The sequence below is a fragment of the Cynara cardunculus genome (assembly GCF_001531365.2).
Source record: "Cynara cardunculus var. scolymus isolate 2C chromosome LG 2, CcrdV1, whole genome shotgun sequence".
Taxonomy (NCBI): domain Eukaryota; kingdom Viridiplantae; phylum Streptophyta; class Magnoliopsida; order Asterales; family Asteraceae; genus Cynara; species Cynara cardunculus.
The window spans coordinates 13,385,510-13,439,317 of NC_037529.1; the positions used below are offsets into that span (position 1 = coordinate 13,385,510).

General features: G+C 36.2%; 3 protein-coding genes and 1 long non-coding RNA gene across 6 annotated transcripts in view; 1 reads left to right on the top strand and 3 right to left on the bottom strand.

The window, feature by feature from the left end:
• Positions 1 to 4,119: 4,119 nt before the first annotated feature.
• LOC112505910 (pentatricopeptide repeat-containing protein At3g63370, chloroplastic) lies at positions 4,120 to 7,467 on the bottom strand. Its single transcript, XM_025109949.1, has one exon. The coding sequence runs from the start codon at positions 7,465 to 7,467 to the stop codon at positions 4,642 to 4,644; it is 2,826 nt and encodes a 941-aa protein (XP_024965717.1). The 3' UTR covers positions 4,120 to 4,641.
• Positions 7,468 to 7,969: 502 nt separating this feature from the next.
• On the bottom strand, positions 7,970 to 29,180 carry LOC112505829 (protein SPIRRIG-like). Of its 3 annotated transcripts, none has more exons than XM_025109853.1 (20): positions 28,563 to 29,180; positions 27,107 to 27,176; positions 26,950 to 27,035; positions 26,676 to 26,811; positions 26,531 to 26,587; positions 25,815 to 25,979; positions 24,567 to 24,758; positions 24,416 to 24,481; positions 24,217 to 24,331; positions 22,797 to 23,075; positions 21,958 to 22,697; positions 20,808 to 21,513; positions 20,187 to 20,289; positions 19,002 to 20,080; positions 15,465 to 17,109; positions 11,727 to 14,705; positions 10,703 to 10,996; positions 10,315 to 10,621; positions 9,920 to 10,066; positions 7,970 to 9,623 (listed from the first exon to the last, which is right to left on the bottom strand). In XM_025109853.1, exons 1-20 carry the CDS (start codon positions 28,730 to 28,732, stop codon positions 8,433 to 8,435), a joined length of 10,527 nt encoding a protein of 3,508 aa, XP_024965621.1. In that variant the 5' UTR covers positions 28,733 to 29,180; the 3' UTR covers positions 7,970 to 8,432. The 3 variants fall into 3 exon arrangements, with proteins under 3 accessions (XP_024965621.1, XP_024965620.1, XP_024965619.1); XM_025109852.1 differs by having other exon boundaries at positions 19,002 to 19,305; positions 19,390 to 20,080; positions 21,958 to 23,075; XM_025109851.1 differs by having other exon boundaries at positions 21,958 to 23,075.
• Positions 29,181 to 42,203: 13,023 nt separating this feature from the next.
• On the top strand, positions 42,204 to 50,534 carry LOC112507664. The gene is made up of 4 exons (XR_003068551.1): positions 42,204 to 42,409; positions 46,346 to 46,536; positions 49,469 to 49,548; positions 49,899 to 50,534. It is a non-coding gene; the product is annotated as an uncharacterized LOC112507664 (long non-coding RNA).
• A 1,146-nt stretch (positions 50,535 to 51,680) lies between these two features.
• The window catches only part of LOC112508152 (protein indeterminate-domain 12), a 4,097-nt gene continuing 1,969 nt past the window's right edge, over positions 51,681 to 53,808 (bottom strand). The window contains exon 3 of the mRNA XM_025112930.1: positions 51,681 to 52,682. Coding sequence (XP_024968698.1) covers positions 51,872 to 52,682 — 811 coding nt within the window. The 3' untranslated portion in view covers positions 51,681 to 51,871. The remainder of the gene's footprint in view (positions 52,683 to 53,808) is intronic.

Genomic DNA, 53,808 nt, shown 5'->3' on the forward strand with positions numbered 1-53,808 from the left:
CATTTAACAATTCAGATGATACCTCTTAATAAAACTATTTAAGAAGTAAATAAACAACCCTTTATGTGTGTACAATTATTGTAATATTTTAGTTTAATACTTACTAGATTATTAATTTAAAGTTGAAATGTTAAAAAATATTAGAAAATACAAAAGAAAAATGATATTTAAATTCTATAATAATAAACAACTGATTCTTTTTTACAGTTTTTTAAATGCGTAATTTTCTAGAAATATATACATATAATATTCTTGTATTACTCCTTGTTGGTCCSGAGGTACGGAGGAGACTAGGTTAGCTCCCATTTCGAGTCAAGAGATAGATAAATAGACACATCCCAATGCACTCTATTTCACCCAGACAGTGCCCAGGTCGTTACGCCTTCGTGCGGCGAAGAATCAAATTATCACTATATTTATTCTTTTTTCTACTTCTTGAACATGGTAAAATAAGAAATTGAAAGATTTTCTCATCAATGGACTCCTGATGTATACGAAGGAGTGCGGTTCATTGAACAGAACATTGAATAAAACAGTACCCGAAGGTTCACAGTTATTAATCAATTATGAGGATAAACCACTGCCTCTAAGGTGTCCAGACTGATTCTACCAACGATCATACATTGTTGCAGTGTTGTATCATCCTTGAATACAGAATTACAAATTAGTGAAAAATGATAAATCATGAATATTATTAATTAGAAGTGAAATAATATTATAGAGTTAATGTTTTTTTTTAAAGTATTTAAGTTTTATTATTTTAATAATTATTTAGAAAAGAAAAAATAAAAAAATTAGATGGTAGGTAAAAGCTACAAATATTCAAAGGACCAACATGCGACAGTCCCAAAGTGAATATAGATAGATAGATGGTAGTAGGCTTTGACCATCACTTGCGTTTCTAACTTTGACTCCCATGTTTCCTGTTGACCATTTTTATATATAATAAAATATTTATATACAAAAAATATTAATTTTATATATTTTTATACGATTCTTCATATATATATATAGAGAGAGAGAAAAAAAAAAACGGAAAAAATACTCTAATAACCATTCATTTGGAGGGTATATACATGTGTATTCAAGTACTTGAAACTGTTTTGTTTTTGTTTTTATGTATGTACGCATGTAATGCAGATATATATACTGGACAAATTGTTTACAAATTACTTGTATACGCATGTGCATACCGTATAGATGAATGGTTACCAGAGTGTTTCTCAGTTTTTCATTTTTTTGTGGTTTTTCTCTGAACCARACACTATATATTAAAGAAATTCTTCAAGTTCATTGGCCTCGACTCATTTTGTTTGGGATGTTTAAAAAATAGTTAGATAAATCTAGATCGTTTTTATAGTTTATATGATTTGACGGTATAGTCTGGTTTATTTTGAAAAATAGTCAAACCATATGGTTTAATTTTAATATACAGTTCGACCCTTTTCATTTACAAATATATTCTTTGATATTTAATCATATAGACCGGTTAGACTATACAACATTTTTCTGGTCTAATGGTGGTCTGTCTAACCAGTGTGGTACCTCCATGCCAAATGGCAAGGTTTTGAAAAGCTTCTTAACCGCACCATCAATATATCAGACTGCAAACATCCCTGTTTTGTTTATTATTTAACGAAAATACCATGTTAATATTTACATATCTTAGTCGATTTAATCTTGTTGGATCATGATTTTGATCGTTACAGTTTACAGATAAAGACGATATAAAAAGCCAATGTACTTTAATGACATAACTCATAGTCCAAATTGAACTATGAAGTGCTCCAACTTAAAAACAATATATTTGTCTTTTTGCATTATCAACATAAGGGCATTTGTGTCTTTTTAAAAGATAATAAACTAGTTCAGATAAAAGTCTTGAAACCAAACCAGCCTAGTCCCGATCAAAACTGTAACGACCTGAATGACTGTTGCTGAAAACTTATCATCTAACTATCCTTTCTTTCTACTAATATCACAGCTATCTCAAGGTTCCGCATTCAACATATTGATATCATCTTATATAACGTTTAGACTAGAAGTCTTAAAAAACATGGCTTCTTAAAACACATTTTCTTAAAATCTCTTAAGCACAAGTTATTTAAGAGCCATTTTTCTATCGATGTATTCCTGCTCCCAAGAAGATGTATTTGTTCTACCGAAAGGCCTTTGGTTTAGCGGTATGTGAATCTTTGGCCTCATCGGAGGTCAATAGTTCAAACCTCACCGAAAGTGAGGAGGGGGTGTGAGTTTATTTGTTCTATTTACCGTATATAAAATATTATATACTTAAAAAAATGTATTTGTTCCTAAGACGCATACAGTCTTTTTTTTTTTACAGATATCATAATTATCTCAAAGTTCCTACTTTCAGCAGATGTTATATTATTGAAATGATACGATAAATATATCAAGTACTCATAAAATCTAATGAAGTTATGCACGTATAAATGTGTGAAACTAAACAATATATAATTATAGTCTCGTTCTTTTACAAACTCAACAATGCGTGCAAACTTACAAACATGTATGAAAATAAAGTGTTTATACAATGTTCTTTCACATGTAAAATATTCAAAACTGTGTTGTACAACAAACATCAAATCTTAACAGCAAAAACACTAGGAGGGTTTAAAGTGCTTTGTTATGAAGGTTCCGTGTTATTTATGTGGTCTCACGAAAACAAATATATATATATATATATATATATGTGTATGAATATATGTGTTGGTTGGGTGGGGGTGAAGTCCGTGACAAAAAGCTGATAAAGAGTTATACAAGACAGTAAATGTTCAACTGTAAATGATGAGTGAAGGCAGCAGCAGAGTGTAGGTATGTAACATAGGCCTGTATATATAAATCTATATCTATATATATATACACACACATATATATATATATATATATATGTATACATGATGATGATGATGATGATGTAGTAAGTATAGAGTGGTCCTCTCTTATATTTGCTTTCCCAAGTGTCCTCTTAATTTTGTTTTTTACTATACAGAATTCAGACTTACCTCTTTATCCATACTTACACAACCTACAACCCTTTATTGCTGCAGGTACAGCTTGTTTAATAAATATTTTTACCAAATTATTGCTATTTTACCACAAAAAGAAAACAGAGAGGAACCCTCACCAGATTCAAAGTGGATCTTTCTTTCTTCTTTCTTTCATTCATCCACCACCCCCCACATGCACTTATACCACCACCACCATCATTCAGCACACTAAGGATCCAACTTATGGAAACTGAATAAGGAAAAAAAAAAAAAACTCAATCAATCGAGTCCAGTATATCCTATCAAGAGATGGGGTTTGGAGATGGTAAGATGTACACATATCTGACCTCTATCTGAATTACAGTCTACCAAGAGATGGGGTCTGAAGTTTGGCCCACTTCCAGGAAATTAAGACTTGAGATGACCCACCTCCGCAAGTTTGGAACTTTAGTGGCACTTGAGTTGAGTTTTTTTAGAAAATTACCCCTCCGCAAGTTGCAGCAAGCGCACTTCTGGAGGTATTGATTTTTTTGGTAAGTGTGGGAGAGAGATGGCTAGGAGTGAATTGAGCTAGGTAAAACAGTTATTTACGTTAATTTCTCTAATATGTGCACATATCTGACTTCTATCTAAAAGAGTAAAATGGTTGTTTTCTGAATGTCTAATGTGTGAAAGGGAGAAATACATATATGGTAAAATTTAAAAAGGAGTAACCAGGGGGATTGGGTGTAACTATATTGATAAAAGGAATATGGAACTAGATGGTTTTTGTGGGTCTGGCAAGTACTACAATATTTGACAATAATACTATACAATATTAAGCGTCGGTTTGTTAGCAGTTTAATGACTAATGAGTTTAATGGAACTCACAGTTTATTTGATCAACTATGCATGAATGTTTAGTAGTGATTTAATAATCTAAAAAGTGGCTTAATCAATAACTTTCTAGAGGAGCTTTATGCATAAATCCAAGTTTTTTTAAACCTTCCACTCTGAATTTGAAAACAAGCTCTTTCCATTATTGAAAAAATCATTCTAAGCAAAAATCTTCTCAATCTATACAGACAGATTAATTCACACAAACAATTTTATTCATATAGGAGTCAATGAAAAACCAACCAAACAACCTCTTAAGTAATGTACCTTTTTAAAGTAGTAGATGTCAGGACTGCACATATCTTACCCTCCAGATCCCGTTGTAATAGTAAGTAATGTACCTATCGGGATTGTCACAAATGGGCCTTTTGCAACTTCATATGACACACCCCATAACAAGATCATGTCATCACTTTGGATGTACCTAAAATAACACATAACCGCAACCAAACAGGAGGAACCCAATAAATTTGTAGGGCCTGAGAAGTGTAAAATGTATGGTTAGTGCTATTTGTTGCTAATTCACCAGTCTTGAAAGAACAAACCTGAACCATAGTGTAAAAAGATTCAAATCCATGGCTTAGGTTGTAACTTCTTGAAGAATCTTGCCACTTTGGGTTAGCTTCTTTAAGAGTTTCAAGGACCAAAAAGAAGCGAAATCGTCCATTGATCTTATGTAACGAGATCAGTTCCTTATATCGCAGTGATAACCACAAACGAGTGACTAAAAGACCCCTATGGTATTGCGATTTGTTTACCAAAAGTCTCCACAAGAGCATACTCCGAAGCCAAAATGATGGAATCTGTTAGCATCTCTAACGATAATTTCTTGTTCAAAATACTCTGAAACAAGCTTGCTGAAAGTATGACAATCGTCACACACACGAAGGTTCTTTGTGATACGAATTGGCGTTCCTTTGGTGGTTTTAAGTAATCCATAAGCAATAGCCAGTCTTTCACTGTGCCCATTAAGCATTTCTGCTTTGTCTTTCTGTTCTATATCGTGCAAAATGTACTTAGTTTCAGCTACATAGCCTCCTTTCCTCTTAATGGTATCGTTAATTTGAGCTAATTTGTTGTAAATCTCATCGGATTCTGGATGAGACTTGTCCCTAACAGTAAAAACATGAATCTTGTTCCCAATCTCAATCCAGCTACAACCGGGATCTTTCTTCAAACCCTGTTGCCTCATTTTAGTTCTTAAGTAATCAACATCATCCCATCGGCCACACAACGCATAGAAATTTGATACAAGAACAAAGTTCTTCATCTTCTCTGAATCTAATTCAAGAAGTTTTTTGGCTGCAAAGTTGCCTAATTCTAAGTTAGAGTGCATCTTGCATGCACCAAGAAGCGAACGCCAAATAGCAACATTTGGGTTCGTTTCCATGTTTCTAACGAACATGAATGCTTCTTCTAAGTTGTTTGCACGACCAAGAAGATCAACCATACAAGTAAAGTGCTCTTGCCATGGATCCAGAGCGTAATCATGTACCATCGATTTGAAAAAGGATTTTCCTTCATTAATCAATGATGAATGGCTACAAGCATAAAGAATTGCCAAGAAACTTACATGATCAGGAAGAACATTCTCGGCCACCATTTGGTTAAATAAGCGAACCGCTTCCTTTCCGAGCCCGTGCATTCCGTATGCATTGATCATGCTAGTCCACAAGACTAAATCTTTGACTTGAATGCAACTAAACACCTTAAATGAATCATTCAAAGCTCCACATGAGGCATACATATCAACAAGAGAACTTGAAATTGGACCCTGGAGAATGAACCCTTTTCGTATTATGTACCCATGAATCTCTTTTCCTTTTCGTAATGCAGATAAATCCACAGCCGCAGAGAGTAAGCTGAGGAGTGCAATTGAGTCAGGCTCGATTCCTGTTTCTTTCATGGACGTAAAAACGTCAAAAACTTCATTTGAAAATCCATTTTGAACTAGACAACACATCATGATTGTCCAAGAAACAACATTTTTTACACTAATAAGTTCAAAAACACGAGAGGCGTAATCTATGCATCCGCACTTCCCGTACGTATTGGTGAGTGTATTCTGAAGGACTATATCATATAACCCTTTTCGTATTATACGACTATGGATTTCTTTCACAACAGAATGACACATCAACTCACTACAAGCTTGCAGAATGCTAGAAATCAACACAGAATCACTTTCGATTCCTTTCATTTGAGCTTCACGGAATAACGATAATGCCCTTGAATGACATCCATTCTGGACATAGCCTGCAATGATGGTCGTCCAAGAAATGTCATCTTTACACCGTATCCTCTCGAAAACGGGATCTGCATAGTTCATTTTACAACACTTCGCATACATATCAATAAGCGTGTTACAGACCTGCAAATCAGAGTCCATCCCATTTTTGATAGCATATGCATGAAGTTCGAGACCATTCGACAAACTTCCCAAACGACCAACAGTTGATATCATGCTTATAATCGAATATTGATCAGGTTTTTGACCCACAACCTGCATTCTGTGGAATGCAGCCACAGCTTCATCATAAAGACCATTTTGAACAAATCCTGATAGCAAAGAGTTCCATGTAATACTATCCTTTTCATCCATGGCATAGAAAATTCTTGCAGCTTCTTTCATTTTGCCACCCTTTGTGTACATAACAAGCAATGCGTTTGCCACAAACATATCGAAATAAAGATCAGATTTCAAAAGAAATGCATGAAGTTCCTTGCCAAACACCATATATGACAGCTCTTCACAAGCTTGAAGCGTGGCAACAAAAGTGTAAGTGTTCGGCACAACCCTGGATATCTGCATTTCTCTGAACAACTTCAATGCCTCTGCAGATTTCCCAGCAGCAGAATAAGCTGAAATAATCGAATTCCATGATACCACATTGGCTTCATCACTCATGCTCTCAAACACCACCATTGCTGAATTTGAATCATTGCACTTTGCATACATTCCCATTAATGAATTGCTTACATACACATTACAAAGCAAACCCAATTTAATGGACAAGCCATGAACTTGAACCCCATAACAACGATTTTCGAGCTCCCCACAAGCCTTAAGAATCGACGTATAAGTACTAGCATCAGCAGGAATTCCCAACGCATTCATATCAGAAAACAATTGAATAGCCTCAATAGGTTCTCTATTTGTCATATGAGCTCCAATCAAAGCATTCCATGTGAAAACACTTCTTTCAAACATTTTATCAAACATTTTCTGAGCATCCAGTATGGACCCAGATTTCCCATAGGCAAACACAAGCTTAGTACTTAAAAACCTCCTATCATGTACAAATCTAGACTTCAAGACATGGGCATGAACTTGCTTAACTTGTAACAAAGATTCATTTGTGGAACAGCGCTCAAGAACTAACGAATAAGCATCATCCAAACAATTGTTATAACGTGTGTCTTGGTCAATGAGACTGCTTGTAAGCGAACCAAAAGCTTCCTTTAGGGTTCGTGGATGCGTGTTAATGGAACTACGAGAGAAATTGCGAACAGATTGGATACTATGATCACCATTTTCCCCTAAAATGGGAGCTTTTACAGTCGTCAATAGAGTAGCCATTGACGTTTTGACCCCAGATTGATTGGCTAGCGTAGATAATTCAGTTTTGGAATAAATTACAGTTTTGGTCCTTGCGGTTTTATAATTTTCATAGAATACGTCCCGAACCTTCATTTATTATTCAAAAGCCCTTGTGGCATTGATTTTATCATGGATTTGGTCTCCAACCTCCTAATACCATTACAATTAAAGGTGATCATTTGAACAACTCAACCTAATGCTCTTACAGTTTGAAAATAATACCATTACAATTAAAGATAGTCATTTGAACAACCCAACCTAATGCTCTTACAGTTTGAAAAATCTTAACGGTTGGTCCGAGGTCACCATGAAGATGAAGAGCCTTCTCAACTCAAAATTTTCAAATCCCCACCAAGTATATTCATATATGAATATGTAATCCCATGAAGATGAAGAGCAAATGCCCACCACGTATATTCACATGTGAATTCAATACCATCCATCAAACCATTGGCAAAATTCACCATAAAAAAACCCTCTATAACTCAAATTTCCACTATAGATTTGAAGACTAAAACAAATGATATATGTGTAGTGCATGCATATTCTTACAAAAAAAAATAACAATAAAACACAACACAACCCCAAGCCAAATTAGGGGCATTTCATTACAACACTCATCTCCCCCCTCCTCCCTTAACACAACTATACAAATTCAAATCATATAATCTAAGATTTCCCCCTTCTCTTTCCTTCCTTTCTTCCTTCCTTCCTTCCTTCTATGTACACCATTTCCGGCATCCCATCCGATCGACACAAGTTCACGATAAAACAAAAACAAGAAACGTTTCATGTACCTCCAATTCCGTGATTTCACCCGTCAACTGTTTCTTCCTCGTAATCCCCGGCCAGCCCTTTTCGTGTTTGGAGGATAGGATGGACGCAGAACCCTTTAAACGGTTCTTTCTTACCGACAATATGATTACCTCAAACCCCTACCTAAATCACCCCCTTCTGATAGAATTCCGCAAGCTTTCATCGGGTAACGTCCACGAGATCAAATGGCCGCCGGCATCACCGCTCAGAAGTTGCTTCATGTCGCTCGTGAGGTGAAGGGCGGTGACGGAGTGTTTGTGACCCCTGAGGACCTTTCGTAGAACCAGTGTGTACTCGGGCACCTTTGCACCGAGCCCTAATCCACACGACTGGCTCGAAGACACCTTCCCATGAGGGGTAGTTTGGACATTTTCGCTAGAGTTATGAACCATTTGCCAAACCTTAACCGCACCACTCTGATGACCCGATACGTACCAGTTGGTTTCCAGCCAATCAGAGAAGGTACAAGTGGTCACCGACACGATGAAATCAGACGGAAGCTGAGAAGTATTAACGACCGATAGACAGTCTCCGTTTATACTCCAAACTGCAAGCATGATTCCTGCAGCTGTCACAATTTCACCGGTTAGTTCGTTCATATAAATAGCTGACACCGGAGATGAGAACTCCGGCAGCTGCCGAATGAAAACCAACGAGCTAAGATCCCATAAAATCACACTGCGATCATCTGAACCGCTAATAATAATCATATAAGGCTGGCAAATATGAAGACAAGTGATCTTAGCCGTGTGAGCGGAAAGCGCTTTCTCCAATTGTAAGCTTCGTGGTCCACGGAACCCACTGTAGCCACTAGTCCGCCAAACGCAAACCAACCCGTCGTCTGAACCGGTGACCAGAACCTGACCATCATGGCTAGCACTGGCACACTGGATCTGGTTGCCACCATGGAGGTTCTCATGGGTCGAGAAGAGTTTATCTTGATCGTAGCTCAAATATCTCAAACTACGGTCGGGGAAACCCCACGCGACATAATTGAAGTAGGTTCTCGGTTTAAGTAGATTGTTTGGACCGACCATAAGGATTTTGTCGTTAGAAGTGACGATTTGGGCTATGGAAGATGCACTTTTACGAATCTCATGTGGAACGAGATAGGTGGAGTATTTGAGCAGATTGATAGGAGGTTTTCGATCCTTCTTTCTTTTGGCGTGCGCCCTATGAAATAGTTGCTTAGGTGTTTGGCCGAAGTGATTGATTTGAGCGAGAATGGATGCTTTCATTGCAGGATCGGTAACTGCATCTATGTCGACACTTCCCTCATATGTGTAGTGGTAGAACACGTTAACAGCTTCCTCAGCCGCCTGTCAAAAGGAGAATTTAAGGAAATGGAAACCAAACAAACTGGAAATATGCAGAAGCATTCGATCACTTAGAAAGTTCAAATGAGAACCATATATATTTTGAGAACTTATGAACCCACTATTTCATGTATTATTCACAATGAATACCTTGAATAATCATAGGCTCTCATTGATGAATAACATTCATCATGAATAGCTATCACAACATTCATTATGAATGAAGTATGAATTAGTGGGTTTCTGGGTTCTCAAAATATTAACGGGAAAGAGGAACCGTAAAAAACATTAATCCTCACCTTCCCGCGTTGTTTATAACCAAATATGAGGTCAATCCAGTGATGCAAATTCTCCGAAACATAATCAGATTCCAGAGCTTCCCTATGCTTCCTGATGAACTCTCTAGCACTACCTTTGGCCCAAGGAGGTAGCACAACATCACCAACCTGAAAAGTACCCAGTGATGCAATTCAAAACTCATTAGCAAATCCACTGTATTGCTTTAAACATAGAATGACTGAAATATTCATAATGAATTCTTTGAATATTCATTATGAATATCCACTCATAATGAATAATCATTATGAACATCTGATTCATGGGTTACCGAATATATATGGTTCGGCGCCTAGAAATACATGAAACATTCTCAACAGGAAATCAATAAACGAAAAAGAGAAATAAAGAAACAGACCTTCTCTCCTGATTGTTTCTCTCCGAGGTCAAGATCGAATCTGTTTTCCAGGAATTCCGGCATATAAAAGAATTCCGGAATCAGTTCCTTTACGTCCGATGTGTTGCCTCTTCCGGCGGCACTTGACCATGTATCCCGTACACTATTGAAAAGGCGATCAGCATGATCAAACTGACCACCCTGCAGCTTTTGATTCTCTGTACTGAACGGTGGCAAGCGTAAAAGATAAAAAAGAACAATCCCCGCACTAGAATAGTGAGAACCATAATGAAATTTGGGGATTTCCGGATCATCCCAGCTTTCATACCTGATAAAAAGTCAAAATGATAAGAAGGGAGTAACAAAAGATCCCAACTATCTGAAAGAAAAAGTATAAAATAAATCCAACCTTTTCTTGAACTCATCTTCTCCCTCTTCTGTTTGACATCCCATGGGTTTGTCGAGTTTACGGAATGATTTTTCATTGGTTAAGTCCAGATTTTCGCTCTCGTAATCCGACAAAACCCAAGGGAAGACTGGATATTGAGTAAGATCACTGTACCCACGACCTGCAAGCGTGTTTAGATGCATCAAGTACTGGAAATTGCTGATTTCTCCGTATTGCCATCTCTTGGAGAAGGATTTCGCCATAATCTTAAAAGCGCTTTCTTGTTTCGCTGATCCTGAAATCGTGGTGTCCAACCTGTTTTAAAGAACGAAACTTCGGTAAGCCAATAGCTTTAACAACACAATTATTGCTTAATGGTATAGAAAGTGGCTTATTCGGTAAGCTTCTAGGGGGAGCTTTATATAGAAAGCCAAGTTTTTTTCCAAATTTGCCCATCCCAATTAAAAAACACTCTTTTTCCATCTATGAAAAAACCTCATAACCAAAAATCTTCTTAATTTATACAGACAGATTAAACCACACAGACAGCTTTATCCGTACAGCATTTAGGACCTGTTTGTTAGCAGCTTATAAAGACTAATGGGATTCACAGCTTATTTGGTCAGCTATACGTGACTGTTTGGTTTTGGCTTAATGATATAGAAAGTGGTTTATTAAGTAAGCTTCTAGAGGGGAATTTTATAAGGAAAGTCAAGTTTTTTTCCAAACCTGCCTCTTCCATTAAAAAAACACGGTCCTTCCATCTATGAAAAAAACCCTCCCAAACAAAAATCTTCTTGATCTATACAGACAGATTAATCCATACAGGACTTAATGGAAAACCAACCAAACAGCCCCTAAATGACCTTTTGACAAATTATTTTTTAAAATCCATGATTCTTGTGTATGTATCAAAGAGGCATTCTTCTGTTAAGCAGTGGCATTCTTAAACTAGTCAAAAGGTCATGGATTTTATAAAGAAAACGTCAGAAGGTCATTTAATGGAAGGACCCGTAAATTAAATCGAATGGGGATATAAACATACATGCTGTTTCTTGGAAGATTCAAGGCCACCAAGTTCTTGAAAACTTCTTCCCTCTCCTTTTTATGGAAAACGAGAAGATCGTTGCATCCATCCATGCTGAATATCTCAATAGCAACAGGACGCAGCTGGTAATCTCGTTTCAAGATTTCGTGGACGCTATTCAGCTTCCACATTCGCCACGGATGAGGTACGTTTCCACTATTCGTAACTTTCTCCTTACCCCATGAGCCACTATTATAAGCCCAAGCACGTCCACCCGTATGTGATTTTACGGTCATACCCCATGATGAAGTTAACTTGGAACCGGAGTCCATACTGCAAGAGAAATCTTTCGTTACACCTAAAGCTTGATCGATAACCGAAAGTTCACCTTCACATTCCTTCTCACAAATGCAACCAGATTCATCGATATAGAAGTTCTCTATGACATATAAACAAAGTTCTCCGATAAGAAAGATCCCATCGTGTTTATCAAGACCCACAACTCGTTCACAATTGTATCTGAATTTTATCTTCTCGGTATGTTCAAGATAAGGCCGAATTAAGTACTCCCCGTTGTTACTAAGATCCTTATCGATTTTATCCTCCATTGCTCTAACCTCTTCGAATCTCGTTGAAGATGACTTCTTTGGAGAACTTAAGATAGATTTTTCTTGAATGCTTTCCGTTAGTGGTGCAGTTGCTGAACTGGATTTCATACTAAATCCAGCAGCAGAATGAAGACTTTCATCGTTAATGCTACTATCCCTATCGTTATTCCATCCAAATCTACCCAAAGCCTCATCTTTCACACCATCTGATTCCTTAGTGATGGAATCACCGTACAGTTCGTCATCAGGAGTTTCCTCCTTCCCATCGCTCAGCACAATATTAGAGTAAGAATCCGACTCGGCATCAGCATCGGAATCATTAAGATCGTTATCTGTTTTCTCCTTTGATATCTCCCCAAATTCTAACTTCCCGTTTAGAATGTGTTGGACCGTGTCAACTTTTAGTTTGCAGCGCTCCAATTTCTTCCGCATTCTATACGGGCCTTCAATCGGGCAAAGCTGCCATTCGGGCTCTTCGCTCGAAAACGATTTGGGCAACGAGAATACACCTTGCTCGTGTACAAGTTGCTGAAGATGTGTTTGCCATTCACTTTCAGCATGGAGTACCCATCCATACTTATCTTGACGAACAACTCTGAGTTCCGTACACATTGCATCACGAACCAAATCCAATGCAATTCTCCGTTCATTAACTTGCTCCCAATGTCTTTGGTCCAATTTCATCGAATCCCTTAATTTTCTACCGATCTCTTTCTTTCGACGACCATCCATACCTTTGATTCGCACTCCCGGGAACTTCACCGAACCCGCAACATACTGCACCCACATAATGGTGGCACATTGTTCCAAAGTTTTATTAACAACTAGTTCAGACATATTTAGCCACTCGAAGAAGGTGGACAGACTTCCGGTAAGCAGGAGGTCAAAACCACCATGAAGAACGTCCAAAACCGGTCCTTGGTTCGGTTTGGATACGAGCATGTCCTCCAGTGCAGGTCTACGGTGCACCAAAAGATGCCGGAGAATATCAACTGCCAAATGCTGTGCATGCGGTCTCTGATCGTGTAGAAGTGAGATCAAGTTTATACAAAGACAGCACATTAGATCGGTATCAAGATTACTCGGGCAAAAGATTATTCGGCTATGAGCAATGAGTAACTGTAAAACCGTGCATATATCTATCACCCCGTCATCTTGTACCGCACTGGGACCCATCATTCTCTTCCGTGGCTCGATTTGTAAACCTAATCGTGAAAGAAACTCATCTTCTCCGATGGATATTAAGAACGAAGGAAGGAAACAGTACATGGTAATACGATTCATATTCTTAAAAATCGCGTGTACGTAAGCATCAAGTTGCTTGGCTCCTCTTCCGATAGACAAAATCCCTTTGCCAGCCGGCAGTGCTTGTTCGATTCGACCATCTTTGTTTGCGAGCTGTAACATAGACAACAAGAATTCCAGCGTCTTCAGTACAGCAGCAGGCTGAGGAAACGCACCCATATAAGCACGATCGACAATCATCCAACACAGAGCGTCTAGATTCAACGACCATCGGGTCTTATCTAATTTCTTCTCATCTTCCTCATCATCACGCAAGAGCCGCCTTTCGAGGAAGTTCATGAGTCTAGTAAGACACAAACCCTGGAAAACCAATACAGATTCAGCATCAACATACAAAGGAACCGTCTCCAAAATGCTTTCGATAATCGGTGTCGCTTTTATCTGCTCAGTTACAAAATCGGCAAGAACTTCCACCATGAAGTCTAGAACAGCCGTTGCCCCTACAGAACAAGGACCACCACCATAACCGGAATCATCCACATCAAGAAGCAGTTGCGGATTAACCGTAGAAAACGGATTTGGTACTTGGAAAGGGGACTTGAGGTTGGGAGTTGAATCGAAGTCGTTCAGAGATACAGCAGATTCCATGGAAGGAGAGGCGGTCGATTGAGTTTTGAATTCATTGGCACTCCCGAGCCAAGATGGTAAGGCGAAACCACCCTGGGATGGAGAGGGTGTCGCCTGAAACCTCGAAATAGATCTCTCTGATAACAATGGGGAATCATATATACTTAGAGATGGGGAACTCGGTGATCCCGTTGGGTGAACAGCCACCGGAGTGATTTTGAGATCGTGAAAATTTAACTGCTTGTCGGAAGGGGCAACCGCTGGCTGGTCAACGGGTTCACAATCTTCTTCGCTTGACTTTTCCATGGCAACGGGAGTGTCTTCAGAACTTGCACTTCCCTGTGCTGGAGGGAAGCTTCTGAGGCTTATGGAGGTCTTAGCAGACTCTTCCTGCTCAACGGGCAAGCTCGAAAACAATTTCTCGGAACTATAAGCATCGTCACCGGTGCCATCGTTTATGTTTTTGTCTTCGGCCTTTATCGACAGCTCTTTCGCCATCATCACAGCATTAGCAGACCTAAAACACAGGAAAAAAACACTCAGCAAATTAAAAAAAAAAGCAAATCAACTTGCTTTGGATTATAGATTCATGTTTCGTGTAACGAAGGGGTGTTTGCGGTGCAGTTTGGTGCCAGACCGCAAACCGCACTGCATATGCAATTTGAGCATTTTTCGCACCACATATATCTCAAACCGCAAAGAAAACGCACCGCATTATGCGCTTAGTACCTTACGCACTTTACATCTAGAATGCAATAATTATAAGATTAAAACTTTATCTAGAATCAATGATAATGCGACCCTAGTAAAATAAAAGTTTAAATACATCTGATTCCCAAATACATATTGCATAATTAAAAAGTCTAAGAAAACTAAAAATATTATATAATTAAAGAGTCTAAGAAAACTAAAAATATTACGTAAATTAGCCTAATTATTATACATATAATATAAATTAAAACATATATATAACATGTGGGGTGCGGTTTGATAACTCAAAACTGCAAACTGCGCCGCACAGTGCGGTTTGGTAAAAATGCAAACTGCAAACCTTTTTGCGGTGTTTTCCTTTTCCAAAAAAAAAACCTTTTTGCGGTGTGGTGTGGGCAGTTTGTGCGATTTGGATGAACCCTCCTAGTCTAACGTACTTTCAGAACTTTCATTTTGGTACCTCATATGTGATATCTCAAACATTTAGACCAAAAAACGTTACACAAAAATAGAACGCGGATCAAATTACAATTTTCCCAGAAGAAAACCGAGAGAGAGGTAGGACCTGGCACATGAGAAATAAAGATCCACGCAACTCTCGAGAAATTCAGCTCGTCTGCAAACAGCAGAAAATGGAGGACACATTTTCGCAAGATCAACCAAGAATCGAAGAACGGATGCTGCAGCAGCAGGAGCAGAAGCATCTCCACCCATAAGACGAGCGGCATAAGTTTTGTGCATCAAAGCTTCACCCTGAAGCTCTCCAGTCATTTCTGCATTTCCTTCGGCAAGCTCCGCCGCAAGCCCGGCATTAGCCTGATTAAGATTCCCGCTTTCAAAGGCAAGCATTGTCTGGGCAGACAACCTATCAAATGTCGATTTAGCCATTGCAATAACGGAATCCAAAAGTTCTAAAAATCTTATATCCACAAGACTTGCATCACTCGGCAATAACGCATGAAAGTCCAGCAGACGAACTTCGGGTACTCTCGGATACACGGCCTTACCAAATATCAGACAAAACAACACATAATATATATCGGGAGAGTCGTAGAAACTCGGGAGAACCCTCGTCAATCCTTGATACCCTCCACTCGTTCGAAATTTAAGAGCGAACGTCGGAGAAGAGGTAAGACACACACCAAGGAGAGTCATAATCCATCTCATGCTAGTAGGATGAACGGCTTCGTCAAGAAAATACGTTATTAATTTAGACGAGACGATCTTATGCCATTGCTCAAGCAGCTCTTCAGATGCTATTGTTACCAAGAGATCGATTAGCATCTCGAGCAGCATATTTCTAACGATAATATGCTTCCCCATTGGCTCCCTCATTATCTGAGTCCGTGATGACAGTTCCGGGGGATCGAAAGTCATAATTACAAACCTAACAACATGTTCCAGTTCCGAGATGACAAATCCGTCCTCCAAGATAACTCCTAGAAGGACGACTAACTTTTCCAGCACAGGAACCTCGACATCGCCCCTTTGTAGCGTTACGAGCAGATGTTGAACAAGGTTTATCCTACGTAAAATGGTAAGATTATGATTCCTGTACCAATGCATTGAGACTAGATTCTCGAGAAATCCCAAAAGAGCGATTTGTATCGGGACCGCAGCTGCTACCCACACGGTCCAGTCCAATAATACATGCTCAACCATATCTGCATTTGAAAGAACTATGCAATTCGGTGTTTCGGCAGGAATGTCGTGATCATCGAGTTCCGATATATGACTGAAAGAATCTTTAGGCATAGAAGAAAAGTCATCCATTACCTCATCTGAACCAGCCGAAGAAACTTCATCCTGGAACTTGGTCAGATTAAGCTCGTCAAAGCTGTTTTCGTATACAGTCGTTACAGGCGATAGATTATCGATCAACTTCTTAGGTCCCGGAAAAGAAGCCTCACAAGCAGCAATTTGAAAAAATATCTCGAGCGAACGCATGTCGAACAACGACATTCGAGAATGCAGAAAGAGAGCTAGCAAATGATACCCTCTAAAAGCTTGCATRTCTCTAATATTTTGTGGATTTTGATTAAGCGCGCAAGCAAGCAGCGTCAATGCCATTTGCAGCATGTCACTGGTTTCCGCCACTTCAACAAGAGCTAAGACCACGGCTATTCCACCAATGGGACGAACAGTTTCACCGATTATAGAGTGCTTACAGACATAAACATCACCATGAAGACGTCCAAAACGCGGTATACCTGGCGGAAAAAGATTCAGAAAACTTTAGAAATGTCCCAAGAAGTACGGCCCTTGGTGCACCAAGGCTCCTCGGTTTTTACCAGGGTTGGGAAGGAAGTCCTTGAACGGCCTTTCCCATGCATTTTTGCAAAGAGGTTTGTTTATGTGATTCAAACTCGTGACCTTACTTTCACAAATGAATAACCAAACCAAACGAGCCCATTATATCCCACCCAAAGGTGGGGGTAGAGCAGTTGTTCCCGTGAAGATCCAAGTATTGTGAAAAGTGTGTGAAAGAGAGAAAAAGCATATAAGATGAATTTTGAGAAGGTAGTTACATGTAAGCAATAACATACAAGTATAGGCAGGTACAAGAAAAACACAAACACATTCATAAATGAATAACTTTAGCAATTGGTGGATGCTCAATGAAACAAACCCCACCCCCCCGGCCCAATAACCATACATAAGAAGCTAAAAAATTTAGATGGTTATATGTATAGGGGCAGGTTCAAATGAGAATCATAAATATTTTGGCAACCATGAGAACTAGTGTTGCATATACATTATACGAATTTCAATGAGTATACACATCAGTGCGTATATACTTGCATAGATAGTATAAATATACAAATTCTCAAATGCATATTTTAATAATGTATAAGCATCAATGCATACATACATATATATATATATATTTGTGTGTGTAAATATGTATAGAGTTTTCACACATATATATATATATATATATATATATAGAGGGAGGTTCAAGGAAGAACCCCAAAAAAATGAAAAAATAAAAAAATGAGCAACACTCTTTCATCTGGACGTATGCACAAGTGCATACAAGTTATTGAAGTTGTTTCTTGGTTTTTATGCACGTGTGCATGTTATGCACATATGCATGCCGAACAAATTGCTTACAAATTACTAGTATACACATATGCATACCGTCTAAATGAATAGTCACTAGGGTGTTCCTCATTTTTACATTTTTTTGCGGTTTTCCCCAGAAACCGACATATATATATGTGTGCATATATATATATATATATATATATACCCTTGAAAGAGTGCATAATAGCTCACTGATAGAGCGCTCTTGTGCCGAAGATGATATGTGTGTGTGTGTGGCGCATAAGGTTGGGTTCTGGTGAGAAGGGTAAAAAGGGATCTCCACCTTTGGATCAATCCTAATTGAAGATCAACACTATTGAGATGCACCGGATCAATTCCTTCTAAAGCACAATTCATGAGTGGACATGAGAATAACAATGATCACGGGTGGAGATCCCTTCTTACGCTTCTCACTAAACTCTTTTTCTCACACGATCCTTTGTTATGTGCATATATATATATATATATATATATATATATATATGTATGTATATATATATATGTATGTATATATATATATATGTATGTATGTATGTATGTATGTAAGTATGTTTGTGTGTGTGTGCATATATATATGTGTGTGTGTGTGTGCATATATATATATATATGTGTGTGTGTGTGTGTGCATATATATATATATATATATAGAGAGAGAGAGAGAGAGAGAAAAAGGATCATGCGAGAAGTTAAACAATTTGCGAGAAGGCGAGAAGTTCCAGTATCATATATGATTCCTTTGGGTGTGTTTAATCATATATGATTAAGTGTCTATTTGTTGTCAATGTAACATGTGTTTTATCATATATGATTAAGCATACATATCATGCATGTAATCATATATAATATTGAAACTTCTCACCTCTCTCAAATTGTTCACAACTTCCAGTATGAAACCAACTCTATATGTGTGTGTGTGTGTGTGTGCGCATATATTAGTTCTCATGGTTCTCGAAATATTTATGGTTCTCATTTGAACTTCCTCTCTATGGATATTAGTTACAAGTTGGCAACAGACCTCCAATAGGGGAAGCAGCAGCTGACAATGGATCAACAAGATTGAGCATTGACAAAGTTCCAGATGCCGGAAAGGCTTCCGTAGATGTTCCATCAAATGCAAATATGAGTTTCCTTCCCGAGAGTTGTAGCGCGAGGTTCCCTAATCTTTCAAAATCCCAAACCATTCCACTACGGTCCGTCCTCGATCCTCCTTGCTTATTACCGCTCTCAGTCCTCTGATTGTTAGAACTCAACGCCAATTCTGTTTCTAGTGAATCTAAGATGGCCATACTTCCCCCACGACAAGCCTGGTTAGGGACAAACTGCAAAAGATTCGTGTCTTGAAAGAGTCCCCGATACCCTCTACCCAAAATATACATAAAATAAATGGAACCCGGTGTCAATACTTCTTCAAAAAGATAGCAAGATCGTAGCTTCCACGCCAAATCACCGACCCGGGCACAAGTTATCGGTGTTCCAATGGTTACCTGCAAAGACTTGCCGCCAGGAGAGGGGGAATATCCTAACCTCCCCGTGTGTCTAAGCTTCCCGTTAAGATACACATATGCAACACTTGCTTGGAAGAGTCCGGCCAACGCATTCGGTTTGCTATGCACCACGGCGAGATGATGCCATTGTTCTTCACTTATATCTAACCCCGAAAAAGATAATGAAGATGAATTGCTGGTTGCAAGGGTTAAAGTCCCATCCTCCTGAAGATAAAGTTCTGCGTAGAATGTATTGCCGCCATCCGTAGCACCGACTGAGAACATGCGTAGAACTTGTGGGCCCGTATGCCTTTTGGAAGGTTCCGTATCTTTTGCATTTGTTTTCAAGAGATTCTGATATTGAAACCAACAAACGAACGAATAACCTGCAGCAGGGGGCCATGATCTCTCTCCTAGCGACACATGAATTGACGCATATCCGATCTTTCTCATATCCATCTCTAAAAATGGTGCAAGAGGAACGTTTTCCAAGGCCGTGTCTTGCATCAGAACCATCCTTTCCATCATATCGACAAGAATATGGCCGGGTTTCTTCTGTCTAACTTGCAGAATGCATCTAATAATCATTCTAAGTTCCGCTGGTGACAATCTGAAACGAAAAACACATACTGAGATGAAAAGAGGACTCTAAATGTGGGTTGAGTAATATTTGATGAACAATTAAGATATAATTTCTAGAGTTGAAAAAGTTTAACCTATAAGCCCCAAGTACTTCCACAATCTTTAAAGCATGGGAAAGTAGAGAAGATGAACCCGAAAGAAACGGATAAATTGTCTCCAGAAGAAGTTCCACACAACCTGAACAGAGGAACACAACAAAAATAAGATATAAGTTGCTTCTAAGGCTATGTTTCGCAAACTAGCCAATAAGCTAGTTGTTGTATAATAAGATAGTTGTTGTATAATAAGCTAGTTGTTAGCTGAACAGCTAGCCGGTGGCTAATAAGCTAGTTGTTAGCTGATAAACTAGTTATCAGTCACGTTTGGTAAAAACTAACTAATAAGTTGGATGACAGTGTAAAATGATCTAAAAGAATATGTTAAAAAATTAATTGAAGAAGAAGTGACCCCGGAGCTTATTAAAAACCCATTTGAAGTAGCGTTTCAAAAAGCTATCTTATACATGGGTTTTTGGCTCCCTATCGGGGCTTTTTCTATAACTCAAAAAATAAGCTAGTTTATGGAGCTTATTGAAAACCCAGTTGAAGTAGTTTTTCAAAAAGCTAGCTTATAAGTTGGTTTATGACTCACCTAACGGGGATTTTTCAATACGCTTAAAAAATAAGCTACTGTGGTACAGATGTAAAATGAACTACCTGCAGATGTTAGGTTCTCTAGATTAAAGGGGCCAGCCCAAGCAAGTTCATCAATAAGTTTAAGCAACTCCAGCTGAAGTTTCGGAGTGAAGAGCAACAATGAACGGATGAGAACCCTAATTGCACCAGCATTATATATTCTCTCCTTAGTAGCAAGAAACGTGCCCGACTGAGTAATTATAGGGAAAGCAGTTGAGGAGTTTCCAACAGCATTTGATGACGATGATGCTGTAGTTTCTGGGGTCGAAAATGGTGGAAGTATGATCTCAAGCGCAAGTTCAAGAAGCAACTGCATTACTTGCCTTTCACACTCCACACATATCAAGCCGGACTCCGATAAAAGATCATAGAAAGTATGTGAGGATAGAATTGAATTTAACTTTTCCCTATTAACAGCATTATTGTACACCCCAGCTGTCGTTACACGCAATAAATACGTGAAAACCCTCATGCAAACCGTTACGAAAGATGGTTCGATACACCCTTTATCTCCCTGAAAACTATGAAGTGTTGTTAAGAGGAGAGAAAACCCAGTGGCTTCACCGAATACTCTCTGAGCGGAACTATTGGCTCCTAAAATCCGCCATATTGCTCCAAAAACATCACATTTTGCATCATCTTGAAGATCATATTGAGATCCCAAAGCACTCGTAACCATCCCACTCTTTGAAACTTCAACCAACATGCTCAATTCCTCAGAATGGGCCTAATGAAGATGGAATATTTGGTTCAATTAGAAGTTGAAAAAATCAAAAAAAATCAAACAGTAAGCAACAAAAATATGGCCAACAACCCTTCGGTTAATTCAACAAGACCTTCGGATTGCTCTGAAATGGTCCCCAGATTGAGTCCCATCAGGGCCACTGAAGCTTTTCCCATCTGCCAACTTCGGGGCTCCATGGGATTAGTCGAGGTGCACGCAAGTTGGCCCAGGTACGGGTTATTTAGGAAAATGATCTGTCAGATTTTTTTAATGCATGACCTTTTGACAGATTTTTTTAATGCATGACCTTTTGACAGATTATGAGACATTCTAGCCTTCTTTAATTTGTCAGCATCATGCAAATTGAGAAAGAATAAGTTAGAAAGCTATAGCTATTTTCCTAAATAACCCGTTTGGACACCCACGGTTATCATAAAAAAGACCAACCTGTGCGGAATCTTCAATAATTAGACATGATAACACACGTAGGACGCCAGGACGGTGAACATCAGACACCAAAAAAGGAAGAGCGGTAGTTACACCATTAGCAGAACGGAATGTCACTTGATTCTGTTCTGCTTTCTTCAGTAAGTAGAACAAACAATCCCAAGCAACCGCAATTGTGCCTTCGGCTTCAAAAAGAGAGAACTTTCCGGAACCAGACTCCCTTAATTTTGGAGATGAAATAATCGCATCTTTACTGTGTAAATGTTTCTTGAAGTTGCTCGAGTTGGACTTCCTTTCCAGATCATCACCGTCACTGTTGTGCTGCTCCGGACCCAACAGAAACTTGTGCTGCTTGAGATCATCCAGCAGAACTTCCAACACACCAACTTCTCGCAACACTCTTTTGTACTGTTGATCAAACGACAATAATTTTATAAAGAACGATAAGATTGTGCGCTTCAACTCGGATACTATATGTTGTTGCAATAAGCAGCAAAGCGCGAGCAGTTCTTGTTCAGGTATGCAATTAACGACAGTCACTGCGTACTCAAGAATCTTAAGGATGATTTCTTGCAAAGAGGGAGGGAAACCGCCCATATTTAGGATCAATAACGGCACCGTCCGCAACTGCTGACACAACATATAGTTGTCGAGATGGCTCGAGAATATCTTGAACATCCTATTTAGCACTTCCGCCTGCAGCTCTCTGCTATCTGCTTTCAAGAAAATGTCCTGCAACACTTGGATGGCATCAAGATCCTTAACTTTATAATTATCTTTCTCCCAACCATCATCTGAGGACCGGTCAGAAGAGGACCAAGTTTTTCTCCTGCCATTACCCTTTGACCCTGCATCGGTTGGACCTGTTTGAGATAGATTGACAAGAACATCAAGCAATCTAGAGAGAATGGGTGAGAGACACTGTGGTGAGGTGGGTCCCTGCATTTCTGGGTCATTGGTTCGGTTTAACCCTTCTGAAGAAGAAATATGTTCAGAAGAAGATCTTGGAAGGGTAGTTTCAAAGTCTTGAGCTTTTGAAAGAACTAACGCAAACTGAACGAGATACTGGTATCCATGAGCATTACGAACATCCTCCCTCAGCCTGGTATCACCAGCCTCTACAGACAACAAAAACAACAAGCTTTTATTCCTAAACTAGTAAACCAAATAAACATTATAAGACGGGCAACCCTAAAGCAAGCAGCAAGTACAAAAGAAATGATTGCATAAGTTGAATTAGAGCTGATAATTTGTGGGTCGGGCCTAACCTATTTTTCTTGCCCAATGGGCCTAATATGGCAAACCCAATTACCCAAGCCCTTTTTACGGGCTTGAAAACTTGCCCATTCCCGCTCTATAAGTGGGCCAGGCTTACCCACAGGCTAAGGGGCCTAGAAACCTTTTTATATATTTTCAAGAAAACATAACTTCTATAAATTACAAGTTATGTAAAATAATTCAAAATACATAACAATTTTTCCAACTTAAATTAGATGTAAATACATAACAATGTACATAATTTAGAAAAAAACTGTTTTGCAAAATATGGAGTAGTGATAGAGGAAATGACCAAATGAGATAATAAGGAATTGATTCACTGAGGTAATTAGCTTTTACTTTTTAGATTTATAAAGTGTGTTATTAACTTATTATCATGAGTCATAATTATAAGTGGGAATTGACAAGTATCAAGAATTTTCATTTTATTTGTAAATTTTAATTACTATAAAAATATGAACGGGAAGGGCAAGCCTGCCAAAAAAAATTCCATTGCCCATGCCCGCCCATTAATTTTAACAAGTCAGTCCAGGGCTCCAGGCCCAGCCATTCTTCGAGAATGGTAATCCAAGCCCGCTTTTCTAGCGGAACGAACAGGACAGGTCTAGCAGGCCCTCCAGCCCATAAAGAGCTTTAGTTGAAATACAGTTCTACTTTTAGGGTTATTTAGCTAAGGCTACATTTGGCAAACTAGCTGATAAACTAGTCATGTTTGGTAAAACTAGCTGATAAGCTACATGACTATGTAAACTGACCTAAAAGGACATTGAAAAAGTAATTGGAAATATAAGGGGCATAACTGGTAAAAAGTGGGAAAACCCATGGAGCTTATCGACATGCTACTTGAAGTAGCTTTGGCTGAAAAAAGGGGACTTTTTCAATAAGCTCAAGATAAGGTTAGCTTATGGTTGCCAAACAGGGCCTTTATCAAAAACCAATAAACTTGAAACTGAATTAGATTCAGCAGAGAAAGCAACTGACCAGGTCTATATGACAATTCTATGCATTCAAGCAACATGTCCACAATCCCCATTGTATATGCAGGGTCGCCACTTCCTGGCTTGAAGTCCCTCACAGCGCTTAGCAGTATTTTAATCTGCAAGTGATTATTAACGGTATCAGAAACTTCAGATTCTAAAAAAAATTTGAAGAACCAAATATAATCAAGGGGATAGATTACCAGCTGATGTTTCCTTATGTACTTGGCGGTGCTTCCATTGTCGTTAGCCATAAGAAGACCAAGTATCTGGATAATGTAATGAATGTAAGACTAAAATAAGATAAATTTAACAATGATAGATATAACTGGTTATATTAATTCTTGGGGTCACCTGCATTGCATGTCTATGAAGCTGAATATTGTGCAACGGTGCAAGACCTTCTTTATATCTTGAAAATAAAATCAGAGATCCATTGGCAACCATCTTAAAGAGTAACTCAAGTGATGTGTCTTCAATCAAACTCTGAGAAGCTGCAGGATGACTTGCCAATGCCTTCATAATATGCACAATGCTGCCCTCTACCTTCAAGGATAAAGCCGAGCATTAGCAAACGTGGGAATGTTCTATTTAAGCCCAAATAAGCAATCATTATGTGGGTTATTTATAAGAGTTATAACTCGGACATATATCCTAAAACAACCAAACAAGCCCATTATATCCCACCTGGAGGTGTAGTCGGGGGGGAGGGGGGGATGTATGCAAGCGGCCTAAGCGTTTGCTTGTTAGCAGCTGAATGAGCTTAATAGGACTCACAACTTATTCAGTCAGCTATACATGATTGTTTGGTAGTGGTTTAATGATATGGATAGTGGCTTATTCAATAAGCTTCTATGGGGGGATCTATGCAGATAGACAAGTTTTTTCCGTACTTGATTCTTCCAATTAAAACACATGCTCCTTCCATCTATGAGAAAACCCTTCCAAACAAAAACCTTCTCAATCTATACAAATAGATTAATCCGCACAGACAACTTTATCCATACATGACTTTATGGAACGAACCAAACAGCCCCTAACTCTACCGAAAAGAGTACAATGCATGTTTCCGTGAAGACACTGGCTTGTGCAAAGTGTACAACATAGAAAAGGAGAAAGCAGAAACTCAAACATATATCCTAAGAGCTCTATTTAAGGGGATGATTGGAAGGCCATAAAAGCAAGGATTGCATAGATAGGCATAATGGCAGTAACAACTTGACCAAGCAGACAATGTATGTGATCAAAGATTATGTGTCTGTTTGTTAGCAGCTTAATGGGACTCGGCTTATTCAGTCAGCTATATATAATTGTTCGGTAGTGGCTTAATGATATAGAAAGTGGCTTATTCAGTAAGCTTCTAGGAGGGAGCTTTATGCAGAAAGCCAAGTTTTTCCAAACTTGCCCCTCCCAATTAAATAAAACACGCTCCTTCCATGTATGAAAAAACCTCCCAAACAAAAACATTCCTGATCTATACAGACAAATTAATCCACACAGACAACTTTATCCATACTTAATGGAAAACCAACCAAACACCCCCTATGTGTTAAAAACTTAAAATATAAACGCCATATAAATATGAGTGATAACATAGAATACCTCAAGTCGTCGATTTGGTTCTGTGTTATCCACGCCTTCTGGTTCCTTTTCAATGGAAGTAACCATTTGCCTTGTATTCCTTCCATCAGGACCCATAAGGGCATTGAGAATATGAATGAGACAACATAAGATCCCGGAATCAAGGAGAGATTGTTTATCAATAGGCTGCCAACAACAAATATAGAGGTCCATTATTTGAGATGAAGATGACAAAGATACAAATCTTCATATTGCTCATCCTTATTGCAAATCAATAACACCAACAAATCCCATAAAAAGGCCATGCTTTGCAACCATAAGCTCTTATTTTTTAGAGCTTATTGGAAGAGTCCCATTTGGTAAGCCATAAAGCTTACAAGCTAGTTTTTGGAAAAGCTACTAGTGGGGATCTTCACTTTTTTTAAAATTATTCCCCATAAGTTAGAATTGGGTAATTTTATCAACATGTCATTCTAGGTCAATTTACATTGTCATCTAGCTTACGAGCTAGTCTTTACCAAGCGTGATTAGTTTATCAGCTAACAACCAGCTTTCAGCTAGTTTGCCAAAGATAGTCAGGCTGCATAATAACACAGTTCAACTTTCATAGGTATCAAAATACAAAGTTCACAGTTGAAAATTCATACTATAAGAGCAACTAAAAAATTATTATACCATCAAAGAGTGCAATGCAGCTAAAAGAAATTATTTTAAAAGAAGAAAGGTTAAGATTGTACCGCAGACACAAGGAATTCCACTGCCTGCAAAAGATTTGAACCCGGCCGAATTCCATCCTACAAAGATACAGAAATAGTATTACTGCAGATTGAACGAAGTCATAAAGTCTGCCCAAGAGACAAAGAGAAGGATTTGAAAGAAAACCTCTGTAACCTCCGAAAAGTAGCCTATCAGACTTTCAATCTCCAACAATCGTGCTTTGCTGCTCAATTTTAACTTCTCAATATCTGTAACAAATGCTCTACCAACCACAAAAGAAAATATGTGTGTCTCTACTAACCTGCAAATTAACAACATTTACCAAGGACAGTAAATACTAAAAGCAATAACTCTAAGTTCCAACTATTTAGACTAAAAGGTGACATAAGATGAAGCAAATAATAAAGGAAAGATATAAGGAGAAGTTAAGTGGTCATACATGGTAATCAATTGTGCTACATTAGAATGTTGCTTTACAAATCTACAAAAGACATCGACAGTCATATTCAAGGCCTTTTCTTTCTCCTGCATAAACAAATACAATTGTGTCAAACAGCTACTACAAATAACTAACAAAGTAAATAGTGCGCACAAACCTTCTCCGAAGTCGATGAGCGGAACTCTTCCCAATGTCTCTTGAAGTCCAATTCCAGTTCATATTTGTCTCTGAGACACAAGGTGATACAAGTAAATCATTGGCTTTTCACAATAATCATCACTTTTACGAAATGAGTCTTTCTTCCTCTATTACAACACCAATCATGGACGCTTAGCATAAATGCTAAAATAACTTATTTGACATTCATAAGCCAAATAAAAATGGGTATACGCCACTCTTTTGCAGCACCCCCACCGTGCCGGTCCCACGGCCATCATGGGAGAGGAAAATCGCCGTGTCCCAGGGCAGGTGAGTGGCACGCAGATTCGAACCCGAGACCTCCATGATGGATTCTGGCCTCCTTACCACTAGGACTGAATGGCAGGGACCATTCATAAGGCAAATATGGACTCTTCTATTGGATTTAGAGAGTAACATTTCTAATTAAATGAAAAACTTCATTTTTTGCTTTCAATGTCCTCTCACTCTCATTAAATGGAGCAACTCTTCCATCGAGATCACACATTTGATAAGCCTAATCCATTTAACATGTTTATTTCAATGTTCATGCTCAATAATTCAATTCATTATACCTTGGGACCGATCTTACATCACCATATTAAATGCTTACCAAAGCCTAGTCAAATTTATGGACTTATGGAAGCACTCTCACCCTAAGTTCGCCAAATGATTTGATTCTTTTCCATCGAAGTTCGTCCTTTTTATTAAAGAAAATTAACAATCTTATGTCTTCTAGACCTTGGTGTAAATCCAAAATTGCAATCACAAACGCCTAAATTATTGAGAGATGAACCATCAAAAGTTGTTTTACAAGTTGTGGCTTGTTACAAGAAAGAGTTGCAAGTATTAGGAATGACCGCTATTTGTATAAAGAGGAACTCGCGATGGCTATTAGCCTATTAGTATTATGAGTTGACATATATAACGGATCTCTCGGTATTTTCCTTTTTCCACATCTATCTTATTGATTATGTAGACAAGAAAGCGCAAAACTTTGTATCTGAAATGTTCGATAATAATCAAAAATCATGTAATAACAGAGAAGCATGATCAATTATTCAATCTATCAACTATAATAGCCAGATTTTACAAATCAAATTATGCAAATCAGTTCTTCATGAACTATGTGTTTCAAGTGACATCAATTTTTCAGATCCCAATAAGAGGAAGTTGATAAAAGGATTCAACAACTTAAAGCTGATGTCTATTTCTTAAAACCTCAAATTCCAAACATTGCATTGGAAGACTTCCAGCAAACACCTTAAATTCAGTAAATCTTAACCCCTGCTACTTCAAGTTCTTGAAAAGTTTAACAATATCATCTCTATGGTAAAACAAACAAAGAAAAAAGAAAGAAAGAAAGCAACTGACTACATGATCATCTTGCATATCAATATCTTGGATACACAAAAACATGAAAAAAGAACCCTGACCTTGAAGAAGGGGACGAGAAGTAATGGTGGTTTGAAGAAGTAGTAGCATTGTTATTATCCTGATAAAGAGGTGATGGAGAGGCGGATGATGACGGAGACGATGCAGCAGAGGCAGGCCCTGATAACCCTACCTTCTCTTTGAAGTCTTTAAGCAATGATACCCATTTCATCGTTTTTAATTACCTCTCATCCGCCGGAAAAAGGAAACAAACGGCCCCTCAATTTTAACGGCAGACCGGATCCGATTACAATCCGTTAACTTAGGAGGATCTCCGAGCTGAAATAACCCCCAAAAATCCTCCGTCAAATTAATTTCAACAAAGACCGATGGGAAAAAAACCCTAAAGTGAGCTGATCGGACGAAGTCAATTAGGGGTTTCGATTTGGAACAAGAAGAATAGATGAAAAAAGATCTATAGACGATAATCTTCAAAGAAAAATGCTGATCTGTCTATATCCTCAAATTACAACAATGCCTTGATTTTTCTCCTCTTTTTGAGATTTCTTTTTGATTTTTGTGCCCTAGAACTCGATGTCTGATTGCCCTCTGGACGGCAACTCGTCGTTTGTTTCTCGCTCTGCAATTTTTCTCTTTCTCTCTCTGAAACTTTTTTTTCTTTCTCAAAGAAACTGCTAAACCCTTTGCTTTTTTTCTTCATCTTCTTCCTTAATATTTTTCAAAGGGAAATTTCCATTTTACCCCCTTGTACTATCTCGCAATAACAAATTCGGTCCCTGTATTTTTATTTCATCCTTGTGGTAGTTGACCTATGGATTTTTCGAGTAAATTCAACAAACCTAACTACTAACTAGCCCTCTCGGTAAAAAGATTCAAAATAGTTATCGGTCAAACTGATCTGGGTCGAGCTTATATTCAGCATTACTTGAGATAAAACACCGTTATGAGTGTATACTTTATATGAAGTGTTTCATATGATTTGTAGTTATTTAAACGCATTGAATTAATTCTGATTTTGTTTAGGATTTAGTTTTGGTATCGTTTGACGGGTGTGCTTTTCAATTTCGGCTTATATGAGCCAGATCAATTCGAGTTTTTGTGTGAAACACGAACTTGTCTGTGTCAGGCTTTCACAAGTTAGGTTATGAGCAATCAAGCTCGCCGTTTAGTTATGCACGTTCTGTAAAGATGGATAGTGGTTCTTTCAGCTGCGTTGAGAGTGGGAAATAAATCTGGTTGGATCATGTTTCGATTTGATATTCAATTTACCATATCTGGAAAATACAACTGTTTGTTTTAAACAAAATTTAGCAAATGAATTTGGCAGATAATCAAATGTTTGAAATGTAATTCCATTAATACAAAAAACATTATAGGAAACATTTGAATGTGTTATGAATTTTTAAATTAAAGCTACTGTCTGTTTACGTGTATGTCTTCAAAATAATTACTGCAACGTTTCAAAATCACAATCAGATAACTATATACAAGAAAATGATTAAAGTTTATTGATAGTTGTATAATTCTACACGTATTTTGAAATAATAGGTTTACTGTAGCAACTAATTATCTGCTTTTTTAAATATAATTATTTTGGTCATGAAAATTCCAAAAGAAAAGCACAATCAAACGAGAATTTGACAAACATTGCAGTTTCAAACACTCTTAAGTTGGTTTAGTTTGCTTGTTAGGTAAAGTCGTTATCGAGGAGCGGCTTGAACTGTAAAATAATCTTATCTTTAAACCCTATATTTCAATAACACAGCAATATATAACTGTTAACCACAAGGGTGGTGTCTAATTGGTTTGAGTTTTTACTCCAATTGTTAAAAGTGCATGGAGGTTTCAGGTTCAAATCCAATGAGGAATAAAAATCCCCTTGTGGCCATGGAGATTCAGATGCGGTGACTCCGAGCTATCCACAAAGCAGGCGGTCGTCTTGGGATTAGTCGGCTCGCATAACGGGTTGGATATCCAAGTTAATAGAAAAGAACAATATATAATTGTTATTGCCAAAAAACATTCATCTAGACCGAATGCTTAATGATACAAGCGTAACGAGTTTAGTGGGGGCCTCAATGAACCGGATCTAAATATAGTTCAGTCATCGAATGCTTAATTGAGTGTATTTTCAAGTCAACCGATGGTAGACCGATTAGTTACCTATGGGACCTTGCGTGTGAACTAAAATCGAGATGAAAATCTTCTATGATGCAGTATAATAATACAGCTAAAAACAATATAAACAAGAGTAAATGCATGTAAATGAGATTTTGTCGAGAACGGTGTTCAAAATATATATTTTTTACTATAATTATTAAAACTAATTGCACGTTCACCAAACACTTACTGATTTTTACTGGGTAAGTTGTTGTCGCGGTAAGAATAATGTTGTTTACCCTCACTGTCTGACCGACAATGTCGTTGATTGATACGTTGTCCATATAAGGATCAAGAGCCTCGCTTACTTTGTTAGCGCTTGCTCGAAAAGCGTTAGCTTGATTCATGTTCGTAAACAGGGCGTACGTTAAAAAAAAGGTGAAAACTGATGTATCAGATATCGTAACTTCATGGTAAAACTTATAAAACGTTATTGCGCTTTTTTTTCCATTACGTACTTAAATAAAAGATTTAGCAGTTACATGATTGTACATTCATAATTATATCAGTTACTTTGTTTTTGTCAATCTTGTTCCTTTTAATTAACACGGGATGAGAATATCAAGAAAATGAATAATATGAAGAGATAATGTCAAATCACATCAGTTATTGTCAGTAAGGTATGCAATGGGTTGCAAGACCAATTCGAAAACCGATGAATCAAAAATAATGATGGAACCGAAAACCAACCAATTGAAATCATTTCAGTTTTCGTTCAAAATTTATTCTACCCTAAACTGGATCGTGAACCAAATACATACCTGAATTCGTTCTCATTTAAAAAATAAAAAAACGTGTCGTTTCAAGTTTGAAAAATGATGTACATAAGTGATATGGGTTCAATTTTGAACCATATCGGTACAACCACTGACTTATTTAAAAAAACAAACATACAACTGATAACCAGATCGAACATAGATCGTTTTGGTTCGATCCTGTATCGATTTTGCTGGTCCAGATAAAATTGTTCACCTATCTTGTTATCGATAACATATGTTCATAACCAAATGTAAATTTTATAACATGCAAAACAGGAAAGATAATGAGGTATATATAGTAAAAGTTATATATACATGTAGGGTATTTAATAAAAGAGTGTATACGTGTATACAGGTGTGTACACACACATATATATACGATGACTACAAGTTGTTGGTTGCCTTCATAATTCATCTTGTATCCAATCCAGATCGTTAAGAAATCATACGTGTAAAACGTCTTACGAAGTCTTTCATACCCTGTTCTCGTTACACACGTCAAATATGTATACAGGTTTTTGGGTTCCTTCTTTATTCATCTTGTATCCATGTAGGATTCTCGAAAAATTATGCACGTATTTGTCTTTCTTACAATTTTCAACACCCCATATTCACTTAATTAAAGAAATTTTTTTTACCAAACAAAATTTATCTTTTAACGATTCAGATGTTGCATCTTGATAGAACTATTAAGGGGTAAACAAACAACATTTAAGATATATATATATTGGGCTTGTTTGATTTAGGCAACAACCTTGTCGCAACAAGTTGTGTTACCATCCTTACAAATGGTTTCGATCAAGAAAGTAGACGTGAGTTACGTGGCCAAAAAACATAAAATAAAGTTTACGGGTCAAAAAAAGGAAATAATAATAATTCAGGGTGTAAAAAGACGTTCTTGATAGTATAGGGGCTAAAAATAACCTTTTCCAGGACTTTTCAAATTTAATTACGACCGAGTCAGAGGATCCACGCCTCCAAAAGAGCCACGTGTCAAGTTGTGATCTAGTACCAAAGACGTGACGCCCTCTCACGATTCTTTCATTTCTATTTTTTTCCTTTTGGCTTTTCCTTTTTTATATCATCGAGAAAAAATATTCCACAAATACATATTATATTTTCATTTTATTTAAACAAAAAGCTGATTACTGACAACTATACATGAAAATCGTCATCCTGATTCCTCGATGCAAAATCTATAGCATCGTTAATCTGTTCCACCGTCGAAAATATATATTGATATACCTTAAATATATAGATTAACATCATTTGAGGTTACAATGTTGACTATTTGAAGTAATATTCTGTGTAAATCAATATAAATCAGTTGGGTTTCATCTCATCCATGTTAATGTTTTTCTTCACCATTTTAAACAAAACARACTTTTTTGGAACAATCAATCTCATAATCAAAAGCTCATATTGGTTATAGCTTGAGATCTTATTTTCTTATTTTCTTATTCTAGATATATGATAGTACTTAAAATTCACGCACTTAATATTAGGTAATAAGGAATYAATATGAATGAAAAAACAAGGATGTTTTGAAATCTTAAATATAAACATAACTTTATAAGTTGCATCGTCTTATATAGTTGGTAATTTTTTCAAAATGTATGAGTTTTCTTAGACAATGACAAGAAATCTAYTATATTCTAATACAAAAATAAAACTAATGCAGATGGAATAATAAAAAAAGTCAATGGGAGATGGATGATTTAAAACATATCAAGGTTTTCTAAGTAATTTTTWGACTTCGATACTAGATAAAGAAAAACTTAGAGAAATATCAAACCATATCGAGTAAAATCCAAAACATATCAAGTTTTTGTGTTGTGATTTGATATCTAAACATTACATGCTAAGAACCAAAAAAATAACAATTTTAGATTATAAACATGGTTGTAAATAGARATCATGAACTACCCATTTAGCTAAAATAAATAACATATATAATTTATTAATTAATATATATATGACGGGTATGGGGTGGGTGGGGCGGGCGGGGCGGGGAGTGCGATACCCGTCCCCATCCACAGTTTGAGACAAAATGGGATCCCGTCCGCGGCCGGGTCGGGGCCCATTCCCATGCTTACTGACAACCCCAACTAGTCCCACATATAACCCGTTTTCAAAGACACTAACATGATAGAATATTTTTTTTTTCACTCACTCAATTGTTCAAGCTAGCAGGAGGTTTACGATTGAACCCGAAATATGTCGTGTGTACAAATGGAAATATTACTCGTTCGAGCAAGTACCCGACCCTAACAGAGCAGGGATTCCCTGTCCCTTGCCGGGTCGGGGCCCATTCTCATGTCTACTGACAACCCCAACTGCTCCCACATGGAACCCGCTTTCAAAGAGATACTAACATGATAGAGCATTTTTGTACCCACTCAATTGTTGAGGCTAGGGGGGTTGCGATTGAACCCAAAATTTGCCGTGTGTACAGATGGAAAATTTTCCCATTAAGGCGGGTACCCGACCCTATCAAATGGGGATTCCCTATCACCTGCAGGGTCAAGGCCTATTCCCATGCCTACTAACACCTTAACTGGTCCCACATGGAATCTGCTTTCAAATACACTAATATGACAGATCATTTTTTTACTCACTAAGTTGTTGAGGCTAATGGGGGGGATTCGCGATTGAACCGGGAATATGTTGTGTGTACATATGGAAATTTTACCCATTGGGACAGKTACCCGAACCTAATGGAGCGGGGATTCCCCGACTTGACATGTAACAGGGAGGCGACGGAGATTTATTTTCATACCTGGATCAGGGGTCAGGTATGGCATTATTGTCCCTAATCCAAYCYCGATTAATTTTTTATTTTTAATTAATATATGTATATGGTGTGTGTATAAATAAATATATATGTATATACATTTATTATTAAATGACAAATATATTTTTGATCTTCAATATTGGTAATTAATATAGCGACGATTCAATATTATTTTAATTTTATAATAAATCRTTTTTTACTAAAGGGGTACCCATTGGGTTCCTCATCCATCGGGAATTAGTCGAGGCGGGGTTGCGGACTGAGGGCTTAAACGGGGGATGCATYACCCTTTCCGCCCCGTTTTTATCCCTAGTCGTGTGTCTGGACAAAGTCGTCCGCTCTTTGCCAACTGATACACGCTAAAGATATTTTTATTTGATTATTAAACTTTTTCYGTTATCCAAATACTGCTGAGCCAATGACTAGTTGGTGACCTTGCTCTTTGTTTATATTCTCCGTCCCTATCTCGTCTGGTCCTCAACAAGTTGGGGGCAGGGGAGGAGGTAGGATTCCTTATTGGATGCTCGTTTAATAAACAGTAATAAAAATGTGTTCATATACATATRAACCTGTTTCAAGCATTGAAATCAACCACRCCCTCACCCTCACCCTCAGGTTATTACATGGCAATGTGAGGGGATCCACACCCTATCAGGGGTCGGTACCAGTCCTTTAGTGTCAAATATCCATCTCTAGCGGATTATGGCGACGATGGTGACGATGCTTAGTGGGTCAGTAATGGTGGTGATAGATGGTACAAAAACACATGTAAGTATCATTTATGAAGTTGTTACATATAAAACTATAAAATAAAACAATGAAAGCTATCGAAACACTATCTGCTATCTGAAGTAATTATGCAAAAATATAACATATAAGTTTATGGTTAACGAKACGTGGTTTTTTTTTCCAATAAGTTCAAAAAATAAGTTAACTTATGATTACTAAACATTATATTAGTTTGCAAATGTCATTTCTACGACAATTTTTCTCCATTTTGGAGGAAACCCTGTGTATTAACCGAACCAGCTTCCGGACAATTAATAAACAGACAAAATGAATYAAAATGCAGCAATATTTGGTTTAATTTCTATTAACGTAAGGAACATTTTTTTTTCAGTCAAAATGAATCAAAGTTGTATATTTTATGCACATTTTGATCAATAACCTACTGATATTATAACATATGATGATATAGATATATGTTTTTATGAAACAGTTATGACAAAATCAACAAAAAACGTAACATTCACGTTATTGTATAGAAAATTTTGAAATTTTGTTATATTAACGTAAATATATTTTGATGTATTTTCTTATTTAATAAATAATTTAAATTTTTAGAGAAAATATCAAAATATATGGAATAATAATTAAAATTAAAATTATAAATGGTTTGACCACCAAAATTAAATGGAAAGCAGGCGGTAGTTGATGTTAACCTTGTCCTTTTCCATTTGTCAAACGTGATTTACGGTTCTTGATTTTTATTTTATTTTTTCTATTAATAAAACTAAAAGTTTTTTTTTTTAAATTTAAACTGACGAGCTGATTAATATCAAGATAACCACATGTTTTGCGGGTAGACTGAACTGGAGTAAGTGCATTTAAACCTTCGTGACTACAAAAGATTTTTATTTCTTTTTGAATTTAACCTTAGAACTCCAGACACTTTTGACTTTTTAAGCCAAATATCAAACCAATCAGGCACTACACTTGTGGTTAAAAAAAGGTTTAAATTCAAGTGATAAAAATATGAAAATTGACTGAATTCTCATTTTAATCAAAGTTTACGTAAATRAGCTACGCATTTATGAAAAAACCTATTTTCAAATTAAAAAAGGAAGAAAAAGATATTTACGCAAAAGGGTGATGCCTGATTGGTTTGAACTTGATTTCAAAGGTCAAAAGTACCTGGAGGTCCCATGTTCAAATCCAAGGAGGAATAAAAATCTCCTTGAGGCCACGGAGGTTCAAATGCGGTGAATCCGGGTTATCTGCAAAACATGTGGTCTCTCTGGAATTAGTCGGCTCGCATAGCGGGTTGGATATCCAGGTTAATAAAAAAAACATTTACATAAACTCTAACTAAAATGGAAATCTGATCGAAAAAATGACTAAAATTTAATTTGGATTGAGAAATAGATTATCTCGATCAATTTTCTGACAAAAATATTTGGCAAATATCGTATAATTTATTAAAAAAATAGAAATATTGTACGATTTTGTTGAATCTATTTTCACAAGAACATATAGAACTGTGAAGATATATTCACTCAGTATTTCAATTTTTATTACAAGTCATGTCAATCATTTATTAAAAATATCGTGTCATGTTCGAGAATTTATGATGATGAGTTAAGATGTCTATATTTAATCGAACACTGTGATTTATACAAAAAAAAATTATACAGTTTTTAAGTTTTGTACTTTTTGGTTTCTATTAATTACGTATTTCATCTAAAAAAGCGTATCCATCGTCATCTCGATGTCTACGTTGAAAAAGAACATACCTGAAGAGTCAATGGTCCCCTGGTGGGACCCATTATACCAAAAATCGAGAATAATTTGGTTGCTCTATTTATTATGTATTGTGAATGTTAAAACTTCTATAAGGGTGCGTTTGGTACACTGGACAAGGACAGAACATGACAAAATAGGACATGGATCCATGTCTCATGTTTGACATGAATTTTATGTGGAACAGACATGAACAGAATGAAACAAAGTGGAACGCATCCTAATAAATTATCCGTAGTTTAAAGAAAAATTACGTTTAAGTAGATTTAACATTAGTTATATTATTAAAACTTTATTATTTAAATACATATTTTAATTTTTTATATAAAATAATAATTAATTCAACTTCATTGTGAGAAATAATTTTTAAAAAATTAATCTCTCTCTTCGGACCTTTGATTTTAGAAAAATTCCGAACTAGGAGTTTTTCTACTTGTTTATCTATTTTAAATAAGAACAAGTTGCATGAAAAAATAACGTACTTTAATTGAATTTATATTTTGAGTAATGTACTTTTAAAACTTTCATTTTGGTACCTATGATGTAAAGTTTTAAACACTTAAGTACCTGATTACCATGTTGATATGACGAGTGATGTGGTATCCAACTCAGTATTATTTATTATTCAACCCAATTTCATCCAACACTTGCTACATCAACACGGTAACCAGAGCTTCAATCGGTTATCCTTGTACTTAAATGTTTATATAACAAAATGAAAGTTTTGAAAGTACATTACCCAAAATAAAAATCAAGTTAAAGTACGTTATTTTTTCATGCAATTTGCTTTTTAAATAATAACATAATGGATCTTTTGGAGCAAAATAAAGAACGAGATCTTTATTTGTCTTAAAATCCATTCACCAAACGTTTACTAGGTGAACTCTTACCAATATGATCACTACCATCAATTATTTTATCAGGTAACATTATCGGTCATCAAAATGGATTGTTTGTAAATGTTTTTTACCCAGTGGGTACTTACCGAGTGAGGGTCTTCTCCATCACTTACCGGGTAAAAATATTGATCCTTACCATATCTCTTAACCATTAAGCGTCTTAATCTCATTGTAAACAATTACCAAATAATTATGTTTTATTTTGCACTATATCATGAGAGCCTTTTAATTATTCTGATTACTTAATTATTATGCACCAAACCATTCAACAACTTTCAAACAACTCCTTAATACTTTTTGACATTTTATTCGTCTCCCCCTTTATGCTCCAATAAATATGATTGTTTTATACCTTTATTACAAGACGCGTTACATGCACTCGGGGGTGGAAATGTAAAGCATCATAATATGAAATATTAAAGTGCAAATAAAATTAAAGTACAAGGACTAAAAATGAAAATATTTAAGACACTAAATCGTGCATGTCTGATTTCTTCACGCTCATGATCCAAATTATTCAAGTACATAAAATAAAATATAATTATAATTATTTATGCATATTTTTAATATCGATACTTGATCCACCCACCAATTTTAATATTTAATTCATATATTTTTAATATTTAAAAAAAATCCATCAATTTTTTATATATTTCTTAATATTAAAATTAATTTGGTAACAAAACACCCCAAGTTTTGTGGCCAAAATCTAATATAACAAACTTAAGGGTTTGCCATGGAAGGTTTCGGTCAGTAGAAATGGATAGAAACAAATATATAATACGTCAATTCGCGTTTGACGGATCGTATGCAAAAGAGTTGTGATAATGGATGTAGGGAACAGTTATGGAGGACATACAACCAGTAGAAATTGAGGAGATGAACCCTCGCCCCAATTCCTTGTTATTGTCAGATAAAAAAGAGTATTAACAGATATAACGAGAAGTGGGTTCGAGAATGGGGGAGGTTCAAGCGTTCTCAAGTCTCGTTGGAGGTAATAAGAGCATTCTCCCAGATCGAGATTTTGAGTAAAGTTTTGTTTCAACAGATTATCAGATATGGAGACACCATGACACAGTGTATGAGATTCTTTAAATTTGGAAAAGTCTAATTATCTATTATATTCCTAGCAATACGATAATACATAACCAGTTGAATGATTTTTTTTTAGATTTTTATTTGCATAATTTTCTGAAAGATCAGTTCAAGATGCCATAATCATGTAATTTCATTTCATGATTTGTATGTCTGTAACTGATGTTTAAGATGTTCTTTGTATTTTTTGGTGTAATTTCTTTTGCTCGATTTTTGTTTATGTTTTGTCTTTTTTCGAATACAAAATAGACGGGGAGTGTTTTTTTTTTTTTTTTTAATTTTAAAGGTATTGTTGTAAAAGTTCATTTAATCATATACATCGAATCAATTAATCTAATGATTGATATATATCATTTTTTCTTGAATCTCACTGTATATACGTGTGTGCGCGCGTGCATGCACGTAGACGTAAGTAATATATATATATATATATATTTATTTATTTATTTTTTAGACTGAATTACGGATTTGGTCCATGTGGTTTGTGTGAGTTTTACGAAATTGGTCCATCGAGTAAAAACAAAAAATGGAAAAGAACGAAAGTGCCCTCAAAAGTTAACAGAGGAGCTGGATGACCCTTAGAGGGAGGGACCAAAACGACATACGACGAGGCCCTAATCTGTAATAAATGAAGTTCATGAACCATTTTCATAAAAACCACGAAACCACAATGACCAAATCCGTAATTTACTCTAATATAACAATGTATGAAATATTCAATAAAGGGTTGCATTTTTTAAAATTGACTTCAAAAAGAATAGGTATAAAATCTTTTGCCTAACTTTTAAGAAAAATTGACAACATCAAGCTCTTGACTGGCGTAATGTACAATAGTTTCCTTATATAATCTTCTGCAAAGAAAACTGTAAAACACTGTTATTTTGTATACTGTACATACATAGTCACAGTCACAAACGTATTTGTGCTTTTACGACTTCTTAAAAAAGAAATCACCGATTTTTAAGACGGTAGTGAGAAAATTTGCATATAAACATAAATGTCGTCAAGAAATTTCAAGTTTTACCCTTTTCGTCTCGTATATATAGATTCAGATTTACGTATCTCTACATATAAACTGTATTATTATACTATAAAGATATAATTTATTATTACTTTTTATTTAAGTCTTCTAAAGTTGGCTTGTAGGTATATAGAAGCCATCAACAAGTGTAGGTAGAATACCATATACTATCAAAAGTATAACCGTTGACATCGTTTGCTGCTTTTTGCAACAAAAAATTTTTTTGATATTCATGATGAATATTGATGCCGTAAAATTCATAAAAGAAGTGGTGTAAAATTCACTAAATAATCATTTAATTATTGTGATTTAAATTTTTATAATAAAAAAAAGGTACACCAAAATGAGTTCATATCTGTTTTGGAAATAAACTTTTATTTTGGAGTTTAAACAAATATTTCATTTATTTAGGTTTGGAACACTAGACATGATATGACTGAACATAACAGGGATCCTTGTCTCATGTTTGACATGATTTTTATGTGGAACAAACATGAACAAAATGAAATAGACTTGTTCCACTCCTATCCCATGAAACAAACTTATATTTTACCAATATAATTTCAAAATAAAACTTAATTCTATTCTATGACGTAACAAAAAAAATAAAAAAAAACTAAAGTTTGCATAATATCCACGTCATTAATAAAAATAGTGACATGGATTTTGGTTGGCCATTTTTGACGATAATAATTTAACCTTTTTTTTTAATTACTGAAAAACTCCTTGTTTCGAGTAAATTACGGATGTAGTCTCTGTAGTATGTGAGTTTGTACATAACTGGTCCCTAGATTTTACTTATTACATAAATCACCTGGTGGTATGCATATTTTACAGGTTTAGTTCATTTAGTATGTGAGTTTGTACATAATTGGTCCCTAGTTTTTACTTATTATGTAAATTACTTGGTGGTATGCATCTCTAACAGATTTAGTTTTATTAAGAGACATTATCTGAATCGTTAAGAGGTGAATCCTGTTTGGCAAAAAAAAAATGTCAGCCTCTTAATGTTTCTAAAACACTTGGAATGATTTTGTATCGTAAACATCTCTTAACCATTCAACACCCTAATTTCGTTGTAAATAATTACTAAACAGTTATATTTCATTTTACACTATATAATAAGAGCCTCTTAATCATTCTGCATAATACATTCAGCAACTGTCATACAGTCTCTTAGTCTCTGAACTAAATTTATATCTACTTTGTCCGTTAACTACAAGGACATTATGGTCAACTTAATACTTTATCTTTATCGATTTTTTTTAATGTTTTGATTCTTTATCTTCCTTACCATAATCAGTAGATCTAAATAAATAAAAATCATAAAACCGGATCAACTATAAATCTTCTGCATCCCTCTCGCTCCTCGTATTCATCTTTATTAGAAGAAACCCTAAATCTGATTAAAAAGTTCCTCTAATTTGACCTATCTATACTATATTATAAAACATTTGATAAAAACTCTTAAAAACCATTTTTTATGCATTAAGTACTATTTATTGATGCATATTACTTAAAATTCAATGTTACAAATAAACTATGTGTAAATACAACTTATTAAAGCTTCATGTTTGAATTCGTGTAACTATCTGTAGATAAACATAGTCAAATACAAGATAAACATTTCATTTTAAATATAAAAAAACTAAAATATAATTAGGGTAATCATTGAGTTTTAACATAATACTTAATTATTATTCTTATAAAAAAATATATATTATTAAATAAAAAATAAATTATTTCGTTACTAAATCTAAATTGAATTACAATAAATAATCGAATTAAAGAAATTATACAAAAAACAAGAAGTTTTAAATAGTTAATTTGATACTAATATTGATATATTTATTTTCGAAATTTTATGATATCTTAAAATTTATATTTTATTTAAAAATAAAAACATTATGCATTTCTCAAAATCATATAAAACCATATCAAAACATCTATAAAGACGGAATAAAATGAAATATTAAGATCGAGATATATTTCACTGAATTGTGCAAACACCCTTCTGGTTAAAATAAACTCAAAGAACAAATAGTTACCAATTGAAAACTAAAAAGTTTTTGGAGCAAAACTTTGATGTGATCAAACAAATTTCTTGGTTAAATAATAAAAACCAAAAAAATAGAGGAAAAACATTAAAATGGAGAAAGTAACTAAAAGACGAAAATGTCCTCAATGCTAACGGAAAAAATGGATGGTCGTTTGGTCAAAGACCGAATCCGTGAAAAAGTATATATAACCAGGTAATCTATGTAATAAATATAGTTTAGGGACTAATATTGTGAAAAATTGTATGATGTAGGGACTAAATACGTAATAAAAAACGTTTAGGGACTATACTGTGAGAACTTATATACTACAGGGACCAAATACTTAATTTACTCAAATATTTACGAGTATCGTTTTCAACAAGAATCAGAGAAGAATCCGGTGGAATCGCAGATTGAATTGGACAATGAGAAGAGAAGGAGTTCAATGACTGGAATCTCTCTACCGGGGGCGATGATCACTTACAGGATTTGTGTTCAAACTGATTCATCTTCAGTTCCCAAAGCTACCTACGACAACACGGATTTTGAATCGAAGCAATAGATATATGCGTGCTTCGGTTTCGCTGTTTGATATAGTTCAGGTGGGAGTTCATTTTCTAGCACCGATCGAGTATAAACAGTTTTGTAGAGTGGATTGTGATATAACTTTTACTTTCCCATCTTTGGCTATATTATTAATATTAACCCTGTTTTGAGTTTTGACGATGCACCATGAGAGAAATTCACATACCAGGATTCACACATGCTCACATTAATAATTGCAAGAAATGAAAAATGACTCACTAATTAGGGTTTAATTTCAACAATTTGTATGCATCCATGACATTGCTTTATCTTGATAATCTAGCTCCATATATGTATGGAACAACTAATATATTATTGTGAGAATGTGGGGAAACCCCAAATCACTTTCCAAGTTAGCCGATGTGGGACTCCAGCACGCCCCTCCAACGGAGGCTAGATGGACACAAATTGTTGACAGGGGGCTAACCAAGTGTCGGGTCCTTAGAGTGGCATACCTTGGCTCTRATACCATGTGAGTATGTGGAACCCTCAGACCACTCTCTAAAAGAGCTGAGGAGAAAGGCGAGGTTCCAACATATGTACAGGAGAAATGGTCCAAGTCTAGCCGACGTGGGACTCCAACAATTTATTGCTGAAATATACAGGAGAATCTGGTATGTTGTTCACACCATGTAGTGCTTTATGTTGGATGCTTCAAAATCCCAAAGCCACCATTTATGACCTTTGTGTTGGGTAAGCAGGTTTTGGTGTTTTTGGTTGCTATGGGCATAATGAGCAGAATAACACATCCTTGATCCTTGCATAGAAAGGACTAGATTCTTTGGATTACATGAAACTATATCAAGCAGTGAAAATTTGCAACAGACGAAACACACGTGTGTGTGTGTGTATATATATATATATAGTTTCAATTCAAAAGCCATAATGTAGTACATTAAGTAGAGGTAGCTTTGGGAACTGAAGATGAATCAGAACAACACATCCTTGCATAGTGAGGGTTGTATTAGGACGTTCCTTGGGATTGAAGCTCATAGCTCTCACCAGGTGGTGATGTTAAATCATAAAGGGGATAGCAAAACGATATTGCGAATGTTGGTAAAAAAAATGTTTGGGAAGTTGATTCTTGAAGATACTTAAAGACTAAAGAGCTTTGGACATTCAATGGTTTTACTTGTACTCCTCTAGATTACAAGGTGAAAAAGCCCCTAGTAATGTGTTTTAGAGTAATTGTTTTCTTAAAACAGTTTCTCACTTTTGCCCACTTCTCATTCAAGTAAACTGGCAGGGTTTACAGTTCTGTGCATTTCATTTACTAACCTTGCCCCAAGGCCCAATATTTTGACCTTTGATATATATAAAATATGTATCAAAATGTGCAAAGCCCACCATGAGCACTCACACACCAAGCCCAAGTCTTTAAATCATTCATTTAAAGCCTAAGGATTGGTCCTTGCTCCTTATTAAGTGAGTTTCCTTATTAAGGGGATGGCAAAACGGTATCATGAATGTTGGTAAAAATGTTTGGGAAGTTGAAAAAGCCCCTAATACTCAAGTTGAAGGATGTGTTTTTGAGAATTTTTTTCTTAAAACGGTTGTTTGTCACTTTCTCCTTTACATTCTTCTGTCAATGCTGTTGCTATAGATATATCTGATCTCTAGTCATACAGGGGCAGAGCACATGCAGCTAATGCACTTTTCATTTAAGTAAACTGGTAGGGTTTAAGTTCCATGCATTTCATTACCTTGCCCCAAGGTCCAATGCCCATCTTTTGATCTTTAATATATATGTACCAATGTGCAAATCCCACCATGAACACTCACACACCAAGCCCAGGTCCTTAAATCTTTCATTTAAAGCCTAAGGGTTGGTTTTTATTAAGTGAGTTTCATTTCCATGGGGCTCCTATGTGGGCCAACTGGCCAAGATTCCGTTACATTAAGCCAAGTTCCAACAAAATATACGTTTGTCAAAGTTGGGAAAGTCACACACCCAAAAACTCACCACTGACCACTGACCATCTCTTATATAGTTTATTCTACCATGTTGTACTCAATTCACGAATCATGTGATGTTTTCTTCATATTCCTAGGTCCAGGATACAATTTATTTTTTGGGTTGAGCTGTAGGTTTGCCTGTAGAGGATCCATAAACCCTGGCACATTGGTCTGTAAGAGATTGTTGAAAATACATATCAAAGAGAGAAAATAATTTGGATTTCTATAAATAGTGGTTGCATGAAATAATTTAAAGGGTTACGGTATTTCAGGCTTAGGGGCCGTTTGGTTGGTTTTCCATCAAGACTTGTATGGATGAAGCTGTCTGTGTGTATTTATCCGTCTGTATAGATTGTGAAAGTTTTTGTTTGAGAGAGGTTTTTCATAGATGGAAGGAACATGTTTTTTAATCGGGAGGGACAAGTTCGGAAAAACTTAACTTTCTGCATACACCCCCCCCCCCGCCCGCGCGCGCGCGGAAGAAGCTTACTCAACCACTTTCTATATCATTAAGCCACTACCAAACAATCATGTATAGCTGACCCAATAAGCTGCGAGTCCATTAAGCCTATTAAGCTGGTAACAACTAACAAACAGACCCCTAAACGTAGTATTTGAGGAACTCCAGGATCATTAATCCTTTGCCATTGAGCAGACAACAGGTTGGTAACAGTTGTGCTTCATCAGTACAACAGATTGGTTATCTTTAAGAATTGCTGAAAAATGGTCTGAAATGTTATGTGGTTTGCAAAATGAAGTTGAAGATGGTTGGAATCGAAAATTTCTATAAGATTTACTGCTGACATCATTGCAGTTAATTCGGTTTTTCAATGCTTTCTGTGATATCCAATATGGTTGTTTTTTAAGATTATGCGTTGATTATTGGCGTCTATCATTTTACAAACCAAAGAAAAGTGAAAATTTTCCTACATGCAGTAGAAACTAGGGGCAGTAGAAGGTTTAGTAGTGAGATTAATGTACAACATTTAGTTGAACCATTTTTTAGTTGATATTAAGATGATGGCCATAAGCTGTGAAGAATTTCATTCAACATCGGCCAAGAATCAAAATGTACAGAATTGGGAGAATGGCAAGAGGAGTTTGGTTGGGGTTGAATTGAGGAAGTGTGTGGTGATGGGGATTAGGAAGAGTAAGGGCATGCTTGTTAGCAGCTTAATGAGCTTAATAGGACTCCCAACTTATTAGGTTAGCTATACATGACTATTTGGTAGTGGCTTAATGATATAAATAGTGGCTTATTCAATAAACTTTTAGGGAGGAGCTTTATACAGAAAGTCAAGATTTTCCAAACCTGCCCCTCCCAACTAAAAAAAACGTCTCTTCCATCTATGAGAAAACCCTACTAGACAAAAACATTCACAACCTATACAGACAGATTAATCAGCATAGACAACTTTATCTATACAAGTATAAGACTTAATGGAAAAACAACCAAACAGCCCCTACGTCCTGTATGGATAAAGCTGTCTGTGTGAAATAATCTGTCTGTATAGATTGAGAAAGCTTTTGTTTAGGAGGGTTTTTTCCATAGACGAAAGGAGCATGTTTTTTTAATTAGGAGTGACAGGTTCGGAAAAAACTTGACTTTCTGTATAAAGCTCCCCCCTAGGAGTTACTGAATAAGCCACTTCCTTTTTCATTAAGCCATTTCCAAACAGTCATGTATAGCTGACCGAATAAACCGTGAGTCCCATTAACCATTAAGCTCATTAAGCTGCTAACAAACAGCCCCTAAGATTAATAAACAATAATATTAATAGGAATGAAGCAGGAGGCTGAGAGCATGAGGGGACATCATACACAGTATGTACTTCACTTGATAAATTCACTATTCAACATCCACATAAATTTCAGGAAATTGTTTCAGTTGAAGAAAAGCAAATCTTCACTGAAATGAAAAGCAATATTGATCAAGAAACAGGCTTTATTTCTACACGTTCGAAACACATTTTAACGTGCTTTATATCTTGTTGCAGGCATTCAAGGATGTAACAGATCGAAGAATTTTGGGAGTTAAAGTTTGAATGGGCCAAAATGCATAAGTGGAATAGGACATCTATTGATACCGATGTCTTTAAAGAAAAAACGTTGGTCCCTCCAGTGGTCTCAAGATGCAAATCGACACTCACAGATGGAAGCTTTTTTGTTTTCTGCGAGTACCCTACATGTGAGTCTAAATTTAGTTTCATATCATCTCCATACACTTCTCGTACTTTTGACTGCTCAGATTCTTCTCTTTTTCTGCAACTCATGATTGATGATGCATTGGAATTGCATTATATTGAATCTCTAAAGATACTATTGTTCCTAATTTAGAAGTTATTTGATTTAATCACACATAGAAACAAGTAATTCCTAGGTTCCTAATTGTCGACTCCAAGACGACATGGTGGCTTGACAAGTAAAGCAAACCAAACGAGCCGAGTATCCCACCTGAAGGTGGGGTTGGGGGTATGATGTACGCATATCTGATCTTTATCCCGAAAAAGTACAACAATTGTTTATGTGAATACCCCAACTTGTGAAGTGGTGCTTGACGAGTAAAGCAAACCAAACATGCCCAACATGCCACCCAAAGGTGGGTTTGGGGGGTATGAATGTACGCACACCTGTCCGTTATCCCAAAGATAGAACAGTTGTTTCTGTGAATACCCCGACTTGTGAAGTGGCTTGACAAGTAAAGCAAACCAAACGAGCTCAATATGCCACCCGAAGGTGGGGTTTGGGGGTATGATGTACACAAACCTGACCTTTAACCCAAAGAATAGAACCGTTGTTTCTGTGAATACCCCGACTTGTGAGGTGGGTTGACAAGTGGTATAATGGATCTCTAACTGTGTACTTTGACGATCTAAATGGATCATGATTTGATCCATGATCCATCACAAGTTTTAAACATAAACACATTTTTATAAAGAAGTTGTACCTTACAAATATAATGCGCTTATGCTTGCACTTGATAAGTTCTTAAAATATAACAATTAAACTTTTATGATCAACCACAAATACAGATTCGGGCTATGCCTTAGGGCCTGTTTGTTAGCAGCTTAATGAGACTTACAACTTATTCGATCAACTATATATGACTGTTTAGTAGTGGTTTGGCTTATTAGTAAGCTTCTAGAAAGGAGCTTTATGTAGAAGCCAAGTTTTTTCCAAAACCTGCATCTCCCAATTAAAAAACATGCTCCTTCCATCTATGAAAAAATACTCTCAAACAAAAACCTTCCCCATCTATACAAACAGATTAATCCACAAAGACAACTTTATCCATGCAGGACTTGATAGAAAACCAACCAAACAGCCCCTTAATGTTACACGGGCTGTTCTAAGTATTCATGTTCTTACTGGCCCTAATGGTTTCATATCCATTAATCTCAATATGCGATGGTTTGAAAACATGAACTAGGACACATTTCCTCTCACTGCACTCGGCCACAGGTCGTTTTCCCCTCTTTTATGGTGGGTCGTCTTTGTGTTATATTCCTCTTTAACTTTTCTTTTCACAACTATCTCTTCTGTGTGTTGTCAGGCTTTTGAAATATTGTGTAAATAACTCAAAAATCAAGTCCTTAAAGTTGTCTGTTTGGTCATGAAGAATGAAGTGCAAGTTTTTTTACATAAAGAAAGAAAGAATAGAAGAGACTTGGCCTTTTGGTTTGTCTGGTTGAGATACAGTCTTTTCTTACAGGCAAATAGTATATAACGTACCTTAACATGCATAACTTTCTAAAAGCTTTGAATGTCCCATGAAACCCACCTCTCCTTATTTCTTTAACTTCTCATTTAGGACCACAATTCCACCCTCACTATGCACATCTCTTTCACCAATTCTCCCCCCCTCCCCCCTCTCTCTCACTCTCTCTCTCTCCTTGTCAAATTTGGATCTTGATTTGGACCGTAGACCGGTCCACTTGTGCTTGTAGAGCCCAAGTCTTCTAAGAGAACAATTACCGTTTCTGAGAGTGTTGGGATGAAGCTTTTCCTATTGTAGATGATAGGTGTGCGTATATCCCGCTTTGACTCTACCTTCTAGTGGGATATACTATATTTCGTTTGGTAAGAATCTTGACCATAGACATATTCCCTGCATCCCAAAATAAGTGTTCATATTTCTATTTTAGTTTGTCCCGAAATAAGTGTGCACATTTCTATTTTAGTTTGTTCCAAAATAAGTGGTTTGTGGAGGACTATTTAAGGCTCAGGGGGTGTAATGGAAATCTCATATTTCTTTGAATAAAGTTTTTCCCGGGTCCCGTCTCCTTTTCCAAAAAAATAAATAAAAATAATCTCATCTTTCTTGGGTTTGAATATAGGCGCTGCCAAAGCCCTTGCGGCTTTGGAGGTTCACCTAGAATGACTCCAGACCATTTGTGGTTGCCCAGGGGATTAATCGATGCGCGTAAGCTGGCCCAAAACCACACGATTACCCAAAAAATGTAAGCATCCACGTGTTTAGTTTAGTTTGTTCCAAAATAAGTGTCAGAATAGCTTCAGTCCAAAATTTTCATTTTCAAAAGTATGTGCTTACTTTCCGGTTCTACCCGTAATTATGAGATGAAAAAAGAATCGTTAATCCTTTTACTTTAAGTGTAGTAATTACATATTTTTAAAATTGTGGGCTATTTTCATCATGATGTTTGTTTTGGGTGGTGGAAGTAAGTAAACTGCTGAACCATGTAAATATTGTTTGTTTTGAGCAATCATTATGCAACGTATTTTGGTCTACTTGTTATTTTTTGTAAGTTGTAATATATTTCAAAGCCTTTATTTTTGTACCCGACATCTTAAACATTTAAGTACCTAGTTTACACCTGACACCGCATAAAAATGCAAAATACTTAACTTTGGTCCAATTCCTATTTTGTGTAACGTACTTTAATCAACATATTTTAGATGCTACATCTAAGATACGAAAAGAAAGGTTTTGAAAGTACGTTATGCAAAGTATGAGTCAGAACAAAATACACTGCATTTTCATACAATTTCCCCTTTATGAATATCAATATTGTATGATTCTCAATTCTAACATCTCTCTTTCACTCAAATCCACGTATCGACTATAGTTGATTGAATTATGTTTTTTACACCATCATCAGGAGCTCTCGTTTCTGAGCGGAGTACAACCACCTCTAGCCATGGTACAACACGTTAATGCACGGAGGACGCTGAAAACGAGGTAAACTTTCGTTTCGTATTCTAGTTACGTCAATTAGCATCGATGAGCAGTCCGACTGCATGGTATTTAAGAAAAGAATTATTATTCCTTGCCAAAAAAATTTGAATTTTTTTAGCAGCCGTTGACATTTAGTTTAAATTCCCATCTTTTTTCCCCTTTAATTCTCTTCTTTCCTTTTCTTGTGTTTCCTTTTGATCTTGTTACCACCACTCTATCTCGCCGGACCACCACTTAGTTCCTTTACATATTCACGCTTACCCCAGATTTTTACCTCACACTTAGCCTTTAGAAAAGGCTATCCATCTTACTTTGAATTTATACCCATTTTTTATTTTATCTTTGACTCGTAGATTTTGCAGTTATACGTGGAACATTACAGAATAAAAACTTTTGGTGCCACATTTGTACTGGGATAACCAAAATAGGTGGAACAAGAAAATGGGGGAGATGAGACAATATTGGTAAATTACTAAACTACCCATATCAAGTTAGAACCTAAAACCATGTATAATTTTTCCATCCGTCTACCATATTCTTGCCTGTCCAAACCTTTCTGTGTACACTATGTGTTTGGTATGCGGAACATGACCGAATTGTTGTCTTATGTTTGGTGCAATATTTAGATTGGGACAAGACAATACTGAGAGGGATAACCACCAATCTACCATAACAGGTGGAAGAAAAATACAGGGAGTTGGAGACAAGATTGGTAAATTACTAAACTAGCAATATCAAATCAGAACCCTAAAACCTTGCATAATTCTTTCACCATTCTACCTCATTCTTGTCTGTCGTCTCCGTCTGGTTCAGATCGTACCAATTATGCTAGAAAACAATTGTTTTGATGGTTAGGGAAATAGTTTAATTGGGTTCTCGTTAAGAATTGTTTCTTGTACGCTTACTGATCATAAGTGCTTAAATTTGTAAATTTCCAACCGTGTGTGGGACCGTCTTATGGAAAAATTGGTTTTCGGGTTTGGTTTCAATGTTGTTTATTTGTATGACGATCGACGACATATGCAACGGAACACTTCCTTTGATGGTGATATTGGATTTTGCCATCTTTAGCTTTTTTTTCTTATCCTTCAAATGTTCAAGAGAAGGTTTGGTGATTACATATTTGTTTTTTTTCCATGTATACAACAGTCATGAATGTTTCATATATGAACCAACACTGTATCAATATTGTATTTTCACACGTGTTGTTTCATATGTGAAATAAAACATGAAAACTGATTCATAAGTTTATATGATTTGTTGATACGTCTATAAATAATGGATGTGTATCTATGTGGAATGTAAAAAATCATTATAAATAATTAAAATAAATTAAAACTTAAAATTTATGTTTGAACATATTGTTGAGAGAGAAAACACTATGTAGAAAATTATTATAAGTATACAGACTAATCTCTCAAAACACCTTTTATCACACCTACTCTTCAAGGGTATAATTGGAATAAAGCAGCAAAAAACTTGGTTAGCAAATGGGTGGTACGTTTCAATTAATATTAACTCGGGGTATGATCGGAAAAAAGTGACAAACATATTTTATAGCTTATTGAAATGCTATTTGAAGTAGCGTTTTTGCCAATTTCAACAGGGCTTTTCAGACAAGCTTAATTAATAAGCTAAACTTATGTTTGTCAAACATGACCTCTTCCTTTTGTCGCTTCACTTATAATTCACCTATATAGAACATGATTTCAATCAAAAATTCTTAACAACTGAATATTTTTTGATAAATTAGTGATTTATATATATATATATATATATATATATATATATTGATTAACCTGGATATCCAATCCGCTATGCGAGCCGATTAATCCCATGACGACCACCTGCTTTGCAAATAGTTTGAAATCATCGCATTTGAAACTCCGTGGCCACAAGAGGATTTTTATTCCTCCTTGGATTTGAACCTGAGACTTCCTGATACTTTTGACATTTGGAGCCAAGCTCAAACCAATCAGACACTACCCTTGTGGTTTAGTGATTTACATTTAATATTTTATTGATATTGCATTTTTGGAAATTTGAACTTTTAGCTAAAYGTCTTATAGAATTGAAATTATGAACTCACAAATTGAACATTGAAGTTTAAATTCAAGAAAATTTCCCAACAAAAAGCAAATAATGAGCATGAAAAATATGTAAAAATTCAAAAGAACTAGAAGTGGGCACTTGTAAACTCCATGGGTTCAAAAGGGTATTCTTTGGTTTCCAAGGGGTAATTTGGTCATTTGAAGTGCTTCTGGTAAAATTACCATTGTACCCTTTTGGACCAAGACCATGCTGTGATCACCTTGTACTTTAAGCTTCAACAATTGCCCCATGCTTCGGAGGCAGTTGTAGGCTCGGCAAAACCGAACCCATGGGTTGGAATCTCTATACCCCCCGTGTACGTTAGCATATTCCTCATGTTCACGCTAACGTTAACGTCAGCACCACCGCCATGATGGTGGTGGTCATCCTCTTGATCTCCGGTCAACCCAAGAAAATCCCTGGTCAAACGGTCCGTTTTCTGCCACGTGGCGATATTCCCAGAAGTCAGACCCATGTGTTGGTGGTATTCCGGCGAGATCACGGCGGCTGTCGTCGTCACCTGAACCAACTCCCCCATATCCAACCGACTCATTGTGGACCCCACGTGATCACCCACCGCACCCACCGTCGCAGCCTTCTGGAGGAGTGCGGTGGCAGAGAGGTGGTGGGCCGCCGGAACATGATCTCGGCTGGTGCTGACGTGGAGGCCATGGAATGTGGTCGCCGGCGGTGAAGTTATCATCCTCAGTTGTTCCTTATTGGGTTCTTGGTAAAACGGCGTCGTAATCGCCGGAAGGAGATGCTGGTGGTGGATGGTTTCGGGTTTGATTCGGGTCGGGTTAAGGGTTTGGGTGGGGACCCAAGTAGCGTTTAGGGTGGGAGTGAAAGGAAAAAGAGACGAGGAGGGGTTTTGAATATTTTGTTGAATGTTGAAGGGGGTTTGTGTAACATTGTTGGTAATTGAAGGGTGGTGGTTGTTTGTTATTGATACTGCAGCGGCTGCAGCTGCAGCTGCAGCTGAGAGCCTGGCAGTTTCTTCAGCCAAGGCGTCACAGAAAGCTCTGTGAGTAATGAAGCTATCTTTCCTATATAACCATAAATGTATATATGAGAAGTCATCGATAACTTGTATATCATGCAATAAAAAACCGTACAATTTATCAAATAGTCTTTAATCTAGCAGTATCGTAGTCTTTGGTCTCCTAAAAGGTTAGAGGTTCAAATCCCACCAAAAATGGAAAAAATGTGTGAGTTTATTTGTTGTATTCACCGTATATAAATATTATATACTTAAAAAAAAACCCAATTTGAATCAAACGATTTCAATATATCTCATTCGGAAATCAACTTGTGAAGCTAGTTGTATGCAAATCTGACTTCTACTATAAAGATGTACGTAAATTTGACTTCTACTGTAAAAATGTATGCAAAAACAATGTTTTTTTGACAAATAAATTATATTGTTTATAAATGATAATTATTTAATGAATTTAATGTATAATAAATTATATTTAAAAAACATAAATTTATGTGATAATTATTTCATGAATTTGTTGAAGTTTCTACTTTTTGTAAGGCAAAAAAGAGTGAAACTTCATGATTATAATGTAGAGACTGTTGGTACTCACTTCTATAAAATCTAAAAAAGTAACCACCAAATGTTTGTCCATTTCTATGATTTTAGGGACAATAATAAATAACCCATAATTTTTTATACTCTTAGGGTATTTTTTCCCCATCATATGACCCTATAATGTACTCCAAGTGACACAATATATATATAGCCCTAAATAATTATTCACAATTTAGTATATATGTATATCTATCGGTAACTCCGAGAAAAGTCCATTTGAATATGCAATTTCGAACTTACGTTCCATTAACTGCTATAAACATATGAAAATGCATTTATGAACCCGTGTTTTTCACCCATGATTCACATGTGAATCGTTATTCTCAACATTTTTGCCATTCTTATTTGAATCTCCGTGTAATTATGTATGTTTGATATATAGTGTAATTTTGTTATTATAAATCTTATGAAAAGGGGGTTTACTTCTCTCTTTTTATCATCATGATAGATACAACTTTTAAAAGGTTCTATCAAATTCAATGTAAAATACACGAGTGAACCGTAAACTCATGATCTTTAGGTTATCTTATAAAAAACCTAATATTCTTAGTGTGTTATGTATATATATATATATATAT

Bases quoted from the DNA above. Each gene is read 5' to 3' on its own strand.
- LOC112505910 (XM_025109949.1), bottom strand. From the start codon at position 7,467: ATGGCTACTCTATTGACGACTGTAAAAGCTCCCATTTTAGGGGAAAAT.